Below are 54,166 nucleotides of genomic sequence, written 5' to 3'. Positions count from 1 at the left end.
TCTTTCTCAAAGCTAGAGAGAACTGGAAATGGTGTCAGATTTATCCTGTATTGGGGACGGGGGGGGTGGGGGGGGGGGGGGGGGGGGACCAATGGGGCTGGATAGGGGACCAGTGATAGGTGGAGATAGACAAAGATGCTGTGGACAGAAAGACCAAAGGAATGTAAATGGAGATGATTAAGGCTAAGAAGGGTGCAGCTGGTAGCACATAAAGAGATTAGAATGTGTGAATGGCAGAACAAAGGTGAGCGTTGTGTAAAGGGCAACTAGGAACAGATTGCCCAAGTGGAGTGGAGGGAGGGAAGGGGAACAATGGTGAGAGAAAAGCAGATCAATGAAAGAAATGAAAATAAAAACAAATTGATAGAAATAAAAATGGGGTAAAGGTGGTGGGCAGTTGTGCCCAAGGTTCCTGTTGCTGACATTATGGCGTGTCAGCGGGAAGATGTCAGACTCCTTTCCTGACACCTGCCTCCACGACATTGCCAGCCTTCCCACCTCCCAATCCATTTCAAATGGCTGAGAATATTCAGTCCTATAAAACCATTTCCTGGAACACATTTTAAAGTCAGTATAATCATCTAAGCCAAATCCACCCCAGCTCACTGATCGTCAGGTCTTCCTCGGACCTTTCTTCCTCTGACCTTAAATCAGTCAATCATCATCAAGGCATGTTCTCGTCTTTCACTATTAAGTCAAGGTCCAGAATCTGACTCCCACTCCCACAGCATAGTAAAGGATTCCACAGTAATGCACTGGCTATCTCAATGTTTGTACACATAAACTGAAACTCTCTATTGATCCAAACTGAAACTATGTTCATCCACTGCGTGCACTGTTGCTGCACAAAGCTGATTTATTTCCCACCTCCCTGTCATTCATCCCTCTTCCTAATTCCCTCTCCCTCATTTCCTGTCTTTCACCCTCTTGTTCTGGGGCCCAGTCTTTCTCATCCCAATCTGCCTGTTCCCTGCCTCATATCCATACCCAACTGATTGAAGATGTGGTTAAATGGTTTGTTGAAATGGAATCATTTCAAAGCAAACCACTCAAACTCGCACATCCTGTGTTTCTTTGAATAATTCAAACACCTTTACAGACTCACCTCATCAAACACTGGCTCACCACCACCTTCTCAAGGGCAATTAGGGGTGGGCAATTAATGCTGGCCTAGCCAGCAAAGACTCAAGCAAGTGAAAGAATGATTAAAAACAATTCTTGGCTTCCTTCATCGAGTAGATCATTTAAATCTATTTAGCTACATTTAATACTGACACTATAGTTACCAAGTGTCCAACTTTGAAGATACAATGTACATCAAATTATTTAATTCTGCATATTTTATGTACAAAACTCAGCGATTGCTTATTCTATGTCACTGCATTCATTAATCTCAGAATTAATTAAAGAAATTTACATTTGTCCTGGGTTTTGGTGTTGACAGTTGTAACAGCACCATCATTGCCCTTGTCAAGACTATCGTGTTCCACGGTTAAAGAATTACACTTGGATTATCTATATAACTCAGTACCACACCACTTCAATTATATTTTTTAACCATTGTTGACATATTTCCAATTAGTTTCCATCCACATGACGCATTCTATGACTTATTTTATTGCCACAGGCTGAAAAGTCAAGGGTGAACCCACCTCCTCTGACCCCAAAGACGTGACTAAATTTCACAGTTAACTGCCTGTGGTCATGGCTTCCACCTACTCAATGGAGGTCCATCTCCAAGGGATGCCAGTGAACAAAGGTTTGATGGCAGCAGAAGTAGCACTTATTGGAGCAGTGGCCACTATTGGTACTGCAGCCAGTCCCTGACAAGGAGTCAAGGGAAGTAGCCGGACACCAAAGGAAGTCGGGAGGTCCCATCAGGTCCAGTCAGACTAACGACAGGGGGATGGCAGGATGGATGCAATGGGAAAGCTGAGGAGGGAGGGGGGGATTAGCAGTGGTGGACAATTTCACTGGGAGCGGCCATGTACCATTTGGCACTATGTACTGTTTGGCACTGTACCCCTGAACAGGAAGCAATGCACCCACTGAGCTCAAAGCCAAGATGCCAGGATTTATCTGATTGTCACATGCCATGGCCCATCCCACAAGCACTGATAAACTACTAGATGTGAGGAACAAAGTCCTTAAGAGACCATTTTTGACCATTTAAGGGCCTCAATAATCATAAGGGTGAACAGGCTGACAACTACCCTGCCACTGATATCATGAGTGGAGGTGGGTAGTCCATTGGCATGGTGCCCCCAGATTTGCCACCCAGTTTTATGCCTCCCTACTCCAGCAATATCAGACAATGTCCTCATCAAGGACTGGGGGCGCTGAGTCAGGGGACTTGGTTGGTCAATTGTGGATTGGGGGTCCCAAGTAGGGAAACTTCAGAGGGCTTGTATTAGATACATCAGACATCTTTGGAGGGAGATATTTGAGGGTTTGAGTAGAGCAAGGGAAACCAGAATCGAGTGGTGGGGGTTGGTGGTGGAACTGAGGCCTGGTTGCTACACAACAGAGAAATTGTGCCTGGTGGCATTTGAATGTTCGGGTCTTTGTGGGTGATGGAGGGTGAGGATTGTAGTCTAGTTGGTGGATGCTGGGGAATGGTGGTAATTGGGGCTTGGTAGTGTGTTTGGGGGAAGAGATCACAGGCCTTGGGGGAAGGGCATTGTTTGGGGGGACCTGATGCAAAGATTTCTCAGGATCTCAGGTATGAGCAATGAAAAGTAATTCCATGGCCTGTCCAACCAGCACCTAGCTAAAGGGAGCTGCCAAGGCACTTGGCTCTTGAATCCACAAGGTCCTCACCTGAAGGAAACTGCTGGTTTCTTGACATTGTTAAACTTCAAAGGCCTCATGAAATTGTGCCACCCTCATTATCTTCTTGAAAGTTGCAATTCACCCTTATGGAGCCGGTTGTTCATTGCTCAAAGTCCAGCCTCAGTATAAGGCAAAAATGGATGCTGATCAAGGGGAGGGTTTTATTTTTCCAACTAAGGGGCAATTTAACATGGCCAATCCACCTACCCTGCACATCTTTGGGTTGTGGGGGTGAGACTCATGCAGACACGAGGAGAATGTGCAAACTCCACACAGTGCTAACCACTACACAACTGCACCGCCCTAAGAGGAGGGTTTGTTTCAGGAAACAGATTTATCTCGTTTTAACCCATTGATTTGATTTGAATTGTTTTGACTTATTGTCATGATACAGTGAAAAGTATTGTTCTGCGTACAGTCTGGACAGATCATTCCATACATGAAAAAATATAGAACATACATAAACACACAATGTAAATACATAGACACAGGCATTGGGTTAAGCACTCGGAGTGCAGTACTACTCAGTAGAGAAGATGTGTGAGGAGATCGGTTCAGTCCATAAGAGGTGTGACATTTAGCCACAATTAACCACTAGATGGAGCTAGATGCAGTACTATATAAAGCACTGACTCTCAGACTTCTGGGAGAGAGAGTGAAGGCTGGAGGAGAGTGCATAGGAGAGATCTAGAGAGGATAGAGTGCAGTTAGAGTTAGAGTGTAGAGACTAATGTTAGTAGAGTGGAGATTACTATAATTATTGTTTACTACAGGAGTAAGTAGTCAAGCTTAATTTAAGTAGTGTGAATAAATGTTAGCTTTGTTAATGAATTTAGCTTCTGTGGTCTTTGTGAACATAAAACATCCATCCTGAAACCACAAAGAACACCACAAGAGGATCATTCAGGAGTCCGGTAACAGCAGGGAAGAAGGTGTTTTTGAAGCTGTTAGTGCGTGTTTTCAGACTTTTGCAGGAGGGATCTTTGATTATGCTGCCGCTTTCCCATGGCAGCGGGACGTGTAGACAGAGTCAATGGATGAGAGGTGGTTTCACGTGATGGACTGGGCTATGTTCACGACTCTCTGTAGTTTCTTATGGTCCTGGCCGAGATGTAGCCATATCAAGCTGTGATGCAGCTCGCTAGGATGGTTTCTATCGTGCATATGTAAAAATTGGTAAGAGTCAATGTGGACAAAACAAATTTCCTTAGTTTCCCTAGAACGTATAGGCGCTGTGCTTTGTTGATCGTAGTGTCACCGTAGATGGACCAGGACTGATTGTTGGTGATGTGCACAGCTAGGAATTTGAAGCTGTCAACCATCTCCACCTCAGCACCATTGATGCAGACAGGGGTGTGTACGATACTTCGCTTCCTGAAGCCAATGACCAGCACCTTAGTTTTGTTGACGTTGAGTGAGAGATTGTTGTTATTATACCACACCACTAGATTCTCTATCTCCCCCCTGTATTCTGACTCATCGTTGTTCGAGATCCGTGTCATCAGCAAACTTGCAGATGGAGTTGGAGCCAAATTTTGCCACGCAGTCATGTGTGTGTGTGTATAGGGAGTATAGTAGGGGGCTAAGTATGTAGCCTTGCGGGGCCACGATGTTGAGGACTATCGTGGAGGAGGTGTTGTTGCTTATCCTTATTGATTGTGGTCTATGGGTCAGGAAGTCGAGGATCCAGTTGCAGAGGGAGGTGCCTAGGTTTTGGAGTTTCGATATGAGCTTGGCTGGGATTATGGTGTTGAAGGCAGAGCTGTAGTCAATGAATAGGAATCTGACGTTGCAGTCCTTGTTGTCCAGATGTTCCAGTGATGAGTGTAAGGCCAGGGAGATGGCATCTCCTGTGGACCGGTTTTGGAGCTTTGCAGTGGATCAAGGCATTCTGGGAGTATGGAGTTGATGTGTCTCATGACCAACCTCTCGCAGCACTTCATAATGATAGATGTCAAGGCAACCGGGGGGTAGACACTGAGGCACGTTGCCTGATTCTTCTTTGGCACCAGTATGATGGTGGTCTTCCTGAAGCAGGTGGGAACCTCGGAACAGAGTAGGGAGAGGTTGAATATGTCAGGAACACACCCGCCAGTTGGTCTGTGCAGGATCTGAGTGCACAGCCAAGAACTCCATCAGGACCCGTTGCTTTCCGAGGGTTAACTTTCAAGAAGGCCACTCTGACTTTGGAGGCTGTGACGGTGTGTATGGGTGTGTCTGAGGCTGCCAGGGCAGTTGACAACGGTTTGCTGGTTTCCTGCTTGAAACGAGCAGAGAATGCATTGAATTCATCGGGGAGGGGTGCACTGCTGCCTGAGATTCTACTCGGCTTTGTTTTGTAGCCCGTTATGTTGTTTAAGCCTTGCCACAACTGTCTAGAGTCTGTATCGCTAGTCTGTGACTCTAGCTTAGGATGGCATCTTAGAATGGTCTCTTGGCATCCCTGATAGCTTTGAAGAGGTCATACCTGGATTTCTTGTATAGGTCAGGGTCGCCTGGCTTGAACGCCTCAGACCTGGTCTTCAGGAGGGAGTGAATCTCCCGATTAAACCATGGTTTACGGTTGGGGAATGTATGTACTACCTTCTTTGGCACACAATCTTCTACACATTTGCCAATGGCGTCTGTGACAGTGATGACAAACTAGTTAAATTGGCCGATACGTTCTTGAATATAGACCGTCCGCTGACTCCAAGTAATCACATAGGAGCTCTTCTGTTGCCTCGGACACGCATTGCACGACCTTCTTAACCGGATTCTCCCGCTTAAGTTTCTGCTTGTTTGTCGGGAGAAGAAGCGGTGTCTTGTGATCCGATTTTCCAAAGTGCGGTCGGGGGATGGATCGGCAGACACCCTTGTTGTTTGTGTAGCAGTGGCAAGAATTTTCAAGAATCACTACAGTTCAGAAGGAGGCCATTCATCCCATTGTGTCTGCACCGATCCTCCGAAAGAGCACCCGAACCAGGATCAGGCCCCCACCCTTTCCCCTTCACCCAGTAACCCCACCAAAACATTTTGATATGAAAGGGCAATTGATCATGGCCAATTCACTTAACCTGTACATCTTTGGACTGTAGGAGGAAACCGGTGCACCCGGAGGAAACCCATGCAGATACAGGGAGAAAGTGCACACTCCAAACAGTCACCCGAGGCCGGAATTGAACCTGGGTCCCTGGAGCAGTGAGGCAGCGGTGCTAACCACTGTGCCACTGGCACCCCTGGTGGGACAGGAGATGTGTTGGTGGAATTTTGGCTGTACATGCTTGAAGTAGGCCTGGATAAATTCCCCGGTCAGGGGACAGCACGGCAGCATTGTGGATAGCACAATTGCTTCACAGCTCCAGGGTCCCAGGTTCGATTCCGACTTGGGTCACTGTCTGTGCGGAGTCTGCACATCCTCCCTATGTGTGCGTGGGTTTCCTCCGGGTGCTCCGGTTTCCTCCCACAGTCCAAAGATGTGCAGGTTAGGTGGACTGGCCATGCTAAAAATTGCCCTTAGTGTCCAAAATTGCCCTTAAGTGTTGGGTGGGGTTACTGGGTTATGGGGATAGGGTGGAGGTGTGGGCTTGGGTAGGGTGCTCTTTCCAAGAGCCGGTGCAGACTCGATGGGCCGAATGGCCTCCTTCTGCACTGTAAATTCTATGATAACAAGGCCTCCCGGTATTCTGTTTCACTGTTCTTTATAGCCGTGTAAATTCATCTAGCGCCTTCTTCACTTCTGCCTGGGATGGGATGTAGACTGTTGTGATGATGGCAAAAGTGAACACCTATGGAAGGTATTATGGGCGGCACTTCACGGTCAGGTATTCCAGGTCTGGGGAGCAGCAGTTCGCCAGGGTTGCCACATCCAAGCGCCAGGAGGAGTTGATGAGGAGGCAAACCCCTCCACCCTTCACTTTGTCCAATGCCGCCTTGCGGTCCATCCGATGAATTGAGAAGCCATCAGGTTGTATGGCACAATCCAGTGAGGCAGGGGTGAGCCATGTCTCTGTGAAACAGAGCACACAGCAGTCTCTTACTTCACTCTGACAGTTAAGTCTGGTGTTAAGTTCATCCAGCTAGTTTTCGATTGCTAGGACGTTTGCCAGGAGTATGCTGGGGAGAGGAGACTTGAAACTGCGTTGTTTTAGTCTCACCTGCAGACTGCCATGTTTCTCTCACTGTGTTGGTCGTCAGCTGTGGCTGGATGGTCCCGGGATCTGATGGGAGGCGCCTGACCTTGTGGAAGGTAAGTGGTTGTGCCTGGCGGGGTCCCAGACACTGGTTTCGATTTCGGGGTCACATCTGGTCAGAGTCATCAGGGGGTGGTGGGGGGGGGGGGGCGCATGTTTTAAACCCAGATCCCCAGAGAATTACCCTGGGTCTCTGGATTATTAGTCTAGTAACATTACCACTGTACCACTGCCTTCCCATTATCAACATCTTGGAGATTACCATTGATTAGAAACTGAACTCAACCAGCCAGAAAAATACTGTGGCTCCAACAGCAGGTCAGAGGCTGGGAATTCTGTCGTGAGTACCTCGTGTCCTGACCTCTTAAAGTGTCAAGGCACAAGTCAGGAGTGTGATGGAATATGCTCCACTTGCCTGGATGAGAGCAGCTCCAGCAACACTCAACCACTTCCATGTCAAAGCAGTCCTCATGACTGGCACCCCATCCACCACATTCAACATTCACTCCCTCCATTTCAAAGCACAGTGCCAGAAATGTGTATACTCTACAAGATGTATTGCAGCAAACTCATCAAGGTTCCTTCAGCAGTACCATCTCTACAAACTATAGTAAGATTTGCGCCCGTGAAGTGGGAGACAGCCTGAGTGAGGCAGCCAGAGTGGGATTGAAACTTGGTAACTTGGAGCTGTATGGTAATTCGGTGCAGAGTGGAAGGAGGTGCTTTTCCCTTTTTGTTTTGTTTTCTTTCATCTAACTGTTAACCTGCAGGGAGAGATCCAGAGAGCATCCTGGGAAGGTAAGTGATATAAAGACCTACTTGGGCAGCACGGTGGTGCAGTGGTTATCACTGCTGTTTCACGGCACCGAGGTCCCAGGTTCGATCCCGGCTCTGGGTCACTGTCCGTGTGCAGTTTGTACATTCTCCCTGTGTTTGCGTGGGTTTCGCCCCCACAACCCAAAAGATGCGCAGGCTAGGTGGATTGGTGGTGCTAAATTGCCCCTTAATTGGAAAAATGAATTGGGTACTCTGGTTGAGCACAATAGGGGCTGGTTTAGCACAGGGCTAAATGGCTGGCTTTTAAAGCAGACCAAGGCAGGCCAGCAGCACGGTTCAATTCCCGTACCAGCCTCCCCGAACAGGTGCCGGAATGTGGCGACTAGGGCCTTTTCACAGTAACTTCATTTGAAGCCTACTTGTGAAAATAAGCAATTTTCATTTAATTTTTCATTTCTAATTCAGATTAAGAAATAAATAAATAAATAAAGACCTACTTCGGGTATCTGCAGCTATACATGCAGGTAAGAGTTTAATAAATTTTATTAAATAATTTAGTTAATGATAGAAATGTCGGTCAGTGGGGTTAAGTAAGGGGCAGCACGGTAGCATTGTGGATAGCACAATTGCTTCACAGCTCCAGGGTCCCAGGTTCGATTCCGGATTGTGTCACTGTCTGTGCGGAGTCTGCACATCCTCCCCGTGTGTGCGTGGGTTTCCTCCGGGTGCTCCGGTTTCCTCCCACCATCCAATGATGTGCAGGTTAGGTGGATCGGCCATGATAAATTGCCCTTAGTGTCCAAAATTGCCCTTAGTGTTGGGTGGGGTTACTGGGTTATGGGGATAGGGTGGAGGTGTTGACCTTGGGTGGGGTGCTCTTTCCAGGAGCTGGTGCAGACTCGATGGGCCGAGTGGCCTCCTTCTGCACTGTAAATTCTATGATAATCTATGATAAGTGCTGCACTTGTGAGATGGGGGCGATCCGTGATGCTTCCAGCGTGTGGATGACTATGTCTGCAGGAAGTGTAACCAATGGCAGCTCCTCACAGACCTCATGGATCGGTTGGAGCAGCAGTTGGATGCACTTAGGAGTATGCAGATGGCGGAAAGCGTCATAGATAGGAGTTTTAGTGATGTGATGACACCCAAGGTGCAGGCAGATAGATGGGTGACTGCTAGAAATGGCAGGCAGTCAGTGCAGGAATCCCTTGTGGACGTCCCCCTCTCTAACAAGTATACCGTTTTGGATACTGTTGGGGGGGAATAGCCTATCAGCGGAAAACAGCAGCAGCCAGAACAGTGGCACCACGGCTGGCGCTGTTGATAAACAGTGAGGGACAAAGAGCACTAGAACAATAGTTATAGGGGATTATATAGCTAGGGGTACAGCTAGGCACTTCTGTGGACATGAAAGAGACTCCAGGATGGCATTTTGCCTCCCTGGTGCCAGTGTCCAGGATGTCTCTGAACGGGCAGAAAGCATTCTGAAGGAAGAGGGTGAACAGCCAGAGGTCGTGATACATATTGGTACTAACGACATAGATAAGAAGAATGATGAGGTCCTTCAGCAGCAGTTTAGGCAGTTAGGTAGAAAGTTAAAAAGCAGGACCTCTAGAGTTGTAATCTCAGGATTATTCCCTGTGCTACGTGCCAGTGAGGCTAGAAATAGGAAGATAGTACAGCTCAACACGTTGCTAAACAGCTGGTGTAGGAGGGAGGGTTTCAGATATCTTGACCATTGGGATCTCTTCCGGGGCAGGTGGGACCTGTACAAGGACGGGTTGCATCTAAAGTGGAGATGCATAAATATTCCGTCCGGGAGTTTGCTCGTGTAACTCGGGAGGATTTAAACTAGTTTGGCAGGTGGGTGGGAACCAAAGCGAAGGTGAATTCGGGCAGCCCGGTAGCATTGTGGATAGCACAATTGCTTCACAGCTCCAGGGTCGCAGGTTCGATTTCGGCTTGGGTCACTGTCTGTGCGGAGTCTGCACATCCTCCCAGTGTGTGCGTGGGTTTCCTCCGGGTGATCCGGTTTCCTCCCACAGTCCAAAGATGTGCAGGTTAGGTGGATTGGCCATGATAAATTGCCCTTAGTGTCCAAAATTGCCCTTGGTGTTGGGTGGGGTTACTGGGTTATGGGGATAGGGTGGAGGTGTTGATCTTGGGTAGGGTGCTCTTTCCAAGAGCCGGTGCAGACTCGATGGGCCGAATGGCCTCCTTCTGCACTGTAAATTCTATGATAATCTATGAATTAACTGACGGGGAACGAGAGAGTAGGGCCAGTAAGACTCAGAGGAAGAGCAGGCAGGGTGTGCTTGCTGATCAAAGAAGGTCTGGTTGACTGAAGTGCATTTGTTTCAATGAGAGAAGTTGTGGTAGTATGCATTAGGGGTCATGTGGGACTGTGAAGCCGTGATGTCATTGGCTGACAGATCCCGGGTCCTGGTTGGCTGTTGATCTCTAGCTCCGCCCTGAAGGCGGAGTATAAGAACCAGGAGTTCTCCCCCGCAGGCCAGTCTGTTGCTGAACTGCGGGGAACAAGTCATGCTTAATAAAGCCTCATCGACTTCATCTCTATTCGTCTCTCGTGAGTCTTTGTGCGCTACAATTTATTAAGCGTGCTTAAAGGACTATGGAGCTCAGGATCATCCCGGAATGCCTGAGGATCAGCCCCCACGCAGTGAACTCAGCAGCAGTTTTTAAACACTGGCAGACTTGTTTCGAAGCATAACTCCGAACGGCCCCCGGCCGGGTCACAGAAGACCAGAAACTACAGGTCCTGCACTCGAGGGTAAGCCCGGAAATTTTCCCTCTCATAGAAGACGCAGAGGATTTCCAGACGGGGTTCGCAGCACTAAAGAGCATCTATGTTCGCCCAGTGAACCAGATCTACGCACGCTACCAACTCGCAACGAGACGGCAAAGTCCCGGAGAATCGCTAGACGAATTCTACGCCGCGCTGCTAATTTTGGGACGGGCCTGCAGCTGCCCGCCGGTAAACACGATTGAACACACGGACATATTAATTCGCGATGCGTTCGTGGCTGGTATGAACTCTCCCCAAATCCGCCAAAGACTTTTAGAAAAAGAGTCGCTAGGACTCTCAGAGGCACGGGCCCTTGCAGCCTCACTAGATGTGGCGCACGAAACGCCCGCGCGTACGGCCCCGACCGCGCGGCAGCCCCTTGGGCTCCGTGGACCCCCGTCGCGACAAACCCTCCCCCACCCCACAGGCTTGCGCGGTTCAGACGCCAAGTCGTCCCGGGGGAGCCCGCTGCTATTTCTGCGGCCAGGCGAAACACCTCCGGCAGCGCTGCCCGGCCCGCGCAGCGATTTGCAAGAGCTGCAGGAAAAAGGGCCATTTCGCGGCTGTGTGCCGGTCCCGGGAGGTCGACGCTGTCCCCGGAGAAGAAGGAGTCCTGCGCGTTTCTAACGCTCCCCAACCCCCCCCCCCCCCCCCCCAGCGCCCCATGTACGACCCGCAGGCGCAGCCTCTTTGGGTCCCGGCCACCGCTGTCCCCGGAGAACAAGGAGTCCTGCGCGTTTCAAACGCTCCCCAACCCCCCCAGCGCCCCTTGTGCGACCCGCAGGGGCCGCCATTTTGGGTCCCGGCCACCACGAGGGGAGGAGGGGCGCCGCCATCTTGGGAACCCCCAGCCCTGTGCGACGCATGGGGGCGGCCATTTTGTCCACCCCCGCCGCCATCTTGTGACCCCCCAGCCATGTGCGATGCATGGGGGCGGCCATTTTGTTCACCCCCGCCGCCATCTGGGACTGCAACAATGGACCCCAGCATCGACGGCTCCACGGGGTTCGAGGAAGACGCTGAAGCACTACGACCACGTCTGGCCTCAATGACGCTGGACCAAGCACGGCCCCGGATGCTCCAGACGACGACAACAACGGTGCTGATCAACGGGCACGAGACACCATGCCTGGTTTACTCCGGGAGCACAGAAAGCTTCATCCACCCCGACACGGTAAGACGCTGTTTTTTGACCATCCGTCCCAGTGCGCAAAAGATTTCCCTAGCTGCAGGATCCCACTCCATACAGATCAAAGGCTTCTGCATAGTGACCCTAACGGTGCAAGGGAGGGAGTTTAAAAACTACAGGCTCTACGTCCTTCCCCAACTCTGCGCGCCCACAATACTGGGATTAGACTTCCAGTGCAATCTGCAGAGCCTAACTTTCAAATTCGGCGGCCCAATACCCCCACTTACTATCTGCGGCCTCGCAACCCTCAAGGTTGAGCCCCCATCCTTGTTTGCAAACCTCACCCCGGATTGCAAACCCGTCGCCACTAGGAGCAGACGGTACAGCGCCCAGGACCGGACATTCATTCGGTCCGAAGTCCAGCGGCTACTGAAGGAAGGCATAATCCAGGCCAGCAATAGTCCCTGGAGAGCACAGGTGGTAGTAGTAAAGACAGGGGAGAAGCAAAGGATGGTCATAGACTATAGCCAGACCATCAACAGGTACACACAGCTAGATGCGTACCCTCTCCCCCGCATATCCGACATGGTCAATCGGATTGCCCAATATAAGGTCTTCTCCACCGTGGACCTCAAGTCCGCCTACCATCAGCTCCCCATCCGCCCACGTGACCGCAAGTACACAGCCTTCGAGGCAGACGGGCGATTATACCACTTCCTAAGGGTCCCATTTGGCGTCACAAACGGGGTCTCGGTCTTCCAACGAGAGATGGACCGAATGGTTGATCAACACGGGTTGCAGGCCACGTTCCCGTATCTCGACAATGTAACCATCTGCGGCCACGATCAGCAGGACCACGACGCCAACCTCCAAAAATTCCTCCAGACCGCTAAAGCCTTGAACCTCACATACAACGAGGGCAAGTGCGTTTTTAGCACAAACCGGCTAGCCATCTTGGGATATGTAGTGCGCAATGGGATAATAGGCGCCGACCCCGAACGTATGCGCTCCCTCATGGAATTTCCCCTCCCTCACTGCTCAAAAGCCCTAAAACGCTGCCTGGGGTTCTTTTCATATTACGCCCAGTGGGTCCCCCAGTACGCAGACAAGGCCCGCCCCCTAATACAGACCACGGCCTTCCCTCTGTCGACAGAGGCTTGCCAGGCCTTCAGCCGCATCAAAGCGGATATCGCAAAGGCCACGATGCGCGCCATCGACGAGTCCCTCCCCTTCCAGGTCGAGAGCGACGCTTCCGATGTAGCTCTAGCGGCCACCCTTAACCAAGCGGGCAGACCCGTGGCCTTTTTCTCCCGAACCCTCCACGCCTCAGAAATCCGCCACTCCTCAGTGGAAAAGGAAGCCCAAGCCATAGTGGAAGCTGTGCGACATTGGAGGCATTACCTGGCCGGCAGGAGATTCACTCTCCTCACTGACCAACGGTCAGTAGCTTTCATGTTCGATAATGCACAGCGGGGCAAAATTAAAAATGACAAGATCTTAAGGTGGAGGATCGAGCTCTCCACCTTCAACTATGAGATCTTGTACCGTCCCGGAAAGCTGAACGAGCCGTCCGATGCCCTATCCCGCGGCACATGTGCCAACGCACAAATTAACCGTCTCCAAACCCTCCACGAGGACCTCTGCCACCCGGGGGTCACTCGGTTCTACCATTTTATAAAGTCCCGCAACCTCCCCTACTCCGTGGAGGAGGTCCGTACAGTCACAAGGAACTGCCACATCTGCACAGAGTGCAAACCGCATTTTTTCAGGCCGGATAGTGCGCACCTGATCAAGGCCTCCCGTCCCTTTGAACGCCTCAGTCTGGATTTCAAAGGGCCCCTCCCCTCCACCGACCGCAACACATACTTCCTGAACGTGGTGTTCGAGTACTCCCGTTTCCCCTTCGCCATCCCCTGCCCTGACATGACAGCGGCCACAGTCATTAAAGCCCTTAACACCATATTCACACTGTTCGGTTGCCCCGCATACGTCCATAGCGACAGGGGGTCCTCCTTCATGAGTGACGAGCTGCGCCAGTTCCTGCTCAGCAAGGGTTTAGCCTCGAGCAGGACGACCAGCTACAACCCCCGGGGGAACGGGCAAGTAGAGAGGGAGAACGGCACGGTCTGGAAGACCGTCCTACTGGCCCTACGGTCCAGGGATCTCCCAGTTTCACGGTGGCAGGAGGTCCTCCCGGACGCCCTCCACTCCATCCGGTCGCTACTGTGTACCACCACTAACCAAACGCCTCATGAGCGCCTCCTTGTCTTCCCCAGGAAGTCCTCCTCTGGAACGTCGCTGCCGACCTGGCTGGCGGCCCCAGGTCCCATCTTGCTCCGGAAACATGTGCGGGCGCACAAGTCGGACCCGTTGGTCGAGAGGGTTCACCTCCTCCACGCGAACCCGCAGTACGCCTACGTGGAGTACCCCGACGGCCGACAGGACACGGTCTCCTTGCGAGATCTGGCGCCCGCCGGCAACACGCACACCCCCTCGACACCAATCACCCCCTCCCTGCCACCGGCGCACCCCGCGACAGCCCCCTTCCCGGGAGGATCGGTCCTCCTCCCAGGTCCGACCAGAAGTGAAGCTGAAGCAGAAACCGTAAAGCTCCCGGAGACGACAACACTGGAACAAGCACCACCACCACCGGGGCTGAGGCGATCGACAAGGACGACCAGACCGCCCGACCGACTTGTGGCATCGGTGTAACACTAGAATGTTGTGGACTTTAACGAGAATTTTTTTCCCTTTTCCCTCTTACGAATATTGTAAATAGTTCAAAACAAAAAACCCTGTACATAGCCCGGTGTAGGGCACTGTGATGACATGCAAAAGTTTTTCCTCCCAGGACCAGCCTTGTAAACCCCTACCACCATGCGAAGCACCACCCCGCCGGGTTCATTTTTAACAAGGGGTGAATGTGGTAGTATGCATTAGGGGTCATGTGGGACTGTGAAGCCGTGATGTAATTGGCTGACAGATCCCGGGTCCTGGTTGGCTGTTGATCTCTAGCTCCGCCCTGAAGATGGAGTATAAGAACCAGGAGTTCTCCCCCGCAGGCCAGTCTGTTGCTGAACTGCGGGGAACAAGTCACGCTTAATAAAGCCTCATCGACTTCATCTCTATTCGTCTCTCGTGAGTCTTTGTGCGCTACAGAAGTGTAACAGGTAAGGCAGATGAACTTAGAGCTTGGATTAGCACTTGGAACTATAATGTTGTTGTAATTACAGAGACTTGGTTAAAGGAAGAACAGGGTTGGCAGCTTAACGTTCCAGGATACAGATATTTCAGGCGGGATAGAGAGGGATGTAAAAGGGGTGGGGAGGTTTGAGAAACTTGGTTTGTTCTCACTGGGATGATGGAGGTTGAGGGGGGACCTGATAGAAGTCTACAAGATTGTGAGAGGCATGGACAGAGTGGATAGTCAGAAGCTTTTTCCCAGTATATTACTGTTCCTTCACTGACGCCAAGTCAAAATGCTTTAACTCCCTCTGTAACAGCACTGTGGTTGTACCTACATCACATGGACTGCAGCGGTTCAAAAAGGTAGTTCACCACTACCTTCTCAAGGGCAATTCGGGAGGGGCAATGAATGCTGGCCTAACAAGCATCTTTTATAAGGTGTTATAAATTTAGGCCCAAAGAAGGCAAAAAAAAAAAATTTTTTTCTCCTTCCTTTTTTCCCCCTCCTGTGAGGTGAAGCCCTGCCACATTTATCTACATGTAGCAGGGGACTAGTGTGCTGGCATGATGCCTATTGTGGCAACTGAGTAAAAGAACACAAAGTAACTAAGGGAAAAAAGAAAAAGGGGGTGTACTCCAAAACGACGAGCGGAGCACAACCCAAAAAGAACAAAAAGGAGAAACGAAAACGTAACAAAACCCCGTCAAATCAAAGTGTGAAAATCAGGGTCAATAAGGCAGTCCAACCCCTGCGGTGCCCACCGAACCCGGAAAACTTCGGGTGGAGGGGTGCCCGTGGACACCGCATGCTCCCTCTCCAGGGACACCTGGCCGTGAACGAGGCAGCGGAAGATGGGCAGACAGTCGGGCCGGATGACCCCTCGGTCGCCTGCTGCCTGGACCTATAAATGGCAAGTTTGGCCAGGCCCAGGAGCAGGTTCACGAGGAGATCCTCCGCCTTCCCCGCCCCCCGTCCGCACCGGATGCCCGTAGATCAGGAGCATGGGGCTGAAGTGCAAAGAAAACTTCAACAACAACGTTGCCAAGAAATCAAAGAGGGAGTGCAGCGTAGGACAGACAACATAGATGTGCTCCACGGTCTCCACCAGGCCGCAGAAGAGGCAGGTCTCTGGTGAGACCGCGAAGTGATAAACTCTGTGATTGGACGGCACTGCCATGTGCAGCACCCTCCACCGCAGGTCCCCATGTTTTATGGGGAGGACACCTCCGTAGAGGGACCCCCAGCAGGGACCTCTGCCGCCGGACGACAACGGCGTGTCCGGACGACAGGTGAGGTAAAGGAGGTGGAAGGTGTGCAACAGCAGGCTGTACAGGAAACCCCTCCGCGCAGTCCGAAAAGGCACGGAGGGTATTTCCATGAGGCGGCTGCGGCTGTGGGGTGCCGGCGCCCGGCGGGTGCACCGCGGCCTGGGACCAATGTGGAATTCCGCTCAGACAGGATGCCACCGCACAACCACGCCGTCTCTAGCCCCAGTGTGCCCGCGGGGCCGAGCAAGGCCGTTTTGAGGCCTTGGATGGCATTGGCCACGCGCCGGACAGACACCGCCCCGCGCTCAGCGAGCTCGTGGGGTGTCAACCAGCCTGCCCCTCCGCCACCCAGCACGTCCCCGATTCTGGTCACCCCAGCATCCACAGCCTTCCGCTCTGCCAGCCACCGGAATGGATATTGGCGGAGGTGCGGATTCCTGAGCAGCGGCTCCCTTACGACAGCCACTCCTCCTGACGGGGAGAGCTGCGGCGCGTGGCGACCATGTTCCAGACTTTGAGGAGGTCCTGGTACAAGACGGGCAATGCCAACAAAGAGTTCCGAAGACACTGCTGGTCAACGAACAGGAGCTGCACATCGTAGTTCAGGTCGTGCACCTGGCGGAAGAAATACGTCGCCAGGGCACACCATCGTGGAGGAGGCTCAACGTACAGGCATCGCTGCGGAGTCTGAAGGCGGAAAGTCGCAATCTGGGTGCGAAGGCACACCAGCGCCTGGTCTAGCGAGCAACACACGTACAGATAAAGGATAAAACAAAAGGCTACCACAACGTGCTTCTCCACTCTTTTCCCAGTCCTCACCCCAAACACATCACAACTGCCGTAAAACATCACATCGGCACCATTCATGACTGCTTTTTAAAAATGTGAAAATGCTGAGTTCACTTCCGAGGGGTGTTCAGAGGTAAACGTACATTTTGCCGCGGGCTACCGCTAAGTCTCAGGGGAGAGAGGGCACTTGAAAGGTCAGGGGGAGCCAGCTATGGGGTTTGGCATTCAAGGCTTCGGGGTGGGGTCAACCAGGCATTGGGCCTTAGGGTTCAGAGGTTGTCAACCAGGCACTGGGCCTTAGGGCTCGGGGTATTGTGGGCAAACAGGCATTGGGCCTCAGGGTTTGGGATGGAAACAGCTATGCCTGCCAGGGCAAGGTGGGGTGCAGAGGCAGAAGGGGACCAACTGGCAAGGCGGTTCACGTGGAAGGTGTTGGGAGGTTGCAAAATAATGCTGGGTGGTTAAGCTGACAGAGCTGTTCACTAAGAGGAGGGAGGCGGCGAGAGAGTGGGTGAGATAGGCAGTTGAGGGGCAGAGGGGCAACAGCTTCGCCGAAAGACTAATAAAATAAAATCAGGTTTTACAAGGACAATGACAGCAAAAAGACCTGGGGCGCCTTCAAAATCTTATGATCATCATCTAAATTAAAACATACGAACACTTTTAAGCATGCCACACGTAAAGTTACATAACAATATAGTGCAGATTAAAATAGTTTCACAGATTTAAAACAAATAACCAAACCTAGGATTGGCAGCTAAACGTTCCAGGATTTAGATGTTTCAGGCGGGATAGAGGGGGATGTAAAAGGGGAGGCGGAGTTGCGCTACTGGTTTGGGAGAATATCACAGCTGTACTGCGAGAGGACACCTCAGAGGGCAGTGAGGCTATATGGGTAGCGATCAGGAATAAGAAGGGTGCAGTCACAATGTTGGGGGTTTACTACAGGCCTCCCAACAGCCAGCGGGATAGAGGAGCAGATAGGTAGACAGATTTTGGAAAAGAGTAAAAACAACAGGGTTGTGGTGATGGGAGACTTCAACTTCCCCAATATTGACTGGGACTCACTTAGTGCCAGGGGCTTAGACGGGGCGGAGTTTGTAAGGAGCATCCAGGAGGGCTTCTTAAAACAATATGTAGACAGTCCAACTAGGGAAGGGGCGGTACTGGACCTGGTATTGGGGAATGAGCCCGGCCAGGTGGTAGATGTTTCAGTAGGGGAGCATTTCGGTAACAGTGACCACAATTCAGTAAGTTTTAAAGTACTGGTGGACAAGGATAAGAGTGGTCCTAGGATGAATGTGCTAAATTGGGGGAAGGCTAATTATAACAATATTAGGCGGGAACTGAAGAACATAGATTGGGGGCGGATGTTTGAGGGCAAATCAACATCTGACATGTGGGAGGCTTTCAAGTGGCAGTTGAAAGGAATTCAGGACCGGCATGTTCCTGTCAGGAAGAAGGATAAATACGGCAATTTTCGGGAATCTTGGATAACGAGAGATATTGTAGGCCTCGTCAAAAAGAAAAAGGAGGCATTTGTCAGGGCTAAAAGGTTGGGAACAGACGAAGCCTGCGTGAAATATAAGGAAAGTAGGAAGGAACTTAAGCAAGGAGTCAGGAGGGCTAGAAGGGGTCACGAAAAGTCATTGGCAAATAGGGTTAAGGAAAATCCCAAGGCTTTTTACACGTACATAAAAAGCAAGAGGGTAGCCAGGGAAATAGTTGGCCCACTGAAGGATAGGCAAGGGAATCTATGTGTGGAGCCAGAGGAAATGGGCGAGGTACTAAATGAATACTTTGCATCAGTATTCACTAAAGAGAAGAAATTGGTAGATGTTGAGTCTGGAGAAGGGTGTGTAGATCGCCTGGGTCATATTGAGATCCAAAAAGACGAGGTGTTGGGTGTCTTAAAAAATATTAAGGTAGATAAGTCCCCAGGGCCTGATGGGATCTACCCCAGAATACTGAAGGAAGCTGGAGAGGAAATTGCTGAGGCCTTGACAGAAATCTTTGGATCCTCACTGTCTTCAGGGGATGTCCCGGAGGACTGGAGAATAGCCAATGTTGTTCCTCTGTTTAAGAAGGGTAGCAAGGATAATCCCGGGAACTACAGGCCGATGAGCCTTACTTCAGTGGTAGGGAAATTACTGGAGAGAATTCTTCGAGACAGGATCTACTCCCATTTGGAAGCAAATGGACGTATTAGTGAGAGGCAGCACGGTTTTGTGAAGGGGAGGTCGTGTCTCACTAACTTGATCGAGTTTTTCGAGGAGGTCACTAAGATGATTGATGCAGGTAGGGCAGTGGATGTTGTCTATATGGACTTCAGTAAGGCCTTTGACAAGGTCCCTCATGGTAGACTAGTACAAAAGGTGAAGTCACACGGGATCAGGGGTGAGCTGGCAAGGTGGATACAGAACTGGCTAGGTCATAGAAGGCAGAGAGTAGCAATGGAAGGATGCTTTTCTAATTGGAGGGCTGTGACCAGTGGTGTTCCACAGGGATCAGTGCTGGGACCTTTGTTCTTTGTAGTATATATAAATGATTTGGAGGAAAATGTAACTGGTCTGATTAGTAAGTTTGCAGACGACACAAAGGTTGGTGGAATTGCGGATAGCGATGAGGACTGTCAGAGGATACAGCAGGATTTAGATTGTTTGGAGACTTGGGCGGAGAGATGGCAGATGGAGTTTAATCCGGACAAATGTGAGGTAATGCATTTTGGAAGGTCTAATGCAGGTCGGGAATATACAGTGAATGGTAGAACCCTCAAAAGTATTGAAAGTCAAAGAGATCTAGGAGTACAGGTCCACAGGTCATTGAAAGGGGCAACACAGGTGGAGAAGGTAGTCAAGAAGGCATACGGCATGCTTGCCTTCATTGGCCGGGGCATTGAGTATAAGAATTGGCAAGTCATGTTGCAGCTGTATAGAACCTTAGTTAGGCCACACTTGGAGTATAGTGTTCAATTCTGGTCGCCACACTACCAGAAGGATGTGGAGGCTTTAGAGAGGGTGCAGAAGAGATTTACCAGAATGTTGCCTGGTATGGAAGGCATTAGCTATGAGGAGCGGTTGAATAAACTTGGTTTGTTCTCACTGGAACGAAGGGAAGGTTGAGGGGAGACCTGATAGAGGTATACAAAATTATGAGGGGCATAGACAGAGTGGATAGTCAGAGGCTTTTCCCCAGGGTAGAGGGGTCAATTACTAGGGGGCATAGGTTTAAGGTGAGAGGGGCAAGGTTTAGAGTAGATGTACGAGGCACGTTTTTTACGCAGAGGGTAGTGGGTGCCTGGAACTCGCTACCGGAGGAGGTGGTGGAAGCAGGGACGATAGTGACATTTAAGGGGCATCTTGACAAATACATGAATAGGATGTGAATAGAGGGATACGGACCCAGGAAGTGTAGAAGATTGTAGTTTAGTCGGGCAGCATGGTCGGCACCGGCTTGGAGGGCCGAAGGGCCTGTTCCTGTGCTGTACATTTCTTTGTTCTTTGTTCTATGTTCACTTTTAAATAGTCACGTTGCTTCTCCGCCTTTCGGCTAAGAAAGTGTGTAGTAAATAGTCACCTTTAATCATAAAAAATAAACTTAAAAATTGGTTTAAAAGAATCAAAACATTAATAAATCCTGTTTAAAAGAAAGAACAAAAGGAACTGTTTAAAAAAAGTCTACATACCTGTTGTTTTCAATCTAAATCTATTGTTTAAATGCCTGCCCTCAATGGACGTTCCCACGCTGGCCACGTCATAAGGGGGCTGCACTCCTCCTGCACCGCGCTGGAGCCTGCAGACCGGGGCGCTGGAGACCCGAGGCTGCCGTGGGGAAAGGAAGGTTGCACGCATCATTGGAGCGCAGGTAAGTGTGCAGATTTTGCTTTTAAAATCGGCGGGCTATGGCTTCTGGCCACTAGCAGGACGTTATGGGCCATTAATTTAATTCCTCTCTCCCTAGATTTTTCCAGAACTATTGAGAATTTACAGCGTTTTGTGTTTTTATTTTAGTGCGTGTCTTGACTCAGTGCCTCTTGCCCCATGTCAGACGATTATGGTTTCAGACCTTACTCCGAGATTGATGCTTCACTTTAGAAGTGAGGGAGTCCTGCTCTGTCATAGGTGCCATGTTTCAAATGAAAAATAAAGCACAGATCTCATCTACCCTGAGATGTAAAATATTCTAGGCATTATTCAAAGGAGGGCCTGGGAAGTTTCCAAGCCAAAATTAGTTCCTCAGCCAACACTAAGTACAGACCGTTACAACCCTGATCTGTACAACTTGGTTGTTATCATCAGTTGCGGCGGTGCCAGGATGGTGTCAGTGTCCACTGCTGAGAAGAAAACTGAGCCTCACGGATCCCTGGAGTAGGTCGGTCTGGGGTCTTGGGCTGTGAGGGATCAGGTAGGTTAAAAAGAGGGGTGGGCGGGTGGAGGGGGTGGTTTTAAGGGAGGAAGGAGGTAGAAAGGAAGAGATGTTTGACCTACATTCTGCAAAGGGAAACCCACAAGACTGCTGCCTCCCCTTTCCTTCGCTGATTGAGCAATGTATTATCAGTGTGAATTGGCTTGATAACAAGCCTAATTGACCTTTGATTATTCATTTAAATACGGCAGGCAGGCTGTTGAAATTGTGTTATGGGGTCATTCAGCTCAGGGGTTGGGGGGGGCAGAGAAGGTGGTGAGATGGGCACCTGACCTATTTTATCTGCTGCCCCATGGGAAATGCGGCCACTGTGGACATGGAAAAAGTCAGCACATTGCTTGTGTAGCAATTTGGACAAGCTGAGGTCATGCAAGACATTATATAATTTTCTTCCATCTTAATAATATTGGAGAACAGTCTAGCTCAAGTATCAGTTCTCGGCAGGACGGACTAACACTAGGAAAATAATGAAAAGAGTGCTCAGTAAAAAGCACATAACCTCAGAGAAAATTAAGAACTGTGAACTGTCCAAAACCCATTGGTTTAAACCTGACTTTGTGTTTTTAGTTATTTATTTCCCCTTTTCGGTTCAGTCTTCTGTCTCATCAGTTTTTCCCAACTATCTTCACTGATCAAGCTGTTCTTCACATTGCTCACTGCTGTCAGTCTTCGTCAGAAATGAGGAATTAACATGTTTTAAACATGAGAAACTGAGGGACTGAAGATATTAAAGAACACATTGAACATAACTGGCAAACCACATCCTCAATCCTTGTTATAAATAGACAGAAGGTGCGTACACTCACCACTCACAAATTGACTGCAACGATGATATTTCAGGCTCTATTCAGATCTGTAATGATTATTTACTTCCTAACACCAGGCGGTAAGTATGTCTAAGTATTTTGGTCCAAGCTATATTGATAGGAATTATTAGTTGAAATGTATGTGTGAGTTTGTATTGGACACAGAAACTTTCAATCAGTGTGAGCTTTAAAAACGTAACTGCTGGAAGTGTAATGATAATAAAATGGGGAATTTTAACTCGTTTTGATCAGGATAAAATGAAAGGAGCAGTTAAAAAGGAGCAGCTCTATGTCCCATTCTCTTCCCAGTCCAAATTTAATTCCTTGGCCTGGGAGTGGACGAAGCTACCACCAGACTCTAGATTAAGAAATATAAGCCAGGGGTCCCATGGTCACTGAATGTATTTTAAAGCTTAGCTGGCACACCAGGTAGAGTAGGTGGGAAACTGACGCATCCTCAGGTAAGTTCTAAAACCTTATTGCGGCCAGAATGAATAATGCTCTGATGAGCCCGATAAGAAAAGGCTTCCTCTGTCATAGGTTCTCCACCCTGCCCCTTTAGCATCCCTTGCAACACCCATCCCACCCTTATATATTTTGTTACTGAAAGGTTTCTCTTGCTTCTGACAGGTGGCCTCTGTATCACCTGATCTCCCTGTCCACTTTTCTCTCATCTAGCTGTCACTTTAAATCCAAAATGAGTTGTTCCACATCCCCAGAGTGGCTGGGAGGTAAAGGCACTGATCAACTGAACTGCTCCATTGTGTCAAATATTCCATCATGTTGTGATTTTAGCCTTGCAGATGGGGAAAAGATTACCCCACATTGTGTACGTGAAGAGTGCCACTGGAGCAAAGTCCTAGAAGGGATTTAGTGGCTGTTAATTGCACCATTGCATGGGGTAACACCTCAGGAGAGGTGGGAGGAAGAGAAATAGATTTCTTTAGCTGCAATTCAATGTCTTGGAACCAGATCAAATTTACATCAAATATATTTTGCCTTTTTTATAAAGAGTACAATTGGACAGAGTTTTTGTCATCTTGCCATCATGTATACCAGGTCTAAAGTAGTCTTACCAGTGGTCTCGACAGAGAATGCTGTAGGCCATTGGTAAATGGCTCCAAACTATGACCCCTTCAGTATTTTGTGGAGTTGGAAGGAGCAGGAATGCTCCTCATGGCTCGACAAAGCAGCTGGCAGCTGCTGCTAGCCCAGAGCTCATTCCCTTTGAGGATTGTATATTTTGCAGGTTCTACATGATCTTCACTGTCAGTAATTCGCTGCCTAAATTGCTGTAGATAGAATCTAAGAGCTGTTTTTCCAGGCCAAGGGGCATCCACAGCTCTCCCATTCCACAGAGATAAAGTCCAACGCTAAATTTCAGGTGCAAGCAACATTTTTACTCCCCAGATTCAACCCAGTTTGAAGCAATTAGTGATTCTGACCACCTTATACACTTCAGCACTTGTAGTGTTCTCTATATCAGTCACAGTTCTGTTCTCAGGCAATATCCAGTTTCTCTGTTTTTGTTCTTTCAGATGACTGTGTGGAAATCATCGGGGGTCAAAATGTTAGACCTCATTCCAAACCTTACATGGCATCAATCCAACTTCATAAACGTCATGTGTGTGGAGGAGTATTAATCAAACCAGGATGGGTACTCACGGCAGCACACTGCAACCGGTAAGTTACAATAACTGTAATCTGTGTATGAACCATTTTCAGAGCAGTTTAGTGTTTTGGGCCTTTTTCCTGTGATAGAATCAGTCAAGGTTTACGCAGTCTTTGCTGATCTATAAGTAGTTTATATCTTCTATATGGCAGTCTACGGCATTTCTCATGACCCTGAATTTCCTCATTACCTTCAGTAGTAACGCTGCTGTTAGGCTATTGTTTGGCTGCCAACCGAACAGCCACTGATATTTGTGAATAGTAAAGGATCATAGAATCATAGAATTTACAGTGCAGAAGGAGGCCATTCAGCTCATCGAGTCTGCACCGGCTCTTGGAAAGAGCTTCCTACCCAAGCCTGCACCTCCACCCTATCCCCATAACCCAGTAACCCCACCTAACCTTTTTGGACACTTAGGGCAACTTAACATGCCAATCCACATAACCGTGCCACCCTTTGTGCTACTGTGATAAATTTGTCTGTGATGCAAACCCAGCTGTGTCTCCACAGTAACTGTTGGAAGACGCTTTGGAGAGCAGAAGCTGCAGGACCTCTTCACTGGCTGATCAACTGCAGTGGCTGCATCTCAGCCTTATCCTCCCCTGCCCCCACCCCTTCTCACTGCCACCACAGCCTTTTGCCCAACAGGACTTTGCCACATACTTTAACTGATTGGGGGGAAAAAAACCACAACAATGAGTGTTCCCTTTCTTGAAAGGTTTCATGATCTATTGAAACAGTATGAGATACTTACATTGTGTATTCCAAACAATATACTTATTTTAGGTATAGAAAATAAAGTGCTCAAATTATAAGACTTCCCACATTTCCTCAGTGCTATGCTTGTCCCTGTTCCTAATTGTGCTTTCCTATGACTTATATTTAAATGCTCCCTGAAGGTCTGTGGTGATTGGTGGAGGCTGCTCCTCTTATACTAAATGATGATGGGATTAAATTGACCCTTGACTCAGGACAACGTGCTTCTAACACTGAGCCGCTGCTGCTGCTGTCTGTGCTGGGAGCTCCTTGGCGTCTGTTATTGCTCCGCATTATACACTGCCATGGGATTCTGTCGGGGACTGGGACTGGCTGTATCAAGGATCAAGCTGTTGTCAATCCACAAGGCCCTGGATCTGCACCCCACTGATCAGTTGGATAGCAGGTTTAATGACCAGCCTGGTTATTCAGTATATTGTCCTGAGTATTCTAGAAATGGAAGATGTCATACTGGTCATAATGTTGTTTAGGAGACTCCTAACCAGGGGAGAAATAGGGGAATGGCACGAGGTGAATTGCCCATTCAGTGAGCTGGTGCAGACATGACAGGCTGAATGGCTTCCTTCAGCCCTGAAATTCTGGGATTCTGTAAAATGCGGACATTATAACAGAGATCATAAACATGAATTAATTGAATATTTTGAAATGGGTTTGCTGCAATTGAAATAATTGGGAAATCATGATGAGTGGCTCTGGGATTTTAAGGTAAGATTTTAAAGTGAGGTTTACTGCTTATGTAATTAATGTGCCCTCTTCATATCACATCTAGCAAATTTAAACAGCAAAATATTACGGTAGTTGTCGGAACAGATTCACTGAGCAGAGACAAAGACAAATCAGCTCAAAGACTCGCGGTGAAGCAGAAAATTCCTCATCTTCGCTTTGACAGTAAAACCTTTGAAAATGACATCATGCTGCTCCAAGTATGTGATTTTTAATTAATTATTTCCAATTTTACACTCATTTTATTCTGATATATAATAGAAATAGAATAAATGATGCTTCCATCTAAACTCCGTTGTCAAACTACAAAATCATTTTCAATCCCCTAATTTCATTGCCAATATACCTTGTACCTTGTATTTTCCTTAAAATGAATAATATTTCATTGCATAATGTCCCCAGTTGCATTTGTCCATTTAATTTCTTTATTTCCTAAATGTTGAATACTTGCATAAGATTTCTCAATTAAAATTATTTTTAATGCATATGTGGGCATGGGGATGTTTGCTGACGACTTCACAATGTTCTGCACCATTCACAACTCCTCAGACACTAAAGCATCCATGTTCCCATGCAGTATGATCTGGGCAATATCCAGGCCTGGGCTGACAAGCGGCAATTAACATTCACGCCACACAAGTGCCAGGTAGTGACCATCTCCAACAAAAGAGAATCTAACCATCATCCCTTGACGTTCAATTGCATTACTGTGACTGAATCCCTCATTACCAACAACCTAGGGTTACCATTGCCCAGAAACAGAACTGGACTCGCTATATAAATACTGTGGCTGCCAGAACAGGCGAGCAACTCACCTCCTAACTCCCCAAAGACTGTCCATCATCGACAAGGCACAAGCAAGGAGTGTGATGGCATATTCTCCACTTCTCTGGATGAGTGCAGCTCCAACAACACTGAAGAAGAAGGACACCATCCAGGACAAAGCAGCCCACTTGATTGGCACCCCAATCCACCACAATAAACTTTCACTCCCCCCACCACCAACATACACCACCAACACACAGTGGCAATGCTGTATATCATCTACAAGTTGCATTAAAGCAACAGCACCTTCCAAACCCATGACATCTACCATCAAGAAGAACAAGGACAGCAGGTGCATGGGAACACCACCACGTACTAGTTCCCCTCCAAGTCACACACCATCCTGACTGGGAACGATATCACTGTTCCTTCACTGTTGCTGTGTCAATATTTTGGAACTCCCTCCCGAACAGCATTGTTCATGACCTATGACACATGGACTATAGCGATTCGAGACACCACCACCTTCTAAACAGCAATTAATTATGGCCAATAAATGCACCCCGATCTCTTCATGCGCTGACGAGCAAATTAATGTAAGTGCGGCCTCGGCAGGGGCCCCTCAAAAACAAAGTCCCATTTGATAGAGGGGTCGTTCTCGGCACTCCAGGTACCGAGAAACACCCCGCTATTCGCACAACATTGGACTCTTTTTTTTTGTTAAATTGCGCCCAAAGATAACTCAAACCTCAAGCATTTTTAATTAATACTTTGTTCACAGTAACTTCATTTCAGTATTAATGTAAGCCTACTTGTGACACAAATAAAGATTATTATTATTAGAGGGGCTGTTTATCACAGGGCTAAATCGCTGGCTTTGAAAGCAGACCAAGGCAGGCCAGCAGCACAGTTCAATTCCCATAACAGCGTCTCCGAACAGTTGCCGGAATGTGGCAACTAGGGGCTTTTCACAGTAACTTAATTGAAACCTACTTGTGACAATAAGCGATTTTCTTTTTTTTTTTCATGAGCTGCATGGTTGGGAGCTGCAGTAGTTAGAAGACCTCCAGACTTGATTCTCCAGTCCAAAAAAAAAGAGAAATTTTGGTTTTTAGGCTCTTCATGAGCCTGTTCCCTGCTCCTCTCTGATCCTTGAATCTCTTCCTCAGGGCCATTTCCCTCAGTGCATTTTCTATTCAGCCTGGTTGTGAGACTGGGAAATGCTGCGATGTTCTTCCCACTAACGTAGTTCTTACATATTTCCGTGAGCTGTGGTGCAAGCACTTCTCAACGAGAACATGCTTGGCAGTGCCAATTAAGATGGAGACTACAGAATCATGGGATAAAATCAGAAAATGTTGGATAAACTCAGCAGGTCTGGCAGAATCGGTGCAGAGAGAAATGGATTTTGAGTCCAGAGTCAGATATGAAAAAATGAAAATCGCTTATTGTCACAAGTAGGCTTCAAATGAAGTTACTGTGAAAAGCCCCTAGTCGCCACATTCCGGTGCCTGTTCAGGGAGGCTGGTACGGGAATTGAACCCACGCTGCTGGCCTGCCTTGGTCTGCTTTCAAAGCCAGCTATTTAGCCCAGTGTGCTAAACCAGCTCATGGTCAAACATTTGGACAAACTATACAAAGGTTTCTAATTACTGGGGGAGAAAAGGTTGAATTAGATTTTACCCTTTCACAGGTAAATGTTTATGACTATTAAGGGAATTTAACCGACCAAAGTTCCATGTTCATACGTATAAAGAGTTAGGAAGAACTGAATTACAGAAAAGATATGATACACAAATTGTTATCATGTTTATCATCAAAAAATACCACATTATTTTGGGGTATAAACAAAAGGTACAGAGGGTGGAAATCAAAAACAACAGAACATTCTGGAAAATCTCAGGAGGTCAAGCAGCATCTATGAGGGAATCCGAACTGGTGGACATTACAGGTGAACAACATTAAAAACCTGTTTCCTTTCTCATCCACCTTCCCTTTGTTCTGCTCATGTTTGTTCCTCTGTAATAGTCTCCAGTTCCAGTAAGGGTAGTCGGTGCCTGAAACTCGTTGCCAGAGGAGGTGGTGGAAGCAGGGACGATAGTGATGTTTAAGGGGCATGAATAGGATGGGAATAGGGGGATACGGACCCCGGAAGTGTAGAAGATTTTAGTTCAGACGGGCAGCATGGTCGGCGCAGGCTTGGAGGGCCGAAGAGCCTCTTCCTGTGCTGTACTTTTCTTTGTTCTTTGTTTCCACACACAAAACATTCACTCGCCTGATCAGAGAAGGAGGCAAAAGAGGGGGAGGTGTGGCGCTGCTAGTCAAGAGCAGTATTACGGTGGCAGAGAGGATGCTAGATGGGGACTCTTCTTCCAAGGTAGTATGGGCTGAAGTTAGAAACAGGAAAGGAGAGGTCACCCTGTTGGGAGTTTTTTCTAGGCCTCCTAATAGATCTAGGGATGTAGAGGAAAGGATGGCGAAGATGATTCTGGATAAGAGCAAAAGTAACAGGGTAGTTATTATGGGAGACTTTAACTTTCCAAATATTGACTGGAAAAGATATAGTTCGAGTACAATAGATGGGTCGTTTTTTGTACAGTGTGTGCAGGAGGGTTTCCTGAAACAATATGTTGACAGGCCAACAAGAGGCGTGGCCACGTTGGATTTGGTTTTGGGTAATGAACCAGGCCAGGTGTTGGATTTGGAGGTAGGAGAGCACTTTGGGGACAGTGACCACAATTCGGTGACGTTTACGTTAAGGATGGAAAGGGATAAGTATACACCGCAGGGCAAGAGTTATAGCTGGGGGAAGGGCAATTATGATGCCATTAGACGTGACTTGGGGGGGATAAGGTGGAGAAGTAGGCTGCAAGTGTTGGGCACACTGGATAAGTGGGGCTTGTTCAAGGATCAGCTACTGCGTGTTCTTGATAAGTATGTACCGGTCAGGCAGGGAGGAAGGTGTCGAGCGAGGGAACCGTGGTTTACCAAAGAAGTGGAATCTCTTGTTAAGAGGAAGAAGGAGGCCTATGTGAAGATGAGGTGTGAAGTTTCAGTTGAGGCGATGGATAGTTACAAGGTAGCGAGGAAGGATCTAAAGAGAGAGCTAAGACGAGCAAGGAGGGGACATGAGAAGTATTTGGCAGGAAGGATCAAGGAAAACCCAAAAGCTTTCTATAGGTATGTCAGGAATAAGCGAATGACTAGGGAAAGAGTAGGACCAGTCAAGGACAGGGATGGGAAATTGTGTGTGGAGTCTGAAGAGATAGGCGAGATACTAAATGAATATTTTTCGTCAGTATTCACTCAGGAAAAAGATAATGTTGTGGAGGAGAATGCGGAGCCGCAGGCTAATAGAATAGATGGCATTGAGGTGCGTAGGGAAGAGGTGTTGGCAATTCTGGACAGGCTGAAAATAGATAAGTCCCCGGGACCTGATGGGATTTATCCTAGGATTCTCTGGGAGGCCAGGGAAGAGATTGCTGGACCTTTGGCTTTGATTTTTATGTCATCATTGGCTACAGGAATAGTGCCAGAGGACTGGAGGACAGCAAATGTGGTCCCTTTGTTCAAAAAGGGGAGCAGAGACAACCCCGGCAACTATAGACCGGCGAGCCTCACGTCTGTAGTGGGTAAAGTCTTGGAGGGGATTATAAGAGACAAGATTTATAATCATCTAGATAGGAATAATATGATCAGGGATAGTCAGCATGGCTTTGTGAAGGGTAGGTCATGCCTCACAAACCTTATTGAGTTCTTTGAGAAGGTGACTGAACAGATAGATGAGGGTAGAGCAGTTGATGTGGTGTATATGGATTTCAGAAAAGCGTTTGATAAGGTTCCCCACGGTAGGCTATTGCAGAAAATACGGAGGCTGGGGATTGAGGGTGATTTAGAGATGTGGATCAGGAATTGGCTAGCTGAAAGAAGACAGAGGGTGGTGGTTGATTGGAAATGTTCAGAATGGAGTACAGTCACAAGTGGAGTACCACAAGGATCTGTTCTGGGGCCGTTGCTGTTTGTCATTTTTATCAATGACCTAGAGGAAGGCGCAGAAGGGTGGGTGAGTAAATTTGCAGACGATACTAAAGTCGGTGGTGTTGTCGATAGTGTGGAAGGATGTAGCAGGTTACAGAGGGATATAGATAAGCTGCAGAGCTGGGCTGAGAGGTGGCAAATGGAGTTTAATGTAGAGAAGTGTGAGGTGATTCACTTTGGAAGGAATAACAGGAATGCGGAATATTTGGCTAATGGTAAAGTTCTTGAAAGTGTGGATGAGCAGAGGGATCTAGGTGTCCATGTACATAGATCCCTGAAAGTTGCCACCCAGGTTGATAGGGTTGTGAAGAAGGCCTATGGAGTGTTGGCCTTTATTGGTAGAGGAATTGAGTTCCGGAGTCGGGAGGTCATGTTGCAGCTGTACAGAACTCTGGTTCGGCCGCATTTGGAGTATTGCGTACAGTTCTGGTCACCGCATTATAGGAAGGACGTGGAGGCTTTGGAGCGGGTGCAGAGGAGATTTACCAGGATGTTGCCTGGTATGGAGGGAAAATCTTATGAGGAAAGGCTGATGGACTTGAGGTTGTTTTCGTTGGAGAGAAGAAGGTTAAGAGGATACTTAATAGAGGCATACAAAATGATCAGGGGGTTAGATAGGGTGGACAGTGAGAGCCTTCTCCCGCGGATGGAAATGGCTGGCACGAGGGGACATAGCTTTAAACTGAGGGGTAATAGATATAGGACAGAGGTCAGAGGTAGGTTCTTTACGCAAAGAGTGGTGAGGCCGTGGAATGCCCTACCTGCTACAGTAGTGGACTCGCCAACATTGAGGGCATTTAAAAGTTTATTGGATAAACATATGGATGATAATGGCATAGTGTAGGTTAGATGGCTTTTGTTTCGGTGCAACATCGTGGGCCGAAGGGCCTGTACTGCGCTGTATTGTTCTATGTTCTGTGTTCTATGTTCTATGATCCCTCCATAGCTGTTAACTGACCTGTGAATGAATCCAGCACTTTCTTCATGTCATAGAGTATGTGAAAGATAAATAATTCATTTCAGAGACTTTGGTGTGTGAAAGAAAACGTAACAATTATCTTTACTTATTACAGCTGCAATCTGAGGCAAAACTTAACAAGTTTGTAAAAGTCCTACCTCTGCCCAAAAATGGCTTGGATGTGGAAGGTGGAACTATCTGCACAGTTGTGGGATGGGGAAGGACAAATGTAAACACAAACAGACTCTCTGACAACCTTAAGGAAGTAAATGTAACCATCATTAACAGAAGAAAGTGCAACAGTCAAATGTATTACAACAACAACCCTGTGATAACCACCAACATGCTCTGTGCTGGTGACAGAAAAGGTGGAAGAGATGCATGCCAGGTAAGATAGATTGTGTAAAACGTGGCTGCAATATCAGAGCAGAACTATTAGAATCGGTTACTTTAGTTAGTGCTGTATAAAATGTGCTTCAAGATTATCATCAATCTATTCTTGAGCTATTAAAAGGATTAATTAATTAAATCTATTTAGCTTATATAATATACTTACATTCTCTGTTGGAAGGCTTTCATTGCATTTGGAATAAGCAAAGTATCGGTAGAAATTTTCCGATCTGGGACTAAATCCCATAATGGCGGCAGGGACAGGGAGTGTTTCTCGCTGTGGGGTTCAACTGTAAACCGTGCCATATCCTCCTGGTCCCCGACATCATCAATTGGGCACCCGGGGGTTTAATGCCATATTCCGTGGTGGCGCAGTTTGATGATGCTCATCCCACCATCAAATCTGGGTACCATTTTTAAAAGAGGCCCAACATCACTGACCCACCTTTGAAGAAAGAAGATGGATCTCCAGAAACATGCTGAGGATGGAAGATGAGCTTCCTCGATGACACTGAAGCTAGAGGATCCTCCTGAAATATGTCCCTCACTCCCAATGCTGTAGTGTCCCAGGTTCAGGGTTGCTGGCGGCCTCAAACCCAACTCTGGAGGCTTCCCCAGGCCTTCTTCAGCAAACTCCTGACTTCTGCATGTCATGTTGTTCCAGACATGTTCTGGATTTTGGTGGGCTTTGTGTGCTGGAAGAGCTCAGGGTGCTGCTGGGGTGTGTGCGGGAGGAGCTCTGGATGCTGTTGGGGTGTGTGTGCTGGAGAAGCTCAGGGTGCTGGTGGAGTGTGTGTGCTGGAGAAGCGCAGGGTGCTGGTGGGGAGGGAGTGCTGGAGGAGCTCAGGGTGCTGCTGGGGTGGGAGTGCTGGAGGAGCTCAGGGTGCTGGTGGGGTGTGTGTGCTGGAGGAGCTCAGGGTGCTGCTGGGGTGGGAGTGCTGGAGAAGCTCAGGGTGCAGCTGGGGTGGGCGTGCTGGAGTAACTCAGGGTGCTGTTGGGGTGAGCATGCTGGAGAAGCTCAGGGTGCTGCTGGGGTGTGTGTGCTGGGGATGCTCAGGGTGCTGGTGGGGTGTGTGTGCTGGAGAAGCTCAGGGTGCTGGTGGGGTGTGTGTGCTGGAGGAGCTCAGGCTGCTGCTGGGGTGTGTATGCTGGGGAAACTCAGGGTGCTGGTGGGGTGGGAGTGCTGGAGGAGCTCAGGGGGCTTGTGGGGTGTGTGTGTGCTGGAGGAGCTCAGGGTGCTGGTGGGGTGTGTGTGCTGGAGGAGCTCAGGGTGCTGCTGGTGTGTGTGTGCTGGGGAAGCTCAGGGTGCTGGTGGGGTGGGCATGCTGGAGGAGCTCAGGGTGCTGGTGGGGTGGGAGTGCTGGGAGAGCTCAGGGTGCTGGTGGTTTGTGTGTGCTGGAGGAGCTCAGGGTGCTGCTGGGATGTGTGTGCGGGAGGAGCTCCAGGTGCTGGTGGGTGTGTGTGCTGGAGAAGCTCAGCGGGCTGGTGGGGTGGGAGTGCTGGAGGTGCTCAGGGTGCTGCTGGGATGTGTGTGCTGGAGGAGCTCAGGGTGCTGGTGGGGAGTGTATGCTGGGGAAACTCAGGGTGCTGGTGGGGTGGGAGTGCTGGAGGAGCTCAGGGTGCTGGTGGGGTGTGTGTGCTGGAGGAGCTCAGGGTGCTGCTAGGGTGTGTGTGCTGGGGAAGCTCAGGGTGCTGGTGGGGTGGGCATGCTGGAGGAGCTCAGGGTGCTGGTGGGGTGGGAGTGCTGGAAGAGCTCAGGGTGCTGGTCGTTTGTGTGTGCTGGAGGAGCTCAGGGTGCTGCTGGGATGTGTGTGCGGGAGGAGCTCCAGGTGCTGGTGGGTGTGTGTGCTGGAGAAGCTCAGCGGGCTGGTGGGGTGGGAGTGCTGGAGGTGCTCAGGGTGCTGCTGGGATGTGTGTGCTGGAGGAGCTCAGGGTGCTGCTGGGGTTGGAGTGCTGGAGGAGCTCAGGGTGCTGCTGGGGTGGAAATGCTGGAGGAGCTCAGGGTGCTGCTGGGGTGGAAGTGCTGGAGGAGCTCAGGGTGCTGGTGGGGTGGGAGTGCTGGAGGAGCTCAGGGTGCTGGTGGGGTGGGAGTGCTGGAGGAGCTCAGGGTGCTGGTGGGGTGGGAGTGCTGGAGGAGCCCAGGGTGCTGCTGGGGTGTGTGTGCTGGAGGAGCTCAGGCTGCTGGTGAGGTGGGAGTGCTGGAGGAGGTCTGGGTGCTGCTGGGGTGGATGTGCTGGAGGAGCTCAGGCTGCTGCTGGGGTGGAAGTGCTGGAGGAGCTCAGGGTGCGAGTGGGGTGGGAGTGCTGGAGGAGCCCAGGGTGCTGCTGGGGTGCGTGTGCTGGAGGAGCTCAGGCTGCTGGTGAGGTGGGAGTGCTGGAGGAGGTCTGGGTGCAGCTGGGGTGGAAGTGCTGGAGGAGCTCAGGGTGCTGCTGGGGTGGAAGTGCTGGAGGAGCTCAGGGTGCTGGTGGGGTGGGAGTGCTGGAGGAGCTCTGGGTGCTGGTGGGGTGGGAGTGCTGGAAGAGCTCAGGGTGCAGCTGGGATGGGCGTGCTGGAGGAGCTCAGCGTGCTGCTGGGGTGTGTGTGCTGGAGGAGCTCAGGGTGCAGCTGGGGTGTGTGTGCTGGAGGAGCACAGGGTACTGGTGGGGTGTGTGTGCTGGAGGAGCTCAGGGTGCTGCTGGGGTGTGTGAGCTGGAGGAGCTCAGGGTGCAGCTGGGGTGGGAGTGCTGGAGGAGCTCAGGGTGCTGGGGGGGTGGGAGTGCTGGAGGAGATCAGGGTGCTGGTGGGATGGGAGTGCTGGAGGAGCTCAGGGTGCTGCTAGGGTGCGTGAGCTGGAGGAGCTCAGGGTGCTGGTGGGGTAGGAGTGCTGGAGGAGCTCTGGGTGCTGCTGGGGTGGAACTGCTGGAGGAGCTCAGGGTGCTGCTGGTGTGTGTGTGCTGGAGGAGCTCAGGGTGCTGGTATGGTGTGTGTGCTGGAGGAGCTCAGGGTGCTGGTATGGTGTGTGTGCTGGAGGAGCTCAGGGTGCTGCTGGGGTGGGAGTGCTGGAGAAGCTCAGGGTGCTGGTCGTTTGTGTGTGCTGGAGGAGCGCAGGGTGCTGCTGGGATGTGTGTGCGGGAGGAGCTCCAGGTGCTGGTGGGTGTGTGTGCTGGAGAAGCTCAGCGGGCTGGTGGGGTGGGAGTGCTGGAGGTGCTCAGGGTGCTGCTGGGATGTGTGTGCTGGAGGAGCTCAGGGTGCTGCTGGGGTTGGAGTGCTGGAGGAGCTCAGGGTGCTGCTGGGGTGGAAATGCTGGAGGAGCTCAGGGTGCTGCTGGGGTGGAAGTGCTGGAGGAGCTCAGGGTGCTGGTGGGGTGGGAGTGCTGGAGGAGCTCAGGGTGCTGGTGGGGTGGGAGTGCTGGAGGAGCTCAGGGTGCTGGTGGGGTGGGAGTGCTGGAGGAGCCCAGGGTGCTGCTGGGGTGTGTGTGCTGGAGGAGCTCAGGCTGCTGGTGAGGTGGGAGTGCTGGAGGAGGTCTGGGTGCTGCTGGGGTGGACGTGCTGGAGGAGCTCAGGCTGCTGCTGGGGTGGAAGTGCTGGAGGAGCTCAGGGTGCGAGTGGGGTGGGAGTGCTGGAGGAGCCCAGGGTGCTGCTGGGGTGCGTGTGCTGGAGGAGCTCAGGCTGCTGGTGAGGTGGGAGTGCTGGAGGAGGTCTGGGTGCAGCTGGGGTGGAAGTGCTGGAGGAGCTCAGGGTGCTGCTGGGGTGGAAGTGCTGGAGGAGCTCAGGGTGCTGGTGGGGTGGGAGTGCTGGAGGAGCTCTGGGTGCTGGTGGGGTGGGAGTGCTGGAAGAGCTCAGGGTGCAGCTGGGATGGGCGTGCTGGAGGAGCTCAGCGTGCTGCTGGGGTGTGTGTGCTGGAGGAGCTCAGGGTGCAGCTGGGGTGTGTGTGCTGGAGGAGCACAGGGTACTGGTGGGGTGTGTGTGCTGGAGGAGCTCAGGGTGCTGGGGGGTGGGAGTGCTGGAGGAGATCAGGGTGCTGGTGGGGTGGGAGTGCTGGAGGAGCTCAGGGTGCTGCTAGGGTGCGTGTGCTGGAGGAGCTCAGGGTGCTGGTGGGGTGGGAGTGCTGGAGGAGCTCTGGGTGCTGCTGGGGTGGAACTGCTGGAGGAGCTCAGGGTGCTGCTGGTGTGTGTGTGCTGGAGGAGCTCAGGGTGCTGGTATGGTGTGTGTGCTGGAGGAGCTCAGGGTGCTGGTATGGTGTGTGTGCTGGAGGAGCTCAGGGTGCTGCTGGGGTGGGAGTGCTGGAGAAGCTACGGCTGCTGCTGGGGTGTGTGTGCTGGACGAGCTCAGGGTGCAGCTGGGGTGGGCGTGCTGGAGGAGCTCACGGTGCTGCTGGGGTGTGTGTGCTGGAGGAGCTCAGTGAGCTGGTATGGTGTGTGTGCTGGAGGAGCTCAGGGTTCTGCTGGGGTGTGTGTGCTGGACGAGCTCAGGGTGCAGCTGGGGTGGGCGTGCTGGAGGAGCTCAGGGTGCTGCTGGGGTGGGCGTGCTGGAGGAGCTCAGGGTGCTGCTGGGGTGTGTGTGCTGGTGGAGCTCAGGGTGCTGGAGGGGTGGGAGTGCTGGAGAAGCTCAGGGTGCTGGGGGGGTGGGAGTGCTGGAGGAGCTGAGGGTGCTGCTGGGGTGGACGTGCTGGAGGAGCTCAGGGTGCTGCTGGTGTGTGTGTGCTGGAGGAGCTCAGGGTGCTGGTATGGTGTGTGTGCTGGAGGAGCTCAGGGTGCTGGTATGGTGTGTGTGCTGGAGGAGCTCAGGGTGCTGTTGGGGTGTGTGTGCTGGAGGAGCTCAGGGTGCTGCTGGGGTGGGAGTGCTTGAGAAGCTACGGCTGCTGCTGGGGTGTGTGTGCTGGAGGAGCTCTGGGTGCTGCTGGGGTGGGCGTGCTGGAGGAGCTCAGGGTGCTGCTGGGGTGTGTGTGCTGGAGGAGCTTAGGTTGCTGGTGGGGTGTGTGTGCTGGAGGAGCTCAGGGTGCAGCTGGGGTGGGTGTGCTGGAGGAGCTCAGGGTGCTGTTGGGGTGTGTGTGCTGGAGGAGCTTAGGTTGCTGCTGGGGTGTGTGTGCTGGAGGAGCTCAGGGTGCTGCTGGGGTGTGTGTGCTGGAGGAGCTCAGGGTGCTGGTGGGGTGGGAGTGCTGGAGGAGCTCAGGGTGCTGGTGGGGTGGGAGTGCTGGAGGAGCTCAGGGTGCTGGTGGGGTGGGAGTGCTGGAGGAGCCCAGGGTGCTGCTGGGGTGTGTGTGCTGGAGGAGCTCAGGCTGCTGGTGAGGTGGGAGTGCTGGAGGAGGTCTGGGTGCTGCTGGGGTGGACGTGCTGGAGGAGCTCAGGCTGCTGCTGAGGTGGAAGTGCTGGAGGAGCTCAGGGTGCGAGTGGGGTGGGAGTGCTGGAGGAGCCCAGGGTGCTGCTGGGGTGCGTGTGCTGGAGGAGCTCAGGCTGCTGGTGAGGTGGGAGTGCTGGAGGAGGTCTGGGTGCAGCTGGGGTGGAAGTGCTGGAGGAGCTCAGGGTGCTGCTGGGGTGGAAGTGCTGGAGGAGCTCAGGGTGCTGGTGGGGTGGGAGTGCTGGAGGAGCTCTGGGTGCTGGTGGGGTGGGAGTGCTGGAAGAGCTCAGGGTGCAGCTGGGATGGGCGTGCTGGAGGAGCTCAGCGTGCTGCTGGGGTGTGTGTGCTGGAGGAGCTCAGGGTGCAGCTGGGGTGTGTGTGCTGGAGGAGCACAGGGTACTGGTGGGGTGTGTGTGCTGGAGGAGCTCAGGGTGCTGCTGGGGTGTGTGTGCTGGAGGAGCTCAGGGTGCAGCTGGGGTGGGAGTGCTGGAGGAGCTCAGGGTGCTGGGGGGTGGGAGTGCTGGAGGAGATCAGGGTGCTGGTGGGGTGGGAGTGCTGGAGGAGCTCAGGGTGCTGCTAGGGTGCGTGTGCTGGAGGAGCTCAGGGTGCTGGTGGGGTGGGAGTGCTGGAGGAGCTCTGGGTGCTGCTGGGGTGGAACTGCTGGAGGAGCTCAGGGTGCTGCTGGTGTGTGTGTGCTGGAGGAGCTCAGGGTGCTGGTATGGTGTGTGTGCTGGAGGAGCTCAGGGTGCTGGTATGGTGTGTGTGCTGGAGGAGCTCAGGGTGCTGCTGGGGTGGGAGTGCTGGAGAAGCTACGGCTGCTGCTGGGGTGTGTGTGCTGGACGAGCTCAGGGTGCAGCTGGGGTGGGCGTGCTGGAGGAGCTCACGGTGCTGCTGGGGTGTGTGTGCTGGAGGAGCTCAGTGAGCTGGTATGGTGTGTGTGCTGGAGGAGCTCAGGGTTCTGCTGGGGTGTGTGTGCTGGACGAGCTCAGGGTGCAGCTGGGGTGGGCGTGCTGGAGGAGCTCAGGGTGCTGCTGGGGTGTGTGTGCTGGACGAGCTCAGGGTGCAGCTGGGGTGGGCGTGCTGGAGGAGCTCAGGGTGCTGCTGGGGTGGGCGTGCTGGAGGAGCTCAGGGTGCTGCTGGGGTGTGTGTGCTGGAGGAGCTCAGGGTGCTGGAGGGGTGGGAGTGCTGGAGAAGCTCAGGGTGCTGGGGGGGTGGGAGTGCTGGAGGAGCTGAGGGTGCTGCTGGGGTGGACGTGCTGGAGGAGCTCAGGGTGCTGCTGGTGTGTGTGTGCTGGAGGAGCTCAGGGTGCTGGTATGGTGTGTGTGCTGGAGGAGCTCAGGGTGCTGGTATGGTGTGTGTGCTGGAGGAGCTCAGGGTGCTGTTGGGGTGTGTGTGCTGGAGGAGCTCAGGGTGCTGCTGGGGTGGGAGTGCTTGAGAAGCTACGGCTGCTGCTGGGGTGTGTGTGCTGGAGGAGCTCTGGGTGCTGCTGGGGTGGGCGTGCTGGAGGAGCTCAGGGTGCTGCTGGGGTGTGTGTGCTGGAGGAGCTTAGGTTGCTGGTGGGGTGTGTGTGCTGGAGGAGCTCAGGGTGCAGCTGGGGTGGGTGTGCTGGAGGAGCTCAGGGTGCTGTTGGGGTGTGTGTGCTGGAGGAGCTTAGGTTGCTGCTGGGGTGTGTGTGCTGGAGGAGCTCAGGGTGCTGCTGGGGTGTGTGTGCTGGAGGAGCTTAGATTGCTGGTGGGGTGGGTGTGCTGGAGGAGCTCAGGGTGCTGTTGGGGTGTGTGTGCTGGAGGAGCTTAGGTTGCTGGTGGGGTGTGTGTGCTGGAGGAGCTCAGGGTGCTGCTGGGGTGGGAGTGCTTGAGAAGCTACGGCTGCTGCTGGGGTGTGTGTGCTGGAGGAGCTCTGGGTGCTGCTGGGGTGGGCGTGCTGGAGGAGCTCAGGGTGCTGCTGGGGTGTGTGTGCTGGAGGAGCTCAGGGTGCTGCTGGGGTGGACGTGCTGGAGGAGCTCAGGGTTCTGCTGGGGTGTGTGTGCTGGAGGAGCTCAGGGTGCTGCTGGGGTGTGTGTGCTGGAGGAGCTCAGGGTGCTGGGGGGTGGCAGTGCTGGAGAAGCTCAGGGTGCTGGGGGGTTGGGAGTGCTGGAGGAGCTCAGGGTGCTGCTGGGGTGGACGTGCTGGAGGAGCTCAGGGTGCTGCAGGGGTGGGAGTGCTGGAGGAGCTCAGGGTGCTGGTGGGGTGGGAGTGCTGGAGGAGCTCAGGGTGCTGCTGGGGTGGGAGTGCTGGAGGAGCTCAGGGTGCTGCTGGGGTGGGAGTGCTGGAGGAGCTCAGGGTGCTGCTGGGGTGGGAGTGCTGGAGGAGCTCAGGGTGCTGGTGGGGTGGGAGTGCTGGAGGAGCACAGGGTGCTGGTGGGGTGGGAGTGTTGTGGAAGCTCCGGCTGCTGCTGGGGGGTGTGGGCTGGAGGAGCTCAGGGTGCTGGTGGGGTGTGTGTGCTTGAGGAGCTCAGGGTGCTGGTGGGGTGGGAGTGTTGTGGAAGCTCAGGGTGCTGGTGGGGTGTGTATGCTGGAGGAGCTCAGTGTGCAGCTGGGGTGCGTGTGCTGGAGGAGCTCTGGATGCTGTTGGGGTGTGTATGCTGGAGAAACTCAGGGTGCTGGTGGGGTGGGAGTGCTGGAGGAGCTCAGGGGGCTGGTGGGGTGTGTGTGTGCTGGAGGAGCTCAGGGTGCTGGTGGGGTGTGTGTGCTGGAGGAGCTCAGGGTGCTGCTGTGGTGTGTGTGCTGGGGAAGCTCAGGGTGCAGGTGGGGTGGGCATGCTGGAGGAGCTCAGGGTGCTGGTGGGGTGGGAGTGCTGGAAGAGCTCAGGGTGCTGGTGGTTTGTGTGTGCTGGAGGAGCTCAGGGTGCTGCTGGGATGTGTGTGCGGGAGTAGCTCCAGGTGCTGGTGGGTGTGTGTGCTGGAGAAGCTCAGCGGGCTGCTGGGGTGGGAGTGCTGGAGGTGCTCAGGGTGCTGCTGGGATGTGTGTGCTGGAGGAGCTCAGGGTGCTGGTGGGGTGTGTATGCTGGGGAAACTCAGGGTGCTGGTGGGGTGGGAGTGCTGGAGGAGCTCAGGGTGCTGGTGGGGTGTGTGTGTGCTGGAGGAGCTCAGGGTGCTGGTGGGGTGTGTGTGCTGGAGGAGCTCAGGGTGCTGCTAGGGTGTGTGTGCTGGGGAAGCTCAGGGTGCTGGTGAGGTGGGCATGCTGGAGGAGCTCAGGGTGCTGGTGGGGTGGGAGTGCTGGAAGAGCTCAGGGTGCTGGTCGTTTGTGTGTGCTGGAGGAGCTCAGGGTGCTGCTGGGATGTGTGTGCGGGAGGAGCTCCAGGTGCTGGTGGGTGTGTGTGCTGGAAAAGCTCAGCGGGCTGGTGGGGTGGGAGTGCTGGAGGTGCACAGGGTGCTGCTGGGATGTGTGTGCTGGAGGAGCTCAGGGTGCTGCTGGGGTTGGAGTGCTGGAGGAGCTCAGGGTGCTGCTGGGGTGGAAATGCTGGAGGAGCTCAGGGTGCTGCTGGGGTGGAAGTGCTGGAGGAGCTCAGGGTGCTGGTGGGGTGGGAGTGCTGGAGGAGCTCAGGGTGCTGGTGGGGTGGGAGTGCTGGAGGAGCTCAGGGTGCTGGTGGGGTGGGAGTGCTGGAGGAGCCCAGGGTGCTGCTGGGGTGTGTGTGCTGGAGGAGCTCAGGCTGCTGGTGAGGTGGAAGTGCTGGAGGAGCTCAGGGTGCTGGTGGGGTGGGAGTGCTGGAGGAGCTCTGGGTGCTGGTGGGGTGGGAGTGCTGGAAGAGCTCAGGGTGCAGCTGGGATGGGCGTGCTGGAGGAGCTCAGCGTGCTGCTGGGGTGTGTGTGCTGGAGGAGCTCAGGGTGCAGCTGGGGTGTGTGTGCTGGAGGAGCACAGGGTACTGGTGGGGTGTGTGTGCTGGAGGAACTCAGGGTGCTGCTGGGGTGTGTGTGCTGGAGGAGCTCAGGGTGCAGCTGGGGTGGGAGTGCTGGAGGAGCTCAGGATGCTGGGGGGGTGGGAGTGCTGGAGGAGATCAGGGTGCTGGTGGGGTGGGAGTGCTGGAGGAGCGCAGGGTGCTGGTGAGGTGGAAGTGCTGGAGGAGCTCAGGGTGCTGGTGGGGTGGGAGTGCTGGAGGAGCTCTGGGTGCTGGTGGGGTGGGAGTGCTGGAAGAGCTCAGGGTGCAGCTGGGATGGGCGTGCTGGAGGAGCTCAGCGTGCTGCTGGGGTGTGTGTGCTGGAGGAGCTCAGGGTGCAGCTGGGGTGTGTGTGCTGGAGGAGCACAGGGTACTGGTGGGGTGTGTGTGCTGGAGGAACTCAGGGTGCTGCTGGGGTGTGTGTGCTGGAGGAGCTCAGGGTGCAGCTGGGGTGGGAGTGCTGGAGGAGCTCAGGATGCTGGGGGGGTGGGAGTGCTGGAGGAGATCAGGGTGCTGGTGGGGTGGGAGTGCTGGAGGAGCGCAGGGTGCTGCTAGGGTGCGTGTGCTGGAGGAGCTCAGGGTGCTGGTGGGGTGGGAGTGCTGGAGGAGCTCTGGGTGCTGCTGGGGTGGAAGTGCTGGAGGAGCTCAGGGTGCTGCTGGTGTGTGTGTGCTGGAGGAGCTCAGGGTGCTGGTATGGTGTGTGTGCTGGAGGAGCTCAGGGTGCTGGTATGGTGTGTGTGCTGGAGGAGCTCAGGGTGCTGCTGGGGTGGGAGTGCTGGAGAAGCTACGGCTGCTGCTGGGGTGTGTGTGCTGGACGAGCTCAGGGTGCAGCTGGGGTGGGCGTGCTGGAGGAGCTCACGGTGCTGCTGGGGTGTGTGTGCTGGAGGAGCTCAGGGTTGTGCTGGGGTGTGTGTGCTGGACGAGCTCAGGGTGCAGCTGGGGTGGGCGTGCTGGAGGAGCTCAGGGTGCTGCTGGGGTGGGCGTGCTGGAGGAGCTCAGGGTGCTGCTGGGGTGTGTGTGCTGGAGGAGCTCAGGGTGCTGGGGGGGTGGGAGTGCTGGAGAAGCTCAGGGTGCTGGGGGGGTGGGAGTGCTGGAGGAGCTGAGGGTGCTGCTGGGGTGGACGTGCTGGAGGAGCTCAGGGTGCTGCTGGTGTGTGTGTGCTGGAGGAGCTCAGGGTGCTGGTATGGTGTGTGTGCTGGAGGAGCTCAGGGTGCTGGTATGGTGTGTGTGCTGGAGGAGCTCAGGGTGCTGTTGGGGTGTGTGTGCTGGAGGAGCTCAGGGTGCTGCTGGGGTGGGAGTGTTGTGGAAGCTCCGGCTGCTGCTGGGGTGTGTGTGCTGGAGGTGCTCTGGGTGCTGCTGGGGTGGGCGTGCTGGAGGAGCTCAGGGTGCTGCTGGGGTGTGTGTGCTGGAGGAGCTTAGGTTGCTGGTGGGGTGTGTGTGCTGGAGGAGCTCAGGGTGCAGCTGGGGTGGGTGTGCTGGAGGAGCTCAGGGTGCTGTTGGGGTGTGTGTGCTGGAGGAGCTTAGGTTGCTGCTGGGGTGTGTGTGCTGGAGGAGCTCAGGGTGCTGCTGGGGTGTGTGTGCTGGAGGAGCTTAGATTGCTGGTGGGGTGGGTGTGCTGGAGGAGCTCAGGGTGCTGTTGGGGTGTGTGTGCTGGAGGAGCTTAGGTTGCTGGTGGGGTGTGTGTGCTGGAGGAGCTCAGGGTGCTGCTGGGGTGGGAGTGCTTGAGAAGCTACGGCTGCTGCTGGGGTGTGTGTGCTGGAGGAGCTCTGGGTGCTGCTGGGGTGGGCGTGCTGGAGGAGCTCAGGGTGCTGCTGGGGTGGGTGTGCTGGAGGAGCTCAGGGTGCTGCTGGGGTGGACGTGCTGGAGGAGCTCAGGGTTCTGCTGGGGTGTGTGTGCTGGAGGAGCTCAGGGTGCTGCTGGGGTGTGTGTGCTGGAGGAGCTCAGGGTGCTGGGGGGGTGGCAGTGCTGGAGAAGCTCAGGGTGCTGGGGGGTTGGGAGTGCTGGAGGAGCTCAGGGTGCTGCTGGGGTGGACGTGCTGGAGGAGCTCAGGGTGCTGCAGGGGTGGGAGTGCTGGAGGAGCTCAGGGTGCTGGTGGGGTGGGAGTGCTGGAGGAGCTCAGGGTGCTGCTGGGGTGGGAGTGCTGGAGGAGCTCAGGGTGCTGCTGGGGTGGGAGTGCTGGAGGAGCTCAGGGTGCTGCTGGGGTGGGAGTGCTGGAGGAGCTCAGGGTGCTGGTGGGGTGGGAGTGCTGGAGGAGCTCAGGGTGCTGGTGGGGTGGGAGTGTTGTGGAAGCTCCGGCTGCTGCTGGGGGGTGTGTGCTGGAGGAGCTCAGGGTGCTGGTGGGGTGTGTGTGCTTGAGGAGCTCAGGGTGCTGGTGGGGTGGGAGTGTTGTGGAAGCTCAGGGTGCTGGTGGGGTGTGTATGCTGGAGGAGCTCAGTGTGCAGCTGGGGTGCGTGTGCTGGAGGAGCTCTGGATGCTGTTGGGGTGTGTATGCTGGAGAAACTCAGGGTGCTGGTGGGGTGGGAGTGCTGGAGGAGCTCAGGGGGCTGGTGGGGTGTGTGTGTGCTGGAGGAGCTCAGGGTGCTGGTGGGGTGTGTGTGCTGGAGGAGCTTAGGGTGCTGCTGTGGTGTGTGTGCTGGGGAAGCTCAGGGTGCAGGTGGGGTGGGCATGCTGGAGGAGCTCAGGGTGCTGGTGGGGTGGGAGTGCTGGAAGAGCTCAGGGTGCTGGTGGTTTGTGTGTGCTGGAGGAGCTCAGGGTGCTGCTGGGATGTGTGTGCGGGAGGAGCTCCAGGTGCTGGTGGGTGTGTGTGCTGGAGAAGCTCAGCGGGCTGCTGGGGTGGGAGTGCTGGAGGTGCTCAGGGTGCTGCTGGGATGTGTGTGCTGGAGGAGCTCAGGGTGCTGGTTGGGTGTGTATGCTGGGGAAACTCAGGGTGCTGGTGGGGTGGGAGTGCTGGAGGAGCTCAGGGTGCTGGTGGGGTGTGTGTGTGCTGGAGGAGCTCAGGGTGCTGGTGGGGTGTGTGTGCTGGAGGAGCTCAGGGTGCTGCTAGGGTGTGTGTGCTGGGGAAGCTCAGGGTGCTGGTGGGGTGGGCATGCTGGAGGAGCTCAGGGTGCTGGTGGGGTGGGAGTGCTGGAAGAGCTCAGGGTGCTGGTCGTTTGTGTGTGCTGGAGGAGCTCAGGGTGCTGCTGGGATGTGTGTGCGGGAGGAGCTCCAGGTGCTGGTGGGTGTGTGTGCTGGAGAAGCTCAGCGGGCTGGTGGGGTGGGAGTGCTGGAGGTGCACAGGGTGCTGCTGGGATGTGTGTGCTGGAGGAGCTCAGGGTGCTGCTGGGGTTGGAGTGCTGGAGGAGCTCAGGGTGCTGCTGGGGTGGAAATGCTGGAGGAGCTCAGGGTGCTGCTGGGGTGGAAGTGCTGGAGGAGCTCAGGGTGCTGGTGGGGTGGGAGTGCTGGAGGAGCTCAGGGTGCTGGTGGGGTGGGAGTGCTGGAGGAGCTCAGGGTGCTGGTGGGGTGGGAGTGCTGGAGGAGCCCAGGGTGCTCTGGGGTGTGTGTGCTGGAGGAGCTCAGGCTGCTGGTGAGGTGGGAGTGCTGGAGGAGGTCTGGGTGCTGCTGGGGTGGACGTGCTGGAGGAGCTCAGGCTGCTGCTGGGGTGGAAGTGCTGGAGGAGCTCAGGGTGCTGGTGGGGTGGGAGTGCTGGAGGAGCCCAGGGTGCTGCTGGGGTGCGTGTGCTGGAGGAGCTCAGGCTGCTGGTGAGGTGGGAGTGCTGGAGTAGGTCTGGGTGCTGCTGGGGTGGAAGTGCTGGAGGAGCTCAGGGTGCTGCTGGGGTGGAAGTGCTGGAGGAGCTCAGGGTGCTGGTGGGGTGGGAGTGCTGGAGGAGCTCTGGTTGCTGGTGGGGTGGGAGTGCTGGAAGAGCTCAGGGTGCAGCTGGGATGGGCGTGCTGGAGGAGCTCAGCGTGCTGCTGGGGTGTGTGTGCTGGAGGAGCTCAGGGTGCAGCTGGGGTGTGTGTGCTGGAGGAGCACAGGGTACTGGTGGGGTGTGTGTGCTGGAGGAACTCAGGGTGCTGCTGGGGTGTGTGTGCTGGAGGAGCTCAGGGTGCAGCTGGGGTGGGAGTGCTGGAGGAGCTCAGGGTGCTGGGGGGGTGGGAGTGCTGGAGGAGATCAGGGTGCTGGTGGGGTGGGAGTGCTGGAGGAGCTCAGGGTGCTGCTAGGGTGCGTGTGCTGGAGGAGCTCAGGGTGCTGGTGGGGTGGGAGTGCTGGAGGAGCTCTGGGTGCTGCTGGGGTGGAAGTGCTGGAGGAGCTCAGGGTGCTGCTGGTGTGTGTGTGCTGGAGGAGCTCAGGGTGCTGGTATGGTGTGTGTGCTGGAGGAGCTCAGGGTGCTGGTATGGTGTGTGTGCTGGAGGAGCTCAGGGTGCTGCTGGGGTGGGAGTGCTGGAGAAGCTACGGCTGCTGCTGGGGTGTGTGTGCTGGACGAGCTCAGGGTGCAGCTGGGGTGGGCGTGCTGGAGGAGCTCACGGTGCTGCTGGGGTGTGTGTGCTGGAGGAGCTCAGTGAGCTGGTATGGTGTGTGTGCTGGAGGAGCTCAGGGTTCTGCTGGGGGGTGTGTGCTGGACGAGCTCAGGGTGCAGCTGGGGTGGGCGTGCTGGAGGAGCTCAGGGTGCTGCTGGGGTGGGTGTGCTGGAGGAGCTCAGGGTGCTGCTGGGGTGTGTGTGCTGGAGGAGCTCAGGGTGCTGGGGTGGTGGGAGTGCTGGAGAAGCTCAGGGTGCTGGGGGGGGTGGGAGTGCTGGAGGAGCTGAGGGTGCTGCTGGGGTGGACGTGCTGGAGGAGCTCAGGGTGCTGCTGGTGTGTGTGTGCTGGAGGAGCTCAGGGTGCTGGTATGGTGTGTGTGCTGGAGGAGCTCAGGGTGCTGGTATGGTGTGTGTGCTGGAGGAGCTCAGGGTGCTGTTGGGGTGTGTGTGCTGGAGGAGCTCAGGGTGCTGCTGGGGTGGGAGCGCTTGAGAAGCTACGGCTGCTGCTGGGGTGTGTGTGCTGGAGGAGCTCTGGGTGCTGCTGGGGTGGGCGTGCTGGAGGAGCTCAGGGTGCTGCTGGGGTGTGTGTGCTGGAGGAGCTTAGGTTGCTGGTGGGGTGTGTGTGCTGGAGGAGCTCAGGGTGCAGCTGGGGTGGGTGTGCTGGAGGAGCTCAGGGTGCTGTTGGGGTGTGTGTGCTGGAGGAGCTTAGGTTGTTGCTGGGGTGTGTGTGCTGGAGGAGCTCAGGGTGCTGCTGGGGTGTGTGTGCTGGAGGAGCTTAGATTGCTGGTGGGGTGGGTGTGCTGGAGGAGCTCAGGGTGCTGTTGGGGTGTGTGTGCTGGAGGAGCTTAGGTTGCTGGTGGGGTGTGTGTGCTGGAGGAGCTCAGGGTGCTGCTGGGGTGGGAGTGCTTCAGAAGCTACGGCTGCTGCTGGGGTGTGTGTGCTGGAGGAGCTCTGGGTGCTGCTGGGGTGGGCGTGCTGGAGGAGCTCAGGGTGCTGCTGGGGTGTGTGTGCTGGAGGAGCTCAGGGTGCTGCTGGGGTGGACGTGCTGGAGGAGCTCAGGGTTCTGCTGGGGTGTGTGTGCTGGAGGAGCTCAGGGTGCTGCTGGGGTGTGTGTGCTGGAGGAGCTCAGGGTGCTGGGGGGGTGGGAGTGCTGGACAAGCTCAGGGTGCTGGGGGGTTGGGAGTGCTGGAGGAGCTCAGGGTGCTGCTGGGGTGGACGTGCTGGAGGAGCTCAGGGTGCTGCAGGGGTGGGAGTGCTGGAGGAGCTCAGGGTGCTCGTGGGGTGGGAGTGCTGGAGGAGCTCAGGGTGCTGCTGGGGTGGGAGTGCTGGAGGAGCTCAGGGTGCTGCTGGGGTGGGAGTGCTGGAGGAGCTCAGGGTGCTGCTGGGGTGGGAGTGCTGGAGGAGCTCAGGGTGCTGGTGGGGTGGGAGTGCTGGAGGAGCTCAGGGTGCTGGTGGGGTGGGAGTGTTGTGGAAGCTCCGGCTGCTGCTGGGGTGTGTGTGCTGGAGGAGCTCAGGGTGCTGGTGGGGTGTGTGTGCTTGAGGAGCTCAGGGTGCTGGTGGGGTGGGAGTGTTGTGGAAGCTCAGGGTGCTGGTGGGGTGTGTATGCTGGAGGAGCTCAGTGTGCAGCTGGGGTGCGTGTGCTGGAGGAGGTCAGGGTGCTGATGGGGTGGGAGTGCTGGAGGAGCTCAGGGTGCAGCTGGGATGGACGTGCTGGAGGAGCTCAGCGTACTGCTGGGGTGTGTGTGCTGGAGGAGCTCAGGGTGCTGCTGGGGTGTGTGTGCTGGAGGAGCTCAGGGTGCAGCTGGTGTGTGTGTGCTGGAGGAGCTCAGGGTGCTGGTGGGGTGTGTGTGCTGGAGGAGCTCAGGGTGCTGCTGGGGTGTGTGTGCTGGAGGAGCTCAGGTTGCAGCTGGGGTGGGAGTGCTGGAGGAACTCAGGGTGCTGGCGGGGGGGTGGTGGGAGTGCTGGAGGAGCTCAGGGTGCTGGTGGGGTGGGAGTGCTGGAGGAGCTCAGGGTGCTGTTGGGGTGGGAGTGCTGGAGGAGCTCAGGGTGCAGCTGGGATGGCCGTGCTGGAGGAGCTCAGGGTGCTGGTGGGGTGTGTGTGCTGGAGAAGCTCAGGGTGCTGTTGGGGTGTGTGTGCCGGAGGAGCTCAGGGTTATGGTGGGGTGGGCGTGCTGGAGAGCTGTGGGTGCTGCTGGGGTGGGCATACTGGAGAGGCTCAGGCAGCTGGTGGAGTGTTTGTGCTGGATCATCCCTGAGTGCTGGTGGGTTAGGCAATGGAGGAGGGCCTTAAGGCGCTGGTGAGGAGGTGTTGCTGGATAAACTGGGGGTGCTGGTGGGGTGTGGAATGCTGTACGGACTCAGGGTGTTGCTGGGTTGGGGAATGCTGGAGGAGCCAGGGTTGAAGGCTTGGTGTGGCTTTCTGGAGGAACCCAGCATGCTGGTGGGATGGGGCGAAGTGGAGGAATGGGGGGGGTGTTCGTGGAGTGGGGTATTCTGGAGGAACCCAGCCTGCTGGTGGGATGGGGCAATCTGGAGGAGTGCGAGGTATTCATGGGTGCGGTATCCTGGAGGAAACCAGCCTGATGGTGGGGTGGAGTGGGGCATCCTGGAGATGTCCCACTGGCTGGTATGGTGGACAATGCTGCAAAAGCCCAGGGTGCATGTGGGTTGTGTAATGCTGGAGTTGCTGGTGAGGTTGGCGTGCTGGAGGAGCTGGTGGTGCTGGTGGGAATATGGATATTATTATGGGCCAGGGTTTAGAGAACCCCAAAGTGTATAATGGAGTTCACCTGACCCACAATTTTTACTATATTGGTGTATGGGGAGCACACGGCCCACTCTACAGGTGTGGTACAGCAGAAATAGAAAAGGTATTTTTTTAAAGCAAAACAATGTTTATTCTATTAACTCAAGTTAACCTTTTTACAACATACTGTGAACATCTTCGCAACCATTAATTCAAACTCAACCCCCAAAGAATACAACACTAAATAATCCGTAAGCTGTCCTTTTAACATCCAGAAGACTTAAAACAAAACTTTTAACAGAAGCACATCAGATTAAAGTCACTACTGAGAGCAGTTATTAGTTTTAAATCCGATTTACAGTCTTTAGATTACAGAGAGAGAGACTAATACCCCTTGTGGCTGTGACTGCAGCTATCCAGCTCTGAAAACAAAACTAAAACACACCCTGCAGCAAACAGCCTAAAACGAAAGTAAAAAGCTGAGACAACCAGGCTCCACCCACTCTCTGACATCATTGCAGTAGTAAACACCCATTTCTTAAAGGTACTCTCACTACAGATATTTATATACGTACCCATTTATAAACACTCATTTCTTAAAGGTACTCCCACATGACACCTCCCCCCAAGAAAAAAAAATAAACCATCAACTTCATTTTTCACATTTTCACTATCCTTTAAGAAATGCACACAGTAAATATACTTTTTATGTTTTAAAAAAAACAACACATGCAAACGGGTATAATAATATAGTCCTTTTTTTTTTCTTCTTCCTCCAACTGGAATCCTTCTCGATTGACAGTCTATTTGAACAAGAAGGTCTCTGCACGAACCATCCATTTCTCTACGCCTCGGCATTTCACTTTAAAATCAGATACTTTACTTCAATCTGATCACAGAGTCCCTTGTAATTCTCCAACACATGAGCATTGGTTATCATAGCTTTCAGGCAGTCAAATGCTTCTTGAAAGTCCGCTGTCCACTGACATTTTCGACGTTTCTTCAGTGGAGCAATCACGCTACAAAACCTTTGCACAAATGGTCGATCAAATCCACTCATGCCAAGAAATCACATTATTTCCTTCGTCTTGAGGGTATTGGAAACTCCTCAAGGAAAGTGACTTGGGCTTTTGCAAATTCATTTTTGGCTAGGTTTATCACCAAACCCGTCTCCTGAAGTCGATCGAATAACTCCATCAGATGTTTTAAATGTTCTTTCCATGTCTGGCATCCCGTCCCCCGGTGATTCTCCGACCCGGCGGGGGTCAGAGAATCCCGCCCAAATGTCTCTTCCACCCTCCCAGATTTATTTTTTAATCTGAGGTACACTCTCCTTATTATCTCCCATCAGATCACCTTTACCTTTACCACTTGAGTTTTTCTCATGTCCCCAGTTTCTATCCCTCATAGGCAGAAACTGATGTCGGAAACCAAAATTTGATTTAAGAACTAATTCATAATCATCTGCCATTTCTGCTGCTAATCTTGCCGGAGTTTTAACCCTCTGCTCTTCCACATGAGTTCTCACTACATCAGGAATTGAACTTTTAAACTCCTCCAAAAGTATAATTTCTCTGAGAGCTTCAGACGTTTGGCCTATTTTCAAAGCCCTTATCCACCTATCAAAATTATTCTGTTTGATCCTTTCAAAAGCCATGTGTGTTTGACCAGGTTCTTTCCTTAAATTTCTAAACCTTTGTCTGTAGGCTTCAGGCACTAGTTCATATGCACCTAAGATGGATTTTTTCACCTCCTCATACGTCTCAGATACCTCCTCTGATCGTGATGCAAATACTTCACTCGCCCTACCTACCAGCTTTGTTTGAATCAGTAATACCCACATGTCCTGTGGCCATTTCATTTGTTCAGCTACCTTCTCAAATGAAATGAAAAAGGTTTCCACCTCCTTCTCATCAAACCGTGGCAATTCTTGGACATATTTAAATAGATCCCCACCATGCCTTCGACTATGACGCTCTTTCTCACTATCCTCATCACCAACATCCAACTGTACGTTTCCCTTTACGCCTGCCAGTTTTAACTGACTGTCATGTTTCATGGCCATTTTCTGAAGTTCAAACTCTCTCTCTTTATCTTTTTCCCTGATCTGTATCTCCTTTTCTCTTTCTTTTTCCTCTCTATCACTTTCGTATTCAAGCTGCTTTAATTCTTTCTCATGTTCCATTTGTTTAAGTTGTAACTGATTTTTTGCCATTTCCAATGAGTCAAACTGTATCTCAGGCAACTTTAAATGCTTAGCCACCGCCATAATTACCTCATCTTTTCACATTTTGTCAGGCAATGTTAACTGCAATGTTTTTGCCAAATCTAACAGTCTGCTTTTACTCTCTGTCCATAAGGTACTGAGTGTGACCGTCTCCACCCCCAAAAACTTCAGAGCCTCTAAAAGAGCCATTGTCCACAACACACTCCCCACTTAAACTAGAATACCACACCTGAAAAGCAACCGCAATATGCTCACCCCTCACTGTCTTTAAGTTCACTAAGCCAATCCAATAGATAGACTTTTGATAGACCCGTTTAATCACATTTTTATTTTATGTTTTAAGTTTCCTTTGCAATTTGTTTTTCCTTCATGCAGAATCCCTTTGTGAGTCTGCTCTTTTGATTTTTCCCTCAGTTTAATTAGTTTACTTGATCTAATCCTTATTATCTTTATATCCAGGCAGACAGGTCAGATTCAATAAGTTCTTGTTGAATGCAGTTTTAATTAAGCTAATGAGAAGAGAATGCAACCTCACATGATTTAGGGAATTAAAAGTCCATTTAATTACAGACCCATTTCTAAGGAGTCCATCAAATATAGGGGTGGCACATTGGCACAGTGGTTAGCACTGCTGCCTATCAACTCCAGGGACCCGGGTTCAATTCCGGCCTCCGTTGACTGTGTGGAGTCTGCACGTTCTCCCCGTGTCTGCGTGGGTTTCCTCTGGGAGCTCCGGTTTCCTCCCACAGTCCAAAGATGTGCAGGTTAGGTGGATTGGCTATGCTAAGTTACCCCTTAGTGGCCAAAGGTTAGGTGGGGTTACGGGGATGGGGTGGAGGCATGGGCCTAAGTCGGGTGCTCTTTCCAAAGGCCGGTGCAGACTCGATGGACCGAATGGCTTCCTTCTGCACTTTAAATTCGATCTATGAAAATCCGAAAAAAGTATATTTAGAAGCAGGCTAAAAGAATGGTTGTTAATTTGAGATGTTTGATGATGCAATGTGGCTCTGGGAAAATAAACTCTATGGGCGGGAATTTCCATGCCCCACATGGTGTGTTTTCCGGCGTGGTGGAATATCTGGTCCCACCGATGGTAGGCCACTGGTGGGATATCTGGCGGGAGCGGTGGGGGTTCACCGGGGTCACCTTTGACGGGACTGGAAGATCCAACTAGTGGGAAGGGCTAGAAAGTTCAGCCCAATACGTAGATAAAGATTCGGTCTCTGTTCTTGCTTGTAATCGTTCACGCTCTGAGTTCTAACAACACCGTGGGATTCTGATGACTGTAACAGTCAACTGAGTTACTGCTTGAGGTTTGTGTATCATCCATCACCACTGCCCTAAATAGGTTAGATGTGGCAGGATGAATCTCAGACCTTGTTTACTCTCTGGACAACCTTCAGGAAATAATCTTGACTCTTAATTATAAAATGATATAACAAGAGTGTTGATGCATTTCCTGTACTTTTAGATTAATCAATGTTTCTTGTTGTTTCAGGGAGATTCAGGTGGGCCGTTGATATGTGAGAACAAGCTCCAAGGAATTGTCTCTTTTGGGAAAAAATGTGGACTTCCCGACAAACCTGGAATTTATACAAGGATCACAAACGAGTATATCAAGTGGATTCGTAAAATAACAGCTTGAACCTTGTGTTTGAATATTGTGTTTCATGCATTATGTTTGTCCTCCGTGGATTGCTGTACCTCGGGTGGCTAAAGAAATAGCATTTACATTTTCGGTTCAAGTTTATTGAATTATTTTAGGCTAATATGCAGCAATTTAAAACAGGACAATGCAAAAGGTTCAGGGAAGTTAGGCAATGGAAAAAGTTTTGAATGATCACAGCTGTGTTGTTGAATTGGTGAAGTCTTGTAGGTATTTTGTTTAAACAGCAAAGTGGGACAATATTTTCAAGCGTTATGTTTCTGTTCTTTTGTGCTTCAATAAATAAAAGAAATGATCATACATTGACTGTAACCTGCTGACCTGGGCTGGGCTGAGGCCCATCTGACGGAAGCAATTAATCTTATTAGTGTTGGATGGTTCTCCCAGTTTTACCCTGATAGTTACTCTGAAAGTGTTGGAAGGAAAAAAATTGCTAACTCCACATGACCCCCACATACACACAACTCCCCAGGGACCTCATCATAGCAACTGCCTCCAAATGGCCTGACTCTCCTGCCCCAACCACAATCCCTCCCCCGCCACTTCCCGGTGTGACCTAGTCTGAACCTCTGCACCACCACCAGCCCCCCCCCCCCCCCCCCCCCCCCCCATCTCCCATCTGGTACGAACCCGATCCGACGGCCCCTTCCCGGTGCGACTTGGTCATACGACCCCCTCCTAGGGCAGCCCAGCCCAATACCAACATCCCCCTCCAGCGGCGGTCCTAGTCTGACCACTCCCCATCCTGCGCTCCTCTCCCCCTACAGTTCAAACAACTCAAGCCCCAGCCCTTCCCGGAACGACAACCCTCCGAGATCGACCCCTCGACCCCCCCCTCCCGGTACTACCTGGTCCGACCTGAACCGAGTAAAAGGAGCCGGTGCCTCCTTCAACGCGCTAGCCCTGACGCAACATGGCGTAGGGCTACAGGGGCACGTGCGTAGGAAAGGAGGCTCCCAGCTAGAGAGGCCAGCCCGCCGATCGCGGGCCAGGCCACATCAGATGCGCCCCCTCCGACCCTTCCACACCGAGGTCCCCCCTGTGATTCTCCGTCCCGGATGGGCCGAGCGGCCGTAAGAAAAAAAACGAGTCCCGCTGGCGCCGTTCTAACCTTTTCGTGAGCCGGCGGGACTCGTTTTTTTTCTTACGGCCGCTCGGCCCATGTGGGCCAGAGAATTACGTGGGGGCTGCGACCGGCCCCCCACCAACCATGCCGGCGCCAATGGTGCCGATTCGCCGCAGGCGTGGCCCGGTCGCGGGCTTTCTCTGGCCCGTCCCAGGGCCGGGAGAATCCCGCCCCATATTGGAGCCGAATGTAGGTGGCCGGGATCAGATTGGAGAAGAATGTAGGAGGCTGGGATCAGATTAGAGCAGAATAAAGGAGACCGGAATCAGATTGGAGCAGAACAAAGGAGGCCGGGATCAGATTGGAGCAGAATAAAGGAGGCCGGGATCAGATTGGAGCAGAATAAAGGAGGCCGGGATCAGATTGGAGCAGTATAAAGGAGGCCGGAATCAGATTGGAGAAAATAAAGGAGGCCGGGATCAGATTGGAGCAGAATAAAGAAGGCTGGGATCAGAATGTAAGAGGCTGGGATAAAAGCGGAGCAGAATAAAGGAAGCCGGGATCATATAGGAGCAGAATAAAGGAGGCCGGGATCAGATTGGAACAGAATAAAGGAGGCCGGGATCAGATTGGAACAGAATAAAGGAGGCCGGGATCAGATTGGAGCAGTATAAAGGAGGCCGGGATCAGATTGGAGCAGAATAAAGGAGGCCGGGATCAGAGTGAAGCAGAATAAAGAAGGCCGGGATCAGACAGGAGCAGAATGTAGGAGGCTGGGATCAGTTTGGAACAGAATAAAAGAGGCTGGGATCAGATTGGAGCAGAATAAAGAAGGCCGTGGTCAGATAGGAGCAAAATAAAGGAGGCAGGGATCAGATTGGAGCAGAATAAAGGAGGCAGGGATCAGATTGGAGCAGAATAAAGGAGGCCGGGATCAGATTGGAGCAGAATGTAGGAGGCCAGGATCAGAGTGAAGCAGAATAAAGGAGGCCGGGATCAGAGTGAAGCAGAATAAAGAAGGCCGGGATCAGACAGGAGCAAAATATAGGAGGCTGGGATCAGTTTGGAACAGAATAAAAGAGGCTGGGATCAGATTGGAGCAGAATAAAGAAGGCCGTGGTCAGATAGGAGCAGAATAAAGGAGGCTGGGATCAGATTGGAGCAGAATAAAGGAGGCCGGGGTCAGATTGGAGCAGAATAAAGGGGGCCGGGGTCAGATTGGAGCAGAA

General features: G+C 52.9%; 1 protein-coding gene across 1 annotated transcript; it reads left to right on the top strand.

Moving 5' to 3' along the window:
- The first annotated feature begins 22,211 nt into the window (after positions 1-22,211).
- Positions 22,212-52,441, top strand: LOC140409014 (granzyme K-like). Its single transcript, XM_072497042.1, has 5 exons — positions 22,212-22,271; positions 23,730-23,874; positions 25,410-25,563; positions 31,240-31,512; positions 51,704-52,441. The coding sequence occupies exons 1-5, from the start codon at positions 22,214-22,216 to the stop codon at positions 51,848-51,850; spliced, it is 777 nt and encodes a 258-aa protein (XP_072353143.1). The 5' UTR covers positions 22,212-22,213; the 3' UTR covers positions 51,851-52,441.
- Positions 52,442-54,166: the final 1,725 nt, after the last annotated feature.

Source organism: Scyliorhinus torazame, chromosome 3, assembly GCF_047496885.1.
Source record: "Scyliorhinus torazame isolate Kashiwa2021f chromosome 3, sScyTor2.1, whole genome shotgun sequence".
NCBI classification, from domain to species: domain Eukaryota; kingdom Metazoa; phylum Chordata; class Chondrichthyes; order Carcharhiniformes; family Scyliorhinidae; genus Scyliorhinus; species Scyliorhinus torazame.
Note: the sequence above shows the minus strand (reverse complement) of the source record. Positions and strands in the feature narration are given on the sequence as shown.

What these genes read in the sequence shown, in the direction of transcription:
- LOC140409014 (XM_072497042.1), top strand. Translation starts at nt 22,214, where the DNA reads ATGATATTTCAGGCTCTATTCAGATCTGTAATGATTATTTACTTCCTA. An exon ending in ATGACATCATGCTGCTCCAA is followed by an intron (nt 25,564 to 31,239) that starts GTATGTGATTTT and finishes TACTTATTACAG; the next exon opens with CTGCAATCTGAGGCAAAACT. An exon ending in GTGGAAGAGATGCATGCCAG is followed by an intron (nt 31,513 to 51,703) that starts GTAAGATAGATT and finishes TTGTTGTTTCAG; the next exon opens with GGAGATTCAGGTGGGCCGTT.